The sequence below is a fragment of the Schistocerca cancellata genome, chromosome 6 (genome assembly GCF_023864275.1).
Source record: "Schistocerca cancellata isolate TAMUIC-IGC-003103 chromosome 6, iqSchCanc2.1, whole genome shotgun sequence".
NCBI lineage: Eukaryota > Metazoa > Arthropoda > Insecta > Orthoptera > Acrididae > Schistocerca > Schistocerca cancellata.
In genome coordinates this window covers 435,066,116-435,138,204 of record NC_064631.1, presented here as the reverse complement: position 1 = coordinate 435,138,204, position 72,089 = coordinate 435,066,116, and positions in this window count along the sequence as shown.

Genomic DNA, 72,089 nt, shown 5'->3' with positions numbered 1-72,089 from the left:
CGCCATCCGGTTCCACTGACCATCCCAGAGGAATCTGACTAGCGCTGGGTCTGGCACGTCCACCACGGCTGCCTCCTCTGTCAGTACTAGCCCTCCATTCCACGCCACGACTTTCCAATCCTACCTGCCCATGTCGGACTACGTTTTTATGCCGGACAGAAGAGTACTGTCACCGTTTCAGGGTGGTATGGGACTCCAAGTCCTACCGCCACACCTCCAAAGTGTATTGAAGTGGCGCAGTGTCACTGCCCTATGGTTTATATTTACTGGCTCACGAACACACTTAGACTGCGGAAGGCTGGTGATGCTGTAGTGTACCATACAACAAAATTTTAAAAAAATTAAAAATCACCTCAGAGCATTACCACATAAATAAAAATTTACTTTCCTCCAGAAAAAATTACATCTCAAAGGGTTAATGAAGATGGATGGAAGACTCGGATTTGTTGGAAGAGTGCCGACCGGAGTTGCCGAGCGGTTCTAGGCGCTTCAGTCTGGAACCGTGCGACCGCTACGGTCGCAGGTTCGAATCCTGCGTCGGGCATGGATGTGTGTGACGTCCTTAGGTTAGTTAGGCTTAAGTAGGTCTAAGTTCTAGGGGACTGATGACCTCCGCTCTTAAGTCCCATAGTGCTCAGAGCCATTTGAACCATTTTGTTGGAAGAGTCTGGAGTCACTGTCAAGTAGGCATGTCAGTAGACATCGAATTCAGTGATGCACTGCTAGATCATAACAACACGGTATAGCCGACACGAAAAAGTAGTAGAAGTGCTCAGGGAACTTAAGTGATAATCCTTGCAAGAAATATGACATAGTTCACGCAAAAACCTGTTGCGAGAATTTTGAGAAATTTTGACTATACGATCATATGCTGTCACCATCGTATAACCTGCGTAGACGTCACGATGATAAGCTAAGGAATATTAGATCACGCACGGAGTCACATACACAGTCAGTTTTTCCTAGCTCCATACGCGAATGGAATAGCGAAAAAAATCGATAATATTGATACGTTGTGCCGTCCGTCGCGCATTGTTCAGTAGCCTGCGGAGTGTGTATGTAAATGTAAAGCTGCATATGGGACTACTAAAATCTACGAAACAAGTCATGTTTAGGAGACGCAGAACACACAGACGTTGTAGCTGGAATATAAACAGGTTCGTGAGCTACATTTCTTTTGATTTACTATAAGGTTGGCGGCAAAGATGACAGCATTGTATACAGTATCATCGTTAAGCAGATTTCCATATTAATCCTTTGTAATGAAGTCTGGATTTACTTTTTAATTAGCCTGTTTTATTAAATATAGATCATGAGCATCGGACTACCCTTCACCGTGGTATAACAAAATTTTAAGTACACGCATTACTAATAATTCATTTTTACGTGCACAGAACGATAACTTGACATCCGGAAGAATAAAACGTTAACGATAATTGAAAGATTGGCTTAGATTTGCCAATGAAGTAATATACTGGAGCACTCAATCAAATAGTAACCTAGCATCGTAATAAATATGGTAATCAATGACGCAATAATAAATGCAAACTACGCCAATGTAAAAATATTGTGTGACTAGAGTGTTCTGTCGGGTAGACCGTTCGCCGGGTGCAAGCCTTTCGATTTGATGCCACTTCGGCGACTTGCGTGTCGATTGTGATGAAATGCTGATGAGGAGAACACAACACCCAGTCCCTGGGCGGAGAAAAATCTCCGACCCAGCCGGGAATCGAACCCAGGCCCTTAGAATTGACATTCTGTCACGCTGACCACTTTTTTTTTTTTAATCTCATTTTGTTCGTTTTAGTTCGTTGTATCTGCTCTAGGTGGACGTCGAAAGACACCTGTTTCAGTTCGTTGTTGATCCATTAACTCAGTTTTTTTTATTACAGAGGTCAGCTGGCCCTCTGACCGAACACGCTGAGCTACCGTGCCGGCACCACTCAGCTACCGGGGGCGGACACTACACCAATGATCAAAACGTATACAACACGGATATTAAAACAGATGATAGTTGTAGCCAATAATGTGATGCAGTGACAGAACAGTGCGTTTCCAAAGGATCTTTATACTTTAGTGCTAACTCAGATTAACAAGGAATGTATTTTTATAATGTTGGGTCGTATAATAGTCAATAAAACAAGAAACGTCTCTACACCGTATTTAATTCCCAAATTTCAGAACTTTAAAGCAAAGAGTCATCGAGAAATTGCACGTCTCAAAAAATGGATTGTTGCTCTGAACGTCATGACTCAGTAGCAGATAAACAATTTTTGTATTCTCCATCATTCCTTTTGCTGCAGTGTTACATTAATTATTTCATAATGGTCAAACTCTTCGTCTATCATTTCAGTACGTAGTCACCTAACATCTATTTTAACACATGATTTTCCTCGAAAATCACAAATATACACAGCAAAATATCTGAAGTGCAAGGCCCTTGTTACGACATGGATACAGAGCACTACAGCAGCGCTCCAAGTGACATGGCAATGAACTCTGAATACAAGAAATATGGCGTGGACGTATGATAATATCTTTCATTTACACTTTACGGCTGGGTCTGGTGGGCTGGAGGTAAAGTATATTTATATGTAACACACATTATTGCAGTTTCGATCGTGTGATTGTTATCAAGTGGAAATTATGTTCCTGTTTACGACCTTCTAGTGCGTATTCCACTCTTTGACTTGCAAAGTAAATATGTTGCTCCTATTCTACTTAATTTTTGCTCTCATCCTTAATATTTGGTGCGGTAAATGATTTCACGTGAAACAGAAACTGGTTTCGTCACATGGTATTCTGTGGATTCATCTCTGGTTACGAATCCTTGTGTCAACCATTCGATTTAAATGCACTGTAACTACATCACTCGTATTGTACGTTATTTTTGTTTCCATACTGTCTTATTTAATAGAGACCACCGTCGTTTTCTTGGGCTTGTTCTAAAACTTACTGTTTGTTGTAACTGTTAATAACGTGTGAAAACATTTGCGTAACTACTGTTCCATCTCTAGTATTTGCAAGGAACAATGCTCCAGTCACCAATACTAAAAAGCGCCGGGCCTACTCACCTGCATCTACCCTCAGTGGCAAGAAGCAATACTGTCCAAAGCAGAATTACATACTTATTACGTGGCAAGATATAATAACTTTGAATACCAATACAGGAAAAATCGGATAACATGGCGTTCTCTATAAAATGCGAGAAAGCACGCAAAACGGATACAAATAAAAATTACGTGGAATACGAGCAATATACTTAAAATGCACTTAAATCAAGCAGTCCACACTCAGATTCGTAAGCAATAACAGATATGTGTAAGTCCGCAGAGCGTCATGCAACGAAAGCAGGTTCTGTTTCACATGAAACAAAATCCAATTTGGAGTCATTTACCCCATCCACAGCTCGTGGTCTTGTGGCTAGCGTTGCTGCCTCTGGATCACGGGGTCTCAAGTTCGATTCTCGGCCGGGTTTGATTTTCTCAGCCCGAAGACTGGGTGTTTCTGTTGTCCTCATCATCTCATCATCATCATCATTCGTGAAAGTGGTTAGACTGAATTGTGTAAAAAATTGCACTGTGTAAAAACTGGAACTTTGTAGGGGCGCTGATAACCGCGCAGTTGAGCGCCCCACAAACAAAACATCGTCATCATCAATAAAATCAGAATACAATTAACATACTTGCAACACAGGTCAAAGAGTGGAATACGCACAAGAAATCATAATCAGAAGCACAGCGTGATAAAACCAACTTCTATTAACTATGAAACGAAAAAAATCACGGAAGACTAAAAAACAGCCAATAAGAAAGCGATATGATGGACTGATAATCTTACAGCGCTCCAAGGCGTGTTACCAGAAGTTTTTATAGGAGTTTAATCCGAGTGCTGACTATTGCCCAAAGTACACACGACTACGAACACCAACTGTTGACTACCACTCAGTGTTGTTGCAATAAATAAAGTCTCTCCCTAATCAGTGCAGCTCTGTTGCAGGCATAACGAAATATTAACGAAATATTTTACTCACTTTAGAATTCTTTTACGAGGGTTGGAACTTAAATAGTGGCAACTATTTATTCACAACCGATGCAAAAGAGTTACATGTTTGCACCTGTTACCGTTCTTCAAAGTAGTCACCAGCGTTGTGTGGAACCCGTTGCCATCGATGTGGAAGGCGTAGTATACAGTTAGCAGAGCCTGTTCTATTGTTATGATGATTCTCGTGTACGACTGTGATGGTGTTATCCTAGCGCATTACGTCACTGCACGGCAGACCGTCAATGCACAGTATTACCGTTCGTTTTTGGAGCATCACCTGCGACCACCTTTGCGAAAGAAGCGGCGATACTTTCTGCGCAGTCCACCCATCATTTTGCACGACAGTGCGCGGGCGCATACAGCGCAAGCTGTGGCTGCTCTTTTCGGTCGATGGGACTGGCAAGTACTGTACCGTCCACCATACTCGCCGGACTTTGATTCCGAAGATGAAGGAACCACTTCGTGGCTTTCGCTTCAGAACTGTTCCAGAGATTCGACAGGCAGTAGACTGCTCCATTCGTACCATCAACAGAACAGACTCTGCTAACGGTATATTACGCCTTCCACGTCGCTGGCAACAGGTTCATCACAACGCTGGTGACTACTTTGAAGGATAGTAACAGGTGCAAACATGTAACTCTTTTGTATCGGTTGTGAATAAATAGTTGCCAAAAGTTCCAAAAATGGTTCAAATGGCTCTTAGCACTATGGGACTTAACTGCTGAGGTCATAAGTCACCTAGAACTTAGAACTACTTAAATCCTGAAACGTCCCCTTAGAAAAATTATAAATGACTGTGCTTAAACTGAGACACAATATTTTTAGCGCAACGCAATCTGACTTGCAATAATCCCTACAAAAGAATGGCCCTCACTAACAATAACCTATACCTTTCGTATATATATATATATATATATATATATATATATATATATATATATATATATCAGTTCATAACATCCGGTCTTACAAATTTACTCTCTCTGATGGACACACGTCCAGATCATCCGCTCTCAAAACTCCGCCATCTCTCTCCTCACATCCACCACGGCGGCTCACCTCCAACTGCGCAACGCTACGCGCTGTTAACAGCCAACTGCCCAACACTGCAATGGCGACTATTCCAACAATGCCACCCAGCCACAGACTGCACACAGCACAGCCTGCTATTTTAATACAAAGCGCTACGTGGCATCACCAACATAAAACCTAAACATCCTACTTACAATCTAACTAACCTAAAGACATCACACACATCCATTCCCGAGGCAGAATTCGATCCTGCAACCGGAGCGGTCGCGAGGTTCCAGACTGTAGCGCCTACAACCGCTCGGCCATCGCGGCCGGCTTTAAGTTCCACACATGCCACTGTTTCTGTGTTGATTGCCATTTTATAAAACGGATCACAAAAATAATAATATCTACAGTTACTAGTTTGCTCAGAATAATTGAAGACGTTTTTACACTCACATTACGTACTCTATTGAGAGACAGCTTTACTTGTTACATTTATAAAACATTGGCGCATACTGTAAAATACCTCAAACGGATTTATGAATCGAAATTAACATATATGCGAATGAAAATTATGCTATAACTTCATGTTTTTAAATGTATGTTACTTTCCTGACCTAACGGTGTCATTACACTGTCAAGTAATTTTGTAAAACCAGGGATGAAAAGTTTACTGGAGAATGGTAAATGCCTAACGCATCAGCTGCTTATACATTTCTCGTTTGTTCTGGTAACATCCCGCTAGACAACTTCTTAAAGAGTAATTTATTTTCAGTCTTCCCTTAAGTGTTTTTTTTTTCTGACACCGTAATTTGTCATCGCAGAAGCTGAGAGGAGAGTAACAACTGTTGCGGCGTGGTGCAGAGAAGTTGCGGTTTTGTGCGCCGGCATTCGGAATGTCGGCGAAAGGCCGCCGCCCAGGGCGGCCGACGGCGCCGCACCGGGGAAGATTTATCGGAGAGCTCGCCGCCGATGGAATTGCAAATGCCCGCCAATGGGGCAGCAAATTGGCCCCTTTGTGATGGCTTCCGCGCGGTCCGGCTCCCCAAGACGGATGGCCGGCACTGTTTATTTCATTTCATTGCAACTTCTTTCCGACCGGGACCGCCCGCCGAGGTGACCCTGCAGCCGCCGATTCTCCGGATGTAGGCAGGGAGCGCGGCACGCCTGTACTGCACCGGTGGGCCGAGTTCTGCAATACTCGACGAAATGAGCGGCTGCTGCAAGCGAACAGTGGCGTGACTAACTTGCCAGGCTAGATATAGGCCGAACAACAGTACTACTCAGGTACAAATCATTGCTCCATCTACACTACTGGCCAGAAAAATTGCTACACCAAAAAAGAAATGCAGATGACAAACCGGTATTCAATGGACAAATATATTATACTAGAACTGACATTTGATTCCATTTTCACGCAATTTCGGTGTGCCGTAATAACGGCCTTGTTACGACTGGGCATTAAGTCAAACAGAGCTTGGATGGCGTGTACACGTACAGCTGCCTATGCAGCTTCAACACGATACCACAGTTCATTAAGGGCAGTAACTGGCGTATTGTGACGAGCCAGTTGCTCGGCCTTCATTGACCAGACGTTTTCAATTGGTGAGAGATCTGGAGAATGTGATGGCCAGGGGGGCATTCGAACATTTTCTGTATCCAGAAAGGCCCGTACAGGACCTGAAACATGGGGTCGTGCATTATCCTGCTGAAATTTAGGGTTTCGCAAGGATCGAATGAAGGGTAGAGCCACGGGTCGTAACACAGCTGAAATGTAACGTCCACTGTTCAAAGTGCCGTCAATGTGAACAAGAGGTGACCGAAACGTGTAACCAATGCCACCCCAATACCATCACGCCGGGTGATACGCCAGTATGGCGATGACGAATACACGCTTCCAATGTGCGTTCACCGCGATGTCGCCAAACACGGATGCGACCATCATGATGCAGTAATCAGAATCTGGATTCATCCGAAAAAATGACGTTTTGCCATTCGTGCACCCAGGTCCGTCGTCGAGTACACCATCGCAGGCGCTCCTGTCTGTGATGCAGCGTCAAGGGTAACCGCAGCCATTGTCTCCGAGCTGATAGTCCATGCTGCTGCAAACGTCGTCGAACTGTTCGTGCAGATGGTTGTTGTCTTGCAAACGTCCCCATCTGTTGACTCGGGCATCGAGACGTGACTGCACGATCCGTTACAGCCATGCGGATAAAATGCCTGTCATCTCGACTGCTAGTGGTACGAGGCCGTCGGGCTCCAGCACGGCGTTCCGTATTACCCTCCTGAACCCACCGATTCCATATTCTGCTAACAGTCATTGGATATCGACCAACGCGAGCAGCAATGTCGCGATACGATAAACCGCAATCGCGGTAAGTTACAATCCAACCTTTATCAAAGTCGGAAACGTGAAAGTATGCATTTCTCCTCCTTACACGAGGCATCAAAACAACGTTTCACCAGGCAACGTTGGTCAACTGCTGTTTGTGTATGAGAAATCGGTTGGAAACTTTCCTCATGTCAGCACGTTGTAGGTGTCGCCACCGGCGCTAAACTTGTGTGAATACTCTGGATAGCTAATCATTTTCATATCACAGCATCTTCTTCCTGTCGGTTAAATTTCGCGTCTGTAGCACGGTATCTTCATGGTGTAGTAATTTTAATGGCCAGCAGTGTAGATATAGTGGTGGGTCAGAGAAGTGAAATGGAAAGAGGACAAGGATTTCTGGTCAGTACAGTAATACCAACAGCTCCAGGAAATGGGGTAACAGAAGTAGGATTCGTTATGAATAGGAAGGTAGGTCAGAAAATGAGTTATTGTGAACAGTTCAATGTTCTCATCGGAATCAACAGCAAAACTTACACCGTCAACAATAGTTCGGGTATACTGTACATACCGAAGCAATAGGCGAGTATGTAATGCGTGATGACATTAGGGACTGGAATGTGGTTGTAGGGAAAGGAGTAGAAGAAAGAGTGACGGGAAAACGTGGGGCTGGTAATATGAATGAAAGAAAAGAAAGACTAATTGAGTTCAGCTGTAAATTTAACCTAATAATAGCGAATACTTTCTTCAAGACTCGCAAGAGGAGGAGGCATATTTAGAACAGGGAGCGAGATGGGAAGAGATTACTTCATGATCAGGCAGAGATTCTAAAATCACATATTCGACTGTAAGCAGGGGCAGACATAGACTCATATGTCCGCCCCCGGTAGGTGAGTGGTCAGCGCCACAGAATGTCAATCCTATGGGACCGGGTTCGATTTCCGGCTGGGTCGGAGATTTTCTCCGCTCACGGACTGGGTGTTGTGTTGTCCTAATCATCATCATTTCAACCCCATCGACGCGCAAGTTGCCGAAGTGGCGTCAAATCGAAAGACTTGCACCCGGCGAACGGTCTACACGACGGGGGGCCCTAGTCGCATGACTCATATCATAATTTAGTAATGACGAACAGTAGGCTGGAGTTTAACCGAGTAGTCAGGAAGAATCGATGCGAAAAGAATAGGATACACAAGTACGAAGGAATGAAGAAACCCCTTCAAGTTCTTTGAGACTATAGATACTGCGATAATGAATCGCTCAGCAGACAGTTCAGGTGAAGAGAAAGGCCATCTCTAGAAAGGACAATCACAGAAGTTGCAAAGAAAAACATGGTTACACAGAAGGTAACTGCGAAGAAACAATGGTTAAAAGAAGAAATACATCGACATCTACATTTATACTCCGCAAGCCACCCAACGGTGTGTGGCGGAGGGCAATTTACGTGCCACTGTCATTACCTCCCTTTTCTGTTCCAGTCGCATATGGTTCGCGGGAAGAACGACTGTCGGAAAGCCTCCGTGCGCACTCGAATCTCTCTAATTTTACATTCGTGATCTCCTCGGGAGGTATAAGTAGGGGGAAGCAATATTTTCGATACCTCATCCAGAAACGCACCCTCTCGAAACCTGGACAGCAAGCTACACCGCGATGCAGAGCGCCTCTCTTGCAGAGTCTGCCACTTGAGTTTGCTAATCATCTCCGTAACGCTATCACGCTTACCAAATAACCTGTGACGAAACGCGCCGCTCTTCTTTGGATCTTCTCTATCTCCTCCGTCAACCCGATCTGGTACGGATCCCACACTGATGAGCAATACTCAAGTATAGGTCGAACGAGTGTTTTGTAAGCCACCTCCTTTGTTGATGGACTACATTTTCTAAGGACTCTCCCAATGAATCTCAACCTGATACCCGCCTTACCAACAATTAATTTCATATGATCATTCCACTTCAAATCGTTCCGCACGCATACTCCCAGATATTTTACAGAAGTAACTGCTACCAGTGTTTGTTCCGCTATCATATAATCATACAATAAAGGATCCTTCTTTCTATGTATTCGCAATACATTACATTTGTCTATGTTATGGGTCAGTTACCACTCCCTGCACCAAGTGCAGTTGATCGACGAAAGAGCGAAGTACAAAAACGTTGAGGAAATTAAGGAATACAGAAGCATAAGTCACTTAAGAATGAACCAAACAGAAAGTGCATGAAAGATAAGGCGAAATAGCTACATGAAAAATATGAAGAAACCGAAAAAGATCGTCGGGAGGATTGATTAAACGCATGGAAAAGTCAGAACAATCTTCGGTGAACTTTAAAGCAAGGGCAGTAAGATTAAGAGAGCAATGGGAATTCCAGTGCTAAATACAGATGAGAGAGCCGATAGGTGGAAATAGTATATTGAAAGCCTCTGTGACGGAGAGAACTTGTCTGATAACGTGATACAAGAAGAAGAAACAGAAGTAAATAGGGAAGACATAGGAGATCCAGTATAATAACCAGAACTTAAAAGAGCTTTGGGCGACTTAAGATTAAATTAAGCAGAAGCAACGATAACATTCCATCGGATTTTCTAAAATCACTGAGGCAAGTGGCTATAAAAGAAATAGTTTCGTTGGTGTGTAGAATGTCTGATACCGGCGACATACAATCACATTTTCGGAAATACATCATCCACATAAATTCGAATACAGTAAGGACATATAAATGTGAGAAGTATCGAACACTCAGCTTAACAGTTCATGCATCCAAGTTGCTGACAAGAATAATATACAGAAGAATGTAAAAGAAAACTGAGAATCCGTTAGATGACAATCATTTTGACTTTAGGAAAGGTAAAGGCACGAGAGCGGTCTCGCAAACTGACATACGGCCGGAAGAGCTGTGTGCTGGTCACATGACCCTCCATATCCGCAGCCAGTTATGTCTGTGGAGGATGACACGGCGGCCGGTCGGTGCTGTTGGATCTTCGTGGCGTGTTAGGGCGCAGTTTAGTTTGTTTAAAGGCACCAGAGAGGCATTTCTGATCATGCCATTGATGATGGAAGCACGGCTGTAGAAAAATAAAGCACCTTCATGGTATTTGTCAAACTGAAAAGAGCCTTCGACAATGTCAAACCGTGCAAGATGTTGAAAATTCTGAGGAAGATTGGGTAAGCCATAGAGAAAATAGAGTAATATACAGTATGTACAAGGACCAGGTGGGCATAATAAGAGTGGAAGACGAAGAACGAGATGGTCGGATTAAAAAAAGTGCAACGCGGGCATACGAGTCTTTCGCCCCCACTCTTCGATCTATATATCAAAGAAGCAATGACGCAAATGAAAGAAAGGTTCGAGAGTATGATTAAAATTCAAAGTGAAAGAATATCAATTAAAACATTGGCTGACAGCATTGCTGTCCTCATTGAAAATGAAGGAGAATTACACGATCTGTTGAATGAAATGAACAGTCTAATGTATACAAGTTATGGATTGACAGTTAATCGAAGAAAGAAGAAAGTAATGAGAAGAAACAGAAATTACAACACCGAGAAACTTAACGAGAGAATTGGTGATCACTAAGTAGACATGTTAAGGAATTCTGCTACCTAGGCAGCGAAAGTACCTGTGCTGAACGGAGCAAGAAGGACATAAAAAGCACACTAGCACTGACAAAAAGGTCATTTCTGGACAAGAGGTGTCTACTACTATCAAACGCAGGCCTTCATTTGAAGAAGAAATTTCTCAGAATGTATGTTTGGAGCAGAGCATTGTATGGTAGTGGAACATGGACTGTGGGAAAACCGGAACAGAAGAGAATCGAAATATCTGAGATATGCTGCTATAGAAGAATTTTGAAATTAGGGCGACTGATGTGGTAAGGAATGAGTAGTTTCATCGCAGAATCGGCTGGTAAATAAACATATGGAAAAAAACTGACAAGAAGGAGGGACAGACATCAGTTAAGACACCAAGTCATTACTTCCATGGCACTAGAGGGAGCTGTAGAGGGTAAAAATTGCAGTGGAAGACAGAGATTGGAATATATCCAGCAAATATTTGAGGACGACGACTCAAATATATATATATATATATATATATTGTTTCACGTGGTGCGCTAAGACAGAAACACATTTATTACCAAAAAAGCCCATTGACTGTGTTTTTGTTTCTTTAGGTTTTTATTTCCGAGCCACACTTAGGAGCAAAAGCTTTATCATCGTGGTTCCTAAAGCCCCTTTTATACTACTGTCTTTCTTGTTTCAATCGCCTACACGTGGGAATTAACCCTGCTGCAGCGATCCTGATATTTTACTGATATACGAGTGTCACATGTCAGAGGTTTTGGTTTACAACGCAGCTCCAGAACTGCTTCTTTTATCACATATGTCTTCTGTGTAATTCGCCACCTGAACGGCGAAAGCGAGGTTCTGTAGGACCATCCATTCCTGAAAAAAATCTAAAGGTAGTAATAGACTATAGGAAAAAGAATGACACGAGATTACTGATCATTAAAGCTAAATTCATTATGGATATTATTGCCAAAGGTCGTATTGTAAAGTCTCCACACTGCTAAGAACTCATAGAATAGTTAAACATTTTAAAACGACTACATTTATTTACTCGAGAAAAAAATGACTACATTTATTTGTTCGAGAAAACGTTTACTTACCAAACCATAAAATAATATTTAGAATCAAGAAAATAGCTCCGTTTTACTAAATCCTTTGTAGCTTGTTTTCTTTCTAAGTGTCGTTAAACAGAAATGACTTTTCACAGTTGAAACAATTTTCGTTAAAATGTTTATCCCATTAACATCTTATTTATCCGTAGTTCAAATATGGCTCTGAGCACTGTGAGACTTAACTTCTGAGGTCATCAGTCCTCTAGAACTTAGAACTACTTAAACCTAACCAACCTAAGGACAGCAGACACATCCATGCCCGAGGCAGGATTCGAACCTGCGACCGTAGTGGTCGTGCGGTTCCAGACTGAAGCGCCTAGAACCGCTCGGCCACACCGGCCGGCTTATCCGTAGTGTAGTCTTTTTCTTTGCCAAGGTATTGGAAAACGTAAATACCTCCTTGGTTTCAGATATTAGTCTAACTTGTGAAAGAACATTAGCAGAGAAAATGCCAGGCTCTCGAGCAAACATCGTTATGTGTCCCGGCAACAAATCAAACAACATGAGATCTGTGAGAATAGGTTAACTTCTAGTGTTATCAGACGAAATACCGTTCTCCTGTTGTTGTGCATGTAAAATCCGCAGTATACTCAAGATTTTAGAAATCCACACTCGTTACAGTCAATTGATCACTGAAGTCACTGACCTACTCGCGATATCACTGGTGGCTGATTTACACGCAGTCAAACGACGCGCACCCACAACGCGCTTCAGACTCTTCGTCATGACCTAGTGAAGCAGCCGCTTCTGACGACTGTTATTCTGTCACGTAAACAGAGTGCTAGTAAATACTGAACTACTGCAACGTAAAACGTGTTGTCGCTAACCTGTTCCTCTCAAATCTTACCTGAAAGGAGTAAGATATCGTAATTCTTTTTTCACCCAGCTGAATTGTGATAAGATCCTCTCTAAGTGAGGTATTGTCCCTTTTCGTAGCTATAGTACCTGACAAACCCGGTACTGTCCGGGTATTCACTTCGCCAATTTTCTATTAGAGCCGGCCGCAGTGGCCGAGCGATTCTAGGCGCTTCAATCGGGAACCGTGCGACTGCTACGGTCGCAGGTTCGAATCCTGCCTCGGACATGGATGTGTGTGATGTCCTTAGGTAAGTTAGGTTTAAGTAGTTCTAAGTTCTAGGGGACTGATGACCTCAGATGTTAAGTCCCGTAGTGCTCAGAGCCATTTGAACAATTTTTTCTATTAGAAACGAAAACAAAAAATGCACTGTGTTTGTACTGAAGTGTCTACAACGCGATTTTGTAAACGGCTCTATGGCAACGTCTCTTCATAGCTCTATAGACTCGTTTTCCCCATACGGCAGTTTGCGCTTCGCATTGGAAAACTGTCAACAGTGCTGCCAGGTGTCAGGGATTTTCTTATTTTGACTTGACTTTTCGAGAGCCTTAGTAATAATGTATCAAAACTTCATGTACGATGCGGCACTTTTTCACTCATCTCAGTGTTTATGACGTCATATGTTTTGAACTACGCCTCGTACAAAGATGTACCTACGTAGGCGCAGTGGTTTAGGAGGAGATAAGGAACACACACACACACACACACATACACACACACACACACATATATATATATATATATATATATATATATATATATATATATATATATATATATATATATATATATACAGTTTTTCGGCTTGTCAGTCCGTTGTCAAACAGTTAGCATCACTGCTTTCTGTGCAAAAAGAGCCGAATTTGATTCCCGGTACACGCTCATTCTATTCTGAGGTAGGAAGCCTGTAACGGGGTACACTCGGTCTCGGGATCCATGGGCCTCGTGCGTCCAAATGAGGAGCTGTTAGAATAAAGAAGCAGCGACAGTATCGGGATTCGTCTATTGCCAACAACGGCTGGAGGGTCCATCGACATGCTGATCACATTTTCCACGACCATAAGTGGTTCTTGGTCCAGTCTTGTAGGCGGCAGCCAATTATTCTGAACGCACCTAGGTCCTATTCTCTGAGTGTTGCTTACCCACCATCACAATTCGACTAAATTGTGAGCTTGGTTTCTCTAGATAATTAGGTAGTAGAATAAAGATAACAACCGAACACTCTGGGTTCACTAAACATTTACTAGCTCCGCAATACAGTCCGTCAGATGACCGAGCGAGGCGACGCAGTGGTGATACACTGAACCCGTATTTTGGAAGACGACATTTTAAATCTTCGTCCAACCGATCTCATTTAAATAGTAACAGAGGGAAACTTCAGAAGCCAAGATTGCTGAAGAACATTTTGTTGGATTACCGGCTTCTACAGAACTATTCCGTCATCATCGGATCTTACGCTTTAAATATTACTACATTTTGCTCATCACTGTTGCAGTGTCTGTCGAAACTGGTCATTCAACAAAATGCATTTTCTACCGATCTTAGCTTGTGAAGTTTTCTTCACTTACCATACATTCTACACTACTCGCCATTAAAATTGCTACACCACGAAGACGACGTGCTACAGACGCGATATTTAACCGACAGGAAAAAGATGCTGTGATATGCAAATGATTAGCTTTTCAGAGCATTCACACAAGGTTGGCGCCGGTGGCTACACCTACAACATGCTGACATGAGGAAAGTTTCCAACCGAAATCTCATACCTCATGCCTGGTGAAACGCTGTTGTGATGCATCGTTTAAGGAGGAGAAATGCATACCATCACGTTTACGACTGTGATAAAGGTAGGATTGTAGCCCATCGCGACTGCAGTTTAACGTATAGCGACACTGCTGCTCGCACTGGTCGAGATCCAATGACTGTTAGCAGAATATGGAATCGGTGAGTTCAGGAGGGTAATACGGAACGCCGTGCTGCATCTCAATGGCCCCGTATCACTAGCAGTCGAGATGACAGGCATCTTATCCGCATGGCTGCAACGGATCGTGCAGCCACGTCTCGATCCTTGAGTCAACAGATGGGGACGTTTGCAAGACAACAACCATCTGCAAGAACATTTCGACGACGTTTACAGCAGCATGGACTATCAGCTCGGAGACCATGGCTTCGGTTACCCTTAACGCTGCATCACGTCTCGGTCACCTCTTGTTCGCATTGACGGCACTTTGAACAGTGGACGTTCCGTTTCAGATGTGTTACGACCCGTGTCTCTACCCTTCATTCTATCCCTGCGAAACCCTACGTTTCAGCAGGATAATGCACGACCGCATGAAGCAGGTCCTGTACGGGCCTTTCTGGATAGAGAAAATGTTCGACTGCTGCCCTGGCCAGCACATTCTCCAGATCTCTCACCAATTGAAAATGTCTGGTTAATGGTGGCCGAGCAACTGGCTCGTCACAATACGCCAGTCACTACTCTTGATGAACTGTGGTATCGTGTTGAAGCTGCATGCGCAGCTGTACCTGTACATGCCATCCAAGCTCTGTTTGACTCAATGCCCAGGCGTATCAAGACGCTTATTACGGCCAGAGGTGGTTGTTATAGGTACTGATTTCTCAGGATCTATGCACCCAAATTGCCTGAAAATGTAATCTTATGTCAGTTTTAATATAATATATTTGTCTGCATTTCTTCTTCATGTAGCAAGTTTAATGGCCAGCAGTGTAGATCGCTCCCATACTAACAATGCTGCTGTTGTTGTGGTCTTCAGTCCAGAGACTGGTTTGATGCAGCTCTCCATGCTGCTCTATCCTGTGCAAGCTTCTTCATCTCCCAGTACCTACTACAACCTACATCCTTCTGAATCTGTTGAGTGTATTCATCTCTTGGTCTCCCTCTACGATTTTTACTCCCACGCTACCCTCCAGTACTAAACTAGTGATCCCTTGACGCCTCAGAATATGCCCTACCGACCTATCCTTTCTTCTAGTCAAGTGTGCTACAAATTTATCTTCTCTCCAATTCTATTCAATACCTCCTCGTTAGTTATGTGATCTACCGATCTAATCTTCAGCATTCTTCTGTAGCACCACATTTCTAATGCTTCTATTCTCTTCTTGTCCAAACTATTTATCGTCCACGTTTCACTTCCATACATGGCTACACTCCATACAAATACTTTCAGAAACGTCTTCCTGACATTTAAATCTATACTCGATATTAACAAATTTTTCTTCTTCAAAAACGCTTTCCTTGCCATTGCTAGTCTACATTTTATATCTTCTCTACTTCGGCCATCATCAGTTAATTTGCTCCCCAAATAACAAAACTCATTTACTACTTTAAGCGTCTCATTTGCTAATCTAATTCCCGCAGCATCACCCGATTTAATTTCATTATCCTCGTTTTGCTTTTATTGAAGTTCATCTTATATCCTCCTTTCAAGACACTGTCCATTCCGTTCAGCTGCTCTTCCAGGTCCTTTGCTGTCTCTGACAGAATTACAATGTCATCGGCGAACCTCAAAGTTTTTATTTCTTCTCCATGGATTTTAATTTCTACTCCGAATTTTTCTTTTGTTTCCTTTACTGCTTGCTCAATATACAGATTGAATAACATCGGGGAGAGGCTACAACCCTGTCTCACTCCCTTCCCAATCACTGCTTCCCTTTCATGCCCCTCGACTCTCATAACTGCCATCTGGTTTCTGTAGAAATTGTAAATAGCCTTTCGCTCCCTGTATTTTACACGTGCCACCTTCAGAATTTGAAAGATAGGATTCCAGTCAACATTGTCAAAAGCTTTATCTAAGTCTACAAATGCTAGAAACGTAGGTTTGTCTTTGCTTAATCTATTTTCTAAGATAAGTCGTAGGCTCAGTACCGCCTCGCGTGTTCCAATATTTCTACGGAATGCGAACTGATCATCCCCGAGGTCAGCTTCTACCAAGGAATGTATAATCCTCACTAGGTTTTATGAAGCACAAGATTGTGAGCTTAGGAGTAACTGGAAGAAAATGACGGAAAATTATGCTTAGGGTGTCTGAAATTATTCATTTCAGATACGGTTCGTTGACGGGACGTTAAATCATAATTCTCCTTCCTTGCTTCCTAAGTGTCGGGTGTAGAGGCAGGTTAGTGAGGAAACTGCTGGTTGAGTGTGTGTGTGTGACTGAAGTAAGGGGGTAGCAGGCTGGAAAGCAGACGGCGCTGCTGCCCCAGATACGACGCGCGCTTCCCTTGAGGCGGCCGGCTCCCGCTAACGAGGGCCGAGTTCCAGTGGAGGAGCAGCGCCGGTTAGCGGTGCAGCCGTGTATATTGATCAGCAGCGCCGGCCCGCTGCTGGCAGATCAAAGAAAGCAATTACTTATGGTCCGTGATTAGCTAATGGCGAGTGCAAGGTAATGTTGCCTCTTGTCAACGGCGGATCATCACAAGTCTGCCGGGGCCGTCAAAGGGAGCGGCGGAAGCGGCGAGTCGCCTCGCGCTGGCCGGACACGGGCTGCACCCTCCCCCCTCCCCCCTTCCCCCTCCGCCACCCTCCCACGCTTTCATCAGCGGCCCGTGGCGCACTCAACACAATAAACCCGCACTGGAGGCGGGGGCGCAAATTTTCGGAATGACGGTCATCGCAAAGGGAAGACGACTTGCCGGTCCTACCCATCGTTGACAAATGCCCACTGTCGATCTGTTTGTTTCGGGCGCGATGGGAACAATAATAAACTGAGCGCAGATCCTAGTAGGTTTGAAGATTTCTGGCGTAAGCGAGATGAAACGGTAAGAAATTACACCGTCCAGTCACTTTAATGTGACCATCTGCCAAAATACTGAATAGCCACGTCTTGCAACGTGGACCGCCGCGAGACGTGTTGGAAGAGAGTCAACGAGGTTCTGGACGATACCGTCAGGGATGTGGAGCCATGCCGTCCCCAGTGCTGTGGTCAGCTGCGCTAGGTTTCTCCGTTGAAGATCCTTGGCCAGGTCGAAGTGTTCTCACAGATTCTCAATTGGGTTTGAATCTACATCTACATCTACATTTATACTCCGCAAGCCACCCAACGGTGTGTGGCGGAGGGCACTTTACGTGCCACTGTCGTTACCTCCCTTTCCTGTTCCAGTGGCGTATGGTTCGCGGGAAGAACGACTGCCGCAAGGCCTTCGTGCGTGCTCGAATCTCTCTAATTTTACTTTCATGATCTCCTCGGGAGGTATAAGTAGGGGGAAGCAATATATTCGATACCTCATCCAGAAACGCACGTTCTAGAAACCTGGACAGCAAGTTACACCGCGACGCAGAGCGCCTCTCTTGCAGAGTCTGCCATTTGAGTTTGCTAAACATCTCCGTAACGCTATCACGCTTACCAAATAACCCTGTGACGAAACGCGCCGCTCTTCTTTGGATCTTCTCCATCTCCTCTATCAACCCGACCTGGTACGGATCCCACACTGATGAGCAATACTCAAGTTTAGGTCGAACGAGTGTTTTGTAAGCCATCCAGGGAGTTTGCAGGCCAGGGGAGTACGGTAAACTAATCCTGGCGCTCTTCGAATCACACATATGCGTTGTGAGTTGTGTTGTAAGGTGGCTATAATTTCGCACCTTACAAGCACTCATCTACATACTTCGCAGTGATTTACAACCGCAATTATATATCATTTGATGGGTTGGACATGTGAATATTCAAAGAAGACTGACATTGTTACGTACACCTTGCAAATAGTTGTTAACGCTTATTGCATGAAAGGTGACGGAGTGTCTTTATTATCAAAATGGCGCAATGAATGATTGCCTATAGTAGAGGTTGGAATCCCAGTGGAAATGAAACGGCAGGCATAACTCAAGCCCTGGGTGGGAAAGCCCGCACAGGTGTGTCGGTCCTGCTTCACGCAGGAAGTGCCAAGACGGAAGGTCTGGGCACCTGAGCGCGGAAGCACAATAAGCGGCGGCCGGCCGTATTGTAGTGAGGCCAGAAGGATAACCGGATAATTCTTCGGAAACTCTGAAAATCTCCGACGCAGCAGAAAGGAATGAGGAAGCGTTACCTCGGAAATCGCAGGCTGGGTTATTTCAAGGATTTTTACTCTGAGAAGCGTACTGTTGTATGAGTATAGGTATTTCCTCGCAAACCGTCCGCGCTGGAAGACAAAAGACTAAAATATGATTGGTCGGCAGTCGGAAGAATCTGTACAGAGGAGGAATATTCCGTGGTTTCGAGAATAGGATTGGCCTTCTGCAGTTACCAGGGAGGGGAGCCGAGTTTTGCTGCGAAGCCAGCAGTGGAGAGAAGGGGCTTCCGTTTTGAGCGCCCAGCTTTGACAGTCGCTCAGTACCTGCTTTTGTTGGTACAGACGGACTTGCTGTCTATGGTCTCAGGAGGTTTTATAGTTAAAACGGTTAGGCACTGTACTGTTGCGAACTTATACGATTCTGGACTTCGCCTCCGGTTAGGGAGTCGGCGTTGAGTACGCAGCGCTCAGTGACTGAGAGCACTTCTTCTGTCTATACTCACGTAGAGACGTTATCTGAACTCCGTCCTTGTGGCTGGGAGTTCGCGTTTCTTGTCTGTAGAACACAGAGAGGAGATGAGTATGCAGCGCTCAATGATTGAGAGCCCTTCTTCTGTCTATACTCGCGTAGTGACTTTATCTGTATTCCGTACTTGTGGCTGGGGGTTCGCGTTTCTTGTCTGTGGAACACAGAGAGGAGAAGGCAATATTACATTATAATAGTCAGAGGACCGCCTTCTGCCGTCCTAGTGTTTGAAAGAGTTTTTATTTTGTGGCTGGAGTTCTTCCATCGTCGCAGACGTGTACGAGAACCATCACTTCGACGCATCGGACGCAGTGATATTGCTAATTGCTTCGGCTTATTAGGGCTATAAAGCTAAACAGCTGTGGTCACGTAAGTTTTATTTCCACTGAGGTTGCACACCACTGTAGATCATCTTTGAAAGTAGTGCCTTCTAGTGTTTGGTACGTCGGTTATGTCAGTCATTTCACTTTATGTGTATTAGATCACGTAGCTATAAAAAGGGGCAGCTTTGGGCAGTTGATCAAAGGTATTAGTTAGGAAATTATTTGTATCTCTTTATGTCCATTGGACATTGATATATAAACAGTTGTAATATAAAGGGGTTTTAATCTACAACAAATGTATAAGCGGAAACAGCATTTATCATTTTATAGTTACTAGTTCCCTTAATCATCCATTTATGTTTATGTTGTAATTTATATGCTAAGGAGCCAGAAGGAGGAGATGTCATCATTAAGAGATCCTAAGATCTGCTTCAGGGGATAGTCAGACAGTGCCAAATCTTCATTTAGCGTTCAGTATTTTCCGTTGGTCACCCGCCTGGAGTAGCATCTTGGAATGTGACACCATGCATTGTCCTGCTGGAATACTCCTTTGTGTCTGTGAAAAGCAAAAACTGCAGCTAGTGGTGGACATGGTCCCCAAAGATAGATTCATAAGTCGATAGGAAATAACCATACTTCACACATAAAAGTATTTAGGGAATAAAAAAGTGTTAGGAAATTGGATTGAGACATAATATCTGGTCTCCAGTCTGTCATAAAGAAGAAACAATAGAATAAATGTGAGATGACACTACGAAGTAAAATAAACATACAGTACAAGAAGAAGTTTTGCATGAGATAAGTGACAGCTGTTCAGAACGTGTCAAGAAGATAGTGCGGAAGAAGCAGCGAAGAGGAACACGACAGACTGTTAGCCGTAGTTGCCCTGATCGAGCAATGTGTACTGAAGGTTAATTTTTGTGGGTAAGCCAGATGCGATGACACAGTGAGCTAGAAGCCGTGATGCTTAATAGTCGTTAGCAGACATGAAGCAATGCTGCCCATATCGGTTTAACCAGGTCCAAAAGGACGCTGCACAGTTACAGTATTAGAGGCATAGAGAGACCCTGCCACTTGTGAGTAATTTGCGTGGACGATGTATGTGACTTCGATAAGCTCATTTACATGAGTTTTTATGAGTTAATGAATGATGCAGTAATTTGACGTATCTCTATTTACTGTTGATATGACGGAATGCTGAACGAAAAGGATACCCATGTAATATAGTTAAAACGATGAGAAGATAAACGCGTACAACGATCTACTGAAGGAAGGTGTGATCATAAATTTTGGATCTACCACTAAATAAAGAAACAGGCACTGGTTGCCAGTGCAGTGTAGCAAAAGGTGAAACAAAACCAAATTTAGAGGCGTATGGTGAAAGGAACTAAAAATGTAGAAATTAAAGTAGTAGAAATTTTGAATGTTCTGAGAGCGAAATTATTCTTGTGGTCTTTTCGTAACAGATTTGCGACTTCTCACTGCGAATTGATGAGAGATCTGGAGAATGTGCTGGCCACGGCAGCAGTAGAACATTTTCTGTATCCAGAAAGGCCCGTGCAGGACCTGCAACATGCGGTCGTGCATTATCCTGCTTAAATGTAGGATTTTTATGAGTTAATGAATGATGTAGTGATTTGAGGTATCTCTATTTACTATTGATATGACAGAATGCTGAACGAAAAGGATACCCATGTAATATAGTTAAAACGATGAGAAGATAAACGCGTACAACGGTCTACTGAAGGAAGGTGTGATCATAAATTTTGGATCTATCACTAAATAAAGAAACAGGCATTAGTTGCCAGTGCAGTGTAGCAAAAGGTGAAACAAAAACAAATTTAGAGGCGTATGGTGAAAGAAACTAAAAATGTAGAAATTAAAGTAGTAGAAATTTTGAATGTTCTGAGAGCGAAATTATTCTTGTGGTCTTTTCGTAACAGATTTGCGACTTCTCATTTTACAGAAACCCACAATGAGTAAAGAAGGACGTAAAGCGATAAAAGGACAAATGTCAAAGTTCATAGACAAGATGAAAAAATGGAAAGATTGACGAGCGGAACTGGTAAAATTTGGGGTAACAGAAGTTAAAGAGGTAAAGCACGGGTAACTGGGAGAGAACTGTTAAGTATCGGCGGATCTCTCTGGCATAGCGTAATTCGTGAAAAAAACAGTTAATTCACTTGTGCAAGATCCCTATGTCAGAGATGCCAAGGCCTTATTATATTAATGTTGCCACTGTTGCGATTTGTTTTGTCAATAATTTTATCAGAATAAGTAATTGTGCTTCGGTCTCATTTAATAGCTTTCGTTTCCCCAGTCATTATTTTGGAGGGTACACTGATGCTATTGCAACACCTGCTAGGCTTACCTTGCAGTTTAACAATCAAGCCACCTTGCACGGGATTCGGGGATGCGAGTCTGTCCTGGACTGAATCCGCCTTGCGGATTAACGAGAAAGACTGCTGTTTTTTTAGGAGGTTTCTTACATCCAACTAGCTGAATACCGGGTTGTTAATCATGTATCATCTTAGATACACGCTACGCAAACATTTAGAGAACATTCTCACACTTTGAGATTTACGCTAGACTCAGACAGATTGACTACACAGATTCAGACCAAGGGGCAAGGGATGGCGACCAGTAGGGCACCCGACAGCTAACTGTCACTAAAATTGTCAAAACCCACAGTAAAATTCCGACACCGAAATAGGAAAAGGCCAGGAAGAAAAAGAGAAGGACTTCAGGCTTAGCAGTAGGAGGCAATAGTTTTTTTTTTTTTTTTGTCAGAGAATAGATGACGGATTATTACGTCATAACATTGTCATCTCGTTCCAATTTCTAAACAGTTCTGTACAGAATTCTTAATATGAGTGCCGCCCTACCCAATATCCTTCATCGCTGAGACCGTTTGTGCTATTTATAACGGACTGTAACTACAGATAAAGTTGTTGAAAATTCTGATTACGTTCTGATACATCTTGAGTTGCCATAACTCTACTATTCTCTGTAACAATCCTATAATCGTCTTAAATACACAGTGATGAAATTCATGTTTCATCCACATCACGATATCTTTCCATGAATAGTGTATGCTGTTATTACTAAGAAAATTTTTTCATTGCATCTGACAGAATAGCAGTATTCTATGTTTTTGTTAAAGGAAAGATTTTCAGCAAGTAGCATGGATGTCCATGAAATGGCCAAGCTGTGTACGGATAAACTTGCTTCTTCTAAATAACGAATGACATAGGGAATCTTTGATCAGACGTAAAAGTTCACGAAGGTGACGCATTTCGGAATGTTATTATTTTGATAAATACATATACAAACGATACCTACAGTTTCATTGCTGTTTCTACTTCCTATCTAAGAGTATAGATTCAATTTATTTACATCAGTACTAACTGAAAAACAGTTAGTATTATTTTGCTCTGAAGTCAGCTTTAAGCCAGAAAAATACGGCTAACCTGTTTCGTGATGAAACCCGGGATTACGGATGCGCTTCCGTAACAGAACCCCAGAAGCGACTGACCAGTTTGCGTCTTCAGCAGCAGACTGTCCAGAAGCTGATGGCTGGTTTATTAAAACCTGCCCGCTTCGGAGCTGTCGCTGTCATTAATATCGCAGCGGACTCGTTAAGGAGTTCGTAAAAACCACGAGCGCAAATAGCAGGGCCAGGGCGGGATTAAAGAGTTTTCGTGACGTGTCCCACCGGCTACCTGCCCGGTTCCAGGATCTCCAGCGCCTGCCTGCTGGAGTGGAACGACAGAGCTATCGCCCGCCCGGTGACAGGTCCCTGACTCAGCGCTCACACGGTCTGGGCAAGGCGAAACTGTTGCGTTTAGTGCGCACCAATTCCGTCTCTGAATTTCGGTATGTAACATAATTAATTTCTGTACTGCTGAGTGATAGTGTATCATGAAATTCAGATAGTTCATTACAGCTGTAGATCATTGTTCTCCTTCTTCTTCTTTGACTTGTTCTGCTACAGCTTATTAGTCCAGGAAAATTAACCCGAAAAAAATCTGCGCTGGCCAGCAAATATCCATATGCCGGAAATAATTTTATTCGACGGTAGGTATCTCAGATAAGACTTGAATGATTTCCCCACTGTTTCTTGCTTGTGCTAAACTTCTGAGGACCGAAAAAACACAACTTTTTGGTCTTTTTACAGTTTTTCGCTTTATACTCGAAAAAGATACATCCTGCAGATATCCAAAACATCAGAAAGAAAATGCATAAAATTTCGCGTAGATTGACATACTTAAAAGTTAAAATCAGTTCATCCGTGTTAATCGATCTTCAAAGATCAGCAATTTTTACCAACTTGGCTGAAAAGTAAGTTATGCTCTTGTTCTACCGCCTGTAACTCAAAAACAGCTACTCCAAACGAAAAGTGTTATGCATGAAAGTTGGAGAGCGTCAAATTTTGCATAAAAAGAGCTCCTAAATTTTAAAATTCACTATCTCCTTTCCAAAGATACAAATAAAAACGTGAAAGTATACGTAGCGCTAAATTCCTGCTAAGACTTTTTTGTGAAGTCAAATTACTTTTGAACCAAATCATCCATACTCGTCCGATTATTCAGATTTAAGAACCGTTCAGTTAGGTACCTACCCACATACATAGTTAGTTAGCTCTATTTATTTATTTAATTATTGAATCAGACGAATTATAGTGTTTTGTGTTAATGGTAATCACAGGATAAACTTTAAAGATGTGCATTTCCTAGGAAGAACCGAGTAGTGCGCCTACGAGCCGTGAAGTGTACAGTCAAGATGAGTGGTGAAACAGTCTCTGTCAGTCCTGACACAAATTTCTGTTGCATCACTTTCCATATGAAGGCACCACAATAGCTCGACTCATACTTCGCCTTTGAGTTAGTCCCATATTCATTAACTCTTTTTGCTGACAATGAAATGATGCGCAAGACAAGAAAATCAGACCTCTTTAAACTGTTCAATCCAGCCAGTGTTAAAATCGCAGGTAACATATACATCGACCTTGAGGGTTGGTTCCTCTTATCCCGAGTTGTGTGGAAATTGACAAAGCGTTTCCCTCCATCCTTGAAATGTACGCGAACTACGTCAAAAGACACTTTTGAGTCCATCTGCACCACAGTGTTTGATGGATACCCTGAGAAGGGAGCTGAGAAAAGAATAAAATCTTCTGAGTGTGCATGAAGAATCCATGCTATGTTATCCACTTCGGTTTTATTTGATGAGATGATGTCACCAGCTGTGCGTAAAGAATGTCTCTTACTAAACGAACTTAATAAGAAACGTATCTTATCTCAATGTTGAAAGAAATATTATATGATGAAGACTCCTTGACAGTTAGTACAGCCATAGAAAAGGCGAGACAGGGAGGCAACGTCTTCATTATCGGGGAAGATAATGATTTGTTAGTCCTGCTGACTGACCACACAGCTGATAGTAGCGGACAACAAGAACCCGTCACCAATATCTTCCTCATGAAACCTGGAAAAAGGCAACCAAAACATATTCATTTACGCCATCAACAGTTCTAAGTTCTCTGAAGATGCCAAACAATATGTGTCACTTCTTTATGCCGTCAGTGGCTGTGACTTCACCTCTACATTTTTAGATAAGACAAAACCAGATTTATAAACACATTTCAAAAGTTCGGACAGAATAACACTTCCCTTGAGACATAAGAGTCTCAATTTCATCTTCGATGAGGACAGAAGCTGAGGCAATGAATTAAAATTTGTGCCATGACCGGGCCTTCAACCCAGGTCTTCTGCTCATTAGGCAGCTGTACGGACTACCCCTGTCCAACGCCCTGCCTAACACAAATTTCAATTCACAACTTCAGCCCATTTTCCCCTTCTTAAATTGTCAGTATTGCCGAGGCTCTCGGACATTGGAAAAGCACCCCAGCTTTCTACGTAATGGGGAAATCCTACTTGTACCTCAGGCGTAGATGATCTATTGATCTGATGGAATAACATAATCCTTGAGACGTATGGGTCTCAACTTTACCTTCAATAAGGATAGAAGCTGAAGGAATGAATTAATATTGGTGCCACGGTAGGGATTTGAATCAAGTTCTCCTGCTTCTAGGCAGATGTGCTAACCATTCCATTCGATCAATAGACCTGCCTACTGTAGTTCATGTTTGGAGCAGTCGTTCGGTTAGATAGCAACGTATCCAGTCACGACCCATCGACCTGTTGTAACATGAAACGTGTTTCATGCGACCAGGTGAGGCTTTGCCATTGATGAACGGTCTAATCTTGATGATCTCATGCCCACCGCAATCATATTTGACGATGTAACTGACGATGTTGTTGGATCAGTAGAGGACCAACTTGGGGAAACAGTGAAGCTGGTTGGCTTTTCTTGTGCTACAGTCTGTGGAAAGTAATTTAAGGACAGTAAAACCAATAATAAACGTTAAGGTGCTGGACATCCACGCTTCATCACAGAATTTGGTGGTCGGAGGCTTCCCCACACTGTACACCAACATAGGCGGTGATCTGTGGCAGATCTAACGACACAGCACCATGCTGGCAAGATACAAGTGTTTCGGAGCATACCTTTCTGTGCTTATTGTTGACCTTTGGAGTCCGCAGTAGACAACCCGTACGAGTTCCCATATTGATCCAACAACATTGTCAATAACATTTTTGGAAGGTTTCATTAGCGTTAGCCGCATTTGAGCAATGAATTGTGTCGATGGTAACAGCTGAAAATTTTTGCCGGACAAAGACCAAAACCCGGATTTCCCGCTTTATGCGATTAATCGCCATAACCACATCAGCCATCCAAGCTCGCTTTGCTTCCGACCCAAATTCTCAGCCTGTTACACATTACTGATGTAGCGTCACCTATCAATAATACCTTACTCGGAGTTCCCGATTCCTGTAAGAAATCGAGCATGACGTGCGTCCGTACTGAAAGAAAGGATCATTAGTGGTCGTCAACATATTCATATTTATATATATTGTCGATAACGACTGCAGTGGACACGAGATCACCGAGATTGGACCGCGCATCGACGGAAATGTGTCGCCTGGTCAGATGAATCACAATTCTTGCAACACGAGGTTGTTGTTTGTCTCCAGATATACTGTCATCCAGATGAACGGCACCGTGCACACCAAAACATGCACCGTGCTATGGACGCAGACCGAGGGGGACAGTATTATCTTTCGGGTGACCTATGGTACTAATCAAAGACACCATGACAGCTGTGGGCCAAGTGATCATTATTAAACACCACCTGCAGCCCTTCAGGCTTGATGTCTTCCTCGACGGCGATGGCATGTTTCAGCAGGACAACTGTCGACATCACAAGGACAACTTCGGTTTACTCTCGGTGAAGGAGTATGGTAGTGAACTCACTTTGATAGTTGATGTCTCGGCCCCGTAAATTTGCCTCATACTAATCCAATGGAACACCTCTGCAACTACAAATTACCGACCCGTAATTTACGGGAACTGCGTGCCTTTTCCGTAGATATTTGGTGCGACATGACTCCCGAAATATACCAAGGGCTTACCGAATCCATGCCACGTGGAATCAAAAGTATCAGTGTTGCGTAGATTCTAAAGGCCGACCAACACGCTATAAAGCAGGTGATTATAATATTCTGACTCATCAGTTATTTAGTTAGTTAGTTGAATGTTAAATAGATCATTTGAATGCTTCTCCTATCGAAATGATGTGATACATGATTAGTGTTAACATTTCGAACACATTATTTTTTTAGTCCTTTTCACGCATATATATATATATATATATATATATATACCCCATGCGATTTCTCTCTGTAGGGTTATGTGAAAGATTCAGTGTTTAAACCTCCTCTACCAAGAAACGTGCCAGAACTGCGAGCTCGCATCATCGATGCTTTCGAACTCATTTTTGGGGACATGCTGCGCCGAGTGTGGGAAGAACTTGATTATCGGCTTGATGTCTCCCGAATCACTAAAGGGGCACATATCGAACATTTGTGAATGCCTAAAAAAACTTTTTGAGTTTTTGTATGTGTGTGCAAAGTATTTTCAAAATATCTCAAATAATAAAGTTATTGTAGAGCTGTGAAATCGCTTCAATCATTTGTAATAACCCTGTATATATATATATATATATATATATATATATATATATATATACAGACACGTTGTTAAAGGTTTCGGGTAATTTCATTCAGAGACTACGCCATATTATTGCTACGCATGGTGGATATGTGGAAAATATCGTACTATAGAGTTTCCCAGACCGCAGCGCCATCTGTTGTTGAAAATTGTAACTACTGTAATTTCGAAAGTTTGTCCGCCTGAAAATGTACTGTTGTCCCAAGCATATTGCAACAAACGGTGTATTTCTATCGCTGCTCGTTTAGTTTTTATTGCCGTTTCAAATATACCGGTCATTTTTGAAACACCCTGTATATACTCTGTGACCAAAAGTATCCAGATGCCGGGCTGAAAATGGCTTACAAGTTCGTGGTGCCCTCTATCGGTAATGCTGGAATGACAAATTCCACTCTCACAGGCATACATTCAGTTAAGTACTGGAAGGCTTATTGGGGAATGTCAGCCTATTCTTCACGGAGTGCTGCACTGAGGACTGGTATCGATGCCGCTCGGTGAGGCCTGGCATGATGTCGGCGTTCCAAAACATCACAGAAGTGTTCTACAGGGTTCACGTCAGGACCCTGTGCAGGCAAATCCGTTACAGGGATGTCGTTGTCGTGTAACCAATCCGCGAAAGGCCGTGCATTATGAACAGGTGTTCGATCGTGTTGAAAGATGCAATTGCCATCCCTGATTCGCTCTTAAACAGTGGGATGCAAGAAGGTGCTTAAAACATCAATGTAGGCCTGTGCTGTCATAGTGCCACGCAACAAGGGGTGCAAGCCCCCCTCCATGAAAAACACGACCACATCATAACACCACCGCCTCTGAATTTTACTGTTGGCACTACATACGCTGGCAGATGACGTTCACTGGGCATTCGCCATACCCACACACTCCCATCAGATCGCCACATTGTGAGTGTTGTCCTTAGCGTAAGTTAGTTTAAGTTGGATTACGTAGTGTGTAAACCTAGGGACCGATGGCCTTAGCAGTTTGGTCCCATAGAACTTACCACCACTTTCCAATTTTACACATTGTGTACCGTGACTCGCCACTCCACACAACGTTTTTCCACTGTTCAATAGTCCAATGTTTACGCTCCTTACACCAAGCGAGGCGTCGTTTGGCATTTACCGGCGTGGTGTGTGGCTTATGAGCAATCGCTCCACCATGAAAGTAGTGGGACAAGCAATGTATCACACCACTCTGCATTGTTTATACAAGATGTGCAATGTTTTGCCAATTTAAACAGATTATATTTTTAAATATGTTACTTTATTGCACTTTAAGATCTGCTGATTAGAACCGTAGTGTTTCCAAAATGTGCCAGAGCTAAAAAGTAAATTGAAATCGCAGGAGAGCTTCTGTAAAGTTTGGAAGGTAGTAGACGAGATACTGGCAGAAGTAAAGCTGTGAGAGCCGGGCGTGAGTCGTGCTTCGGTAGCTCAGTTTCCAAACATTGAGTGGACTGAGATTTGGAAAAACGTTAGTTCTAATGTGCTCACGTCTAATATAAAAACGTCATGGTACAAGACAGTTAACAACATAGTTATCACCAATGAAAGACTGCACGCAATCGGACTCTGTGAAACAAATTTATGTCAACAATGCCATCTAGTTGACACAGTAATTCATCGATATACTTGCAGTGGTCACATGAATAGTTGGAAGTGGATCCGGGAGCAAATAGCTCTGATTACAAGAACATCCCCTGAGTATATATCGCTGTCATTCATACACAGGCCTGAAGCACGCTATTTCCCAGAAGCAAAAAATAACGCTGTGTACTGGTTGCTGGGAAATTTTGTTAACTACGTCCATAACAAATTAGGATCCGATAACATCATAGAGTTCAAGGTACACATGCTGTGTGAGTTCCACAAAATTAGAAGCTATTCGAATCACAAGAAAAAGTTCGGTAATATGCTAAAATTGTATTTGAAAGAATGGGCATTGGTTAATATAAAAAAGAACACTGTGTTGACAGTGATGTATTGTAGTTACCTTAAGGATACTATTTAAGATTTTACAGTATATTTATGATGTGTGCTTTTTCTACTTCAGAGAGTAGTTTTTTGAAATTTATAAGCTAATGTACAGAACTTATGTGACATTAAGATTGTGTGTCTAATAGTGCCAAACACAAAACATGAAAGGTGCCTTATTGGCTTATACTAGAAATTTGGAAATAGACAGTTTTTATAGATATCTCCTTATCGATTGGTTAAAACCATAAGATTCTATCTGATAAATGTAATATTCAATGGCTGGCACATTGCCCTGCAGTGAAAGACTGATTATATAGATCTGATCACTTCAAATACTTAGATTCAATTAATGTCCAGAAAGTGTAGTTGGAAGGCTAGTAAACTTTATTATATATCTCCTTTCCGCCATTCTCAAGTATTTATGTTTAATTTAATTCTTTCTGGTGATTTAGTCAGTAACACAATCTTCTGTTGTCTTTCCTTAATGTCAGCGCAATTGAAATGATCAAACCGTTTTGTTTAAATAACTTCATGTATGTATAATTTAGTATGTATTTGGAATGTGTAACATTGTTTTTTTTAATAAAGGTTTTATATAAAAAAAAAAAAAAAAAGATGGTAGAGCACTTGCCCGCGAAAGGCAAAGGTCCCGAGTTCGAGTCTCGGTCAAGCACACAGTTTTAATCTGCCAGAAAGTTTCATATCAGCGCACACTCCGCTGCAGAGTGAAAATCTCATTCTAAAAAGTAAATTGTTTGTGACAGCTATGAGAAATAATCCAGTTACAGCATCAGGGTCACTTAGCGCAACGGGGAAATATTTCGTTTAATTTTTACGGAGCTCAGACACGAGCTGACGAAAAAGAACAATTTTATTAGGCAGTCACTTTAGCATAGGTAAGAAACTAATTCGTCCTCTTATCTCTAAGATTGCAGTAATCTCGTACAGCATTTTGAGTGTAACTTCTCAGTGATGTATTTTCTTCTTCGAAAGAACAGTGTTCAATTTCTGTGTTTTGGTTTGAGGCAGAGTTACAACTCAATTTTTTTCTAATCGTACGTGTAACCCTCAGGGACGACATGCTCTGAGCTTACGCTGTGGCCGAGCGGTTCTAGGCTCTTCAGTCCGAAACCGCGCTGCTGCTACGGTCGCAGGTTCGAATCCTGCCTCGGGCATGGATGTGTGTGATGTCCTTAGGTAAGTTAGGAGTTAGGTTTAAGTAGTTCTAAGTCTAGGGGACTGATGACCTCAAAAAGGTTAAGTCCCATAGTGCTTAGAGCCATTTGAACTCATGCTGTGTTATGGACATTTATTTTAGGCACTCGTTGTCACCGAGATACCCACGTGGGCTGAACAACAACGTTTTCCGGGAAATTATGATACTGACCTCCTGAGTTTAATAGGCAGTATTTTTAAAATGACCGGTGGCACAATAACGCCTACTGTTATTTGGACTTCCGGAGCAAAAAAAGTGAAGCACCCAGAAGATACGGTCGGATGGCAATGTAACTTCGTAAATGTACATACCATTGGCGAGTATGTAAATGATGAGAGTTCCAATTCTCTGTGATAGATATAACGGTCACCACAATGCATGAGTGTTGTTAGCCTGTAGTGTTGTTTATCAGGCCCAGTATGGTATATAAGGGGCGAGAATAGCGTCAGATGTTGAGCGCACACTGTGAAGGACACGGAGATGTTGCGTACTCGTTCGAGACAGCGTTATCAGTAAATGACAAAGTCTGAAAGGGGCGTCATTGTGGGTCTCCATTTGACCGTCTGAACGAATCGTTCAGTACGCACATTTGTGGGACTTCAGATGTGGCAGTGGTCCAATATTAGACTGCATCGTCGAAGGGTACTGGTTGACCACATCTGATTGCCACAAGTTACGATCACCATATTGTGTTGCAAGGACATCGTAAGCCCTTCACGTCTGCTCCAGGGATCGGAGAACAAGTACTGGACTCGCTTCAACATTCCGTGCCATCCCGCACCATTGGTGGAAGACTGGTGGCAATCGGACTAGGGATTTATCGTCCTAGGTTGAGCTGCCGTTAACACCAGAACACAAACGACTGCGTTAGGAGTTGTGGTGTGACCGGCAAGGAAGGGCTGCTGAAGAGTGTTATAGTGTCCAGTGATGAATGCGGTTTTGCACTACCTCAGATGACCATTGTCGGCGAGTATCGCAGCCGCCTGGACAGAGGTCCCATTCTTGCAATTTTTGGAGAGGCACAGCGGCGTTACTTCTGGTATCATGTTGTGGGGAGCCATCGGGTATGACTTCAGGTCACGGCTGTAATGATCGAGGTAACTCTGAGAACACAACAGCACATAACTGGCATCGTGTGTCCTCACATGGCACTGTGATGCCATTTTCCAGCAGGACAAGGCTCATATGTCTATGAACTGTCTACGTCATGTTGACGTACTTCAGTGGTCAGAAAGACCCCCGATGTTTCCCCGAGGAACATGTGTGGGACTAGCTCGGACGTCAGTCCCGCTCCAGTGCTTAATATCGAGGACCAGTTCCAACAGTTACGGGCCAGGTTGGCTCAGGAGAGGATACAACAGCTTTATGACACAATTCCCAACCAAATTAGTGCGTGTATGAAGGTGAGAGAGGAGCAACTTCATGCTGTTAAATGGACTCGTAATGTTAAGGTCTTTGTAAATTTAACTCGATTTTGTAATCACTTATCCTGTAATCACACACCCTCCAAACCCGTGAAGTTTCATCTCTTTCCTCCTCTTGGGTGCTACATTCACCGGCCGGTGTGGCCGTGCGGTTCTAGGCGCTTCAGTCTAGAACCGCGTGACCGCTACGGTCGCAGGTTCGAATCCTGCCTCGGGCATGGATGTGTGTGATGTCCTTAGGTTAGTTAGGTTTAAGTAGTTCTAAGTTCTAGGGGACTGATGACCACAGATGTTAAGTCCCATAGTGCTCAGAGCCATTTTTTGCTACATTCTTTTTCTTTCTTGTCAGGCTGTGTATTTTTTCGAAATTAATTACTGGCTAGAAAGTTAGTAACTGTGAGAGGCGTTCAGTAAGTACTGCAACACATTTGTTTCTGAAACCAGATTGGTGCTGTTCAGGGCTCCAATAAACCATATTATTCCTCAGTATTTTGACTACGACCCCTATTTTTTAACATAATTTCTGTTCAATGCGACAGCCTTAGGCCACCTAACTGGTGAGCCTGTACGCCCGCATGGTACCACTCAACTGGTCGACGTCGGAGTCAGCATCTCATTGTATTAGTAACAGCGTCATCATCCACGTAACGCTTCCCACGGAGTGAATTATCATTGGGGCAAACAGACAGGAGTCGGAAGGTGCGAGATCCGGGCTGTAGGGTGGATGTGGAAGAACAGTCAAATGAAGTTTAGTGAGCTTCCTGGGGTGCACTGACTTGTGTAAGGCCTTGCGTTCTCATGGACAAGAAGTTCGTTTGCATTTTTGTGCCGACGAACACACTGAAGTCGTTTCGTCACATTTCTGGGGATAGCACAGTACAATTCAGAGTTGATCGTTGCACCATGAGGGAGGATATCAAACACGATAACCCCTTCAGAGTCCCAGGACACCGACGCCGTGATTGTACTGGCTGAGGCTAAGGCTTTGAACTTTTTCTTCAGAGGAGAAGTGTTGTGGTACCTCATGGATTGCTTGGATTGCTGTTTTGTTCCCGGTTAGAATACATGAGCCCAAGTGTCATCACGAGTCACTTTGCTTTAAAAAAAAAAAGGCACGATCAGCTTTGTAACGCGCAAACTATTCCGTACAGATGATCGTTTGTTGGTCTTTATGGTGTTGTTCTAGCCTGCGTGAAAACCGCTGGGCACAAACTTGTGTACGCTAACTGGTGGAAGAGTGTGTCGGCATTACCAACAAACAAGTCAAATTGAGCAGTGAGATGGGTGAATGTGATCCGTCGATCGCCTCGAATGAGAGTGTCCGCACGTTCAAACATTGCAGGAATCACAGGTTTGTGCTGTCGACTGGCAAGAGGGAGATTGGACAGGTTTGCGCGACATTGTTGCGATTATGACACACGCTTCGTCCACCGTACTTTTGTTCATTGCCGCCGCGCGGGGTAGTCGCGCAGTTCCCCTCATGTGTGTGTGTTGTCCTTAGCGTAAGTTAGATTAAGTAGTGTGTAAGCTTAAGAACCAATGACCTCAGCAGTTTGGTCCTGTAAGACGTTACCACAAATTTCCTTTTATTCTTTCTTTCATTGCCAGGTCTCTGTAGACATTCTACAATATCTGCGATGATCTGGTTTCCCGCCAAGAGAATCTCAACGACAGCTCTTCGCTTGGAACGCACCTCCGTTACAAATGCAATTTTGAACGCTGCGAAAAACGCAGCCACCTACCGGAATTTCATGAAACTTTAGGGACTGAAGCGCAAACAGTCCACGATGTTCCACAACAAATTCCACATTTTTTCAACCGAAGCTGGCGGAGGAAAATAAAAATGTGTTTCATTAGTTAATGAACGCCCCTCGTTTATCGCAAATGATACAACTACTCACGCGCGAAATTACTTGGCGAATGCAGCTAGCGTCAGTCGCCGCCGTGACGTCACTGCAGGTAGCCCTGGCTGGCAGAGTTTCGCGCGGGGAGCCAAAATACACCCCCTGGTCTCCTCCTGGCTGCTCCCCGCAGCAGCGGTCTATTTTAAGCCTTTCCTCAGTTTTCGCAGCCCGCTACCCTCCGGGGCGGCGTCGCCCCAGCCGGCGCAGACTTGTTGCCGGGTGGAGGCGCTGCCCCCTCGGCGGCGGCTCGCCTGACTCAGTGCAGTGCGGGGAGCGCCAGCGCCTTCCGGTCAGCCGCCTTCCTTCCGGCGCGCGGCCCGCCATTAGCGGCGCTCCGTGCCGCCCCCGCCTCTCGATGACCACTTGCCGCTTCCCCACACTCCGTTCCGCACGACCGCTCCGCGGCTACAGCTGCTGGCTCTTCCGGTCGCGAGATGCGATTTCATTTCCTTCTGTCAGCTCATATTCATCTCGATATTTTCAGAAACGTTGCTCTCGTACGATTCGGCACACGACCGTCAATAAATACACGAGCGCAATATTGCGAGAACTCTGGGGATGAACTAGTAAATAAATTTCGATGATTCTGAACTGACCAGTGGTATCCATACCTACAACACTAGAGGAAAAAAATGGCCTTAATTACCAATTGTTAAAGCTGTCAGTGGTTCAGAAAGGAGTTCAATATACAACAATGAAAATTTTTGATCATTTGCCCAATAACAAGTCACACAGCTAATCAAGGTTTAAATTTAATTCAAAATCTTTCTCCTGGATAACTAATTCTATTCCATCTACGACTACCTGCTTAAAATGTGGTAGCCAGTAGTATCCAGACACCACCAAAAACATACGTTTTTCATATTAGGTGCATTGTGCTGCCACCTACTGCCAGGTACTCCATATCAGCAGCCTCAGTACTAGTTAGACATCGTGAGAAAGCAGAATGGGGCGCTCCACAGAACTGACAGACTTCGAACATGGTCAGGTGGTTAAGTGTCACTTGTGCCATATGTCTGTAAACGAGATTTCCACACTCCTAAACACCCGTAGGTCCACTGTTTCCGATGTAACAGTGAAGTAGAAACGTAAAGGGACACATACAGCACAAAAGTGAACAGGCCAACCTCATCTGTTGACTGACAGAGACTGCCCACAGTTGAAGAGGGGCCGGCCGGGGTGGCTGAGCGGTTCTAGGCGCTACAGTCTGAAACCGCGCGACCGCTACGGTCGCAGGTTCGAATCCTGCCTCGGGCATGGATGTGTGTAATGTCCTTAGGTTAGTTAGGTTTAAGTAGTTCTAATTTCTAGGGGACTGATGACCTCAGAAATTAAGTCCCATAGTGCTGAGAAGCCATTTGAACCATTTTTAGTTGTTGCCGGCCGCGGTGGTCTAGCGGTTCTGGCGCTGCAGTCCGGAACCGCGGGACTGCTACGGTCGCAGGTTCGAATCCTGCCTCGGGCATGGGTGTGTGTGATGTCCTTAGGTTAGTTAGGTTTAAGTAGTTCTAAGTTCTAGGGGACTTATGACCTAAGATGCTGAGTCCCATAGTGCTCAGAGCCATTTTTTTGAACCATTTTTAGTTGAAGAGGGTCGTTATGTCTATTAGGCAGACATCAATCCAGACAATCACACAGGAATTCCGAACTGCATCAGGATCCACTGCAAGTACCATAAAAGTAAGGTGGGAGGTGAGAAAACTTGGGTTTCATGAGTGAGTAGTGAGAAAACCTATGTAACACCCCACTGTGCATTGTTCCCAAATTTATTCAAGATGGTGGATCCAAGATGGCTGGGATAGATGTGGCAACGTCGCAATGAGGTCATCGTGGGAAGTTCAAACTTTGGCGGGAAAATAAGTCAATTGGGCTACCTCCACTAACCTAACCTCCTCCCCTCTCCTCCACCAGAAAATTGTGGGAAGTTGAAATTTTGTTGGAAAAATGGTCACTTGGGCTACCTCCACTAACCTAAGAAAATGGCGGGAAAACAGGTCACTTGGGCTACCTCCGCTAACCTAAGTCATCCAACAGCCACCTCTTCCTTGGAATTGGCACCAAAAGAAATCAGCCTGTGCTGGGCTGCTGGCTAGGATGGACGTAAATCTTTATTTTGCAGGCAGTCTTTGTTTAAACAATCTGAGGCAGTACCTCCATCCAGTGCGTTCACCATGAGGTCTGGAGTCCAACTGACTTAGTACACAGTATTACCATCAGAGGACGCTATCATCCCATGGCTGTCTGGGGGAAAAATGGTGGGAAAAGGACTTAGTCTGTGTCCAGCTGCTGGAGAGAGGAAAGAGTGTACTTTATTTATGCTGGAACAATTTATTTATGGACGGATTTAAAATAGTTTATTTATTACACCGATACAAAACACTCACCCTGGCGTGCCTGAGGTCGTATTAAATAGTCAACAGACCTTCAAACTACTCGTAAACCACCGAAATAATGCATATAAAAAGTTATGGAAACACGCACACAACGCTTAAACAGCCGAAAATAATGCAGTGCACAAACACTCATTGCACACACACAAAAAAAAACGCTTTCGAACTATCGTCAACCGCGACGTATCAGCGAACTGCCACCCTACAGAACTCCAAGGCGTGCACGCCGGACGGCACGCTCACGCCTGTCTAATACGCAAAACGCCTCTGGGCCGCATGTGCGTGTTTACCATTGCTGGCGAGATATCTCTCTACCTGCAGATACCGGCGTCACAGGTCGCGCTGTAGTAATCTATTCCAATGCTTCCCAGGATAGTACATGGTGCATTGGTCCTAGCGATTCTAATGAGACATGCAAGCTGCGTCAAGTCGTGCACGTGTTTCTACCTGCCCAGCGTGGCTGATGCATCACCACGAAATGTTAGCGTAGCAACTCCCCATCGCAGGCGGGCGCATCTAAAAGGTTCTCAATGTTATACTCACGTCACATGGATATGTAAATAACAGCCAAGTCGAACTCTCGGAAATTGTAAAGTGTTGCAGAAATAGTTAACTGTCGCTTTTGTAGGAGCTTTCGTGATGTCTCAGCTTGTCCGCATGGAAATTCTTATCCTAACAGAACCTGTTTACGAAAGTAGCGCGGAATAACGCCGAATGAATTCCTCCTGATGGTCCTAACATGGCGCCCCATCCGTCATGTGTGTGACTTTCAGCAACGAAACTATTTTGTACAGATCGCCATATTGCACGGACAGTTAAACCCTGCAAAAGTGATCTACAGATCGTCAAATACATCCCACGTATTCACTGTGCTGCTGTGCAGCGCCAACGGAGGAAACTACTGCTTTAAATACAGCCCATGACCGCAGCCGGAGAAGAGTGTGTCAACCAGAGAGAGGCCAGCTGGCCATGGACGACCCCACATCCTGGGAGAATGCCATTAATACTTCCAGCGCAAACATTCATTGTATTGAATCTTCTCAAATTTACACAGAGTATACACGCGACACATGCGGTCCCAAAGGCGATTCAATACAAACTGGGTATTAATTCACTATTCACAAGTCCAGGGGAGGCTTGAGCCAAATCATCATAACCCAGAAGCTTTCTCAGACACTCTGAACCGGCGTACAAAGGATGGGTAAGCTCCAGCTCGGTACAAAGGCCTCCATCGAGATGCTGTTTCTGGCCCCGATCTTCCTACTTGCTGCTGTGCTTTCTATGGCCATCTTCAGACTCGCAAAGATATTGGGAACCAGGCACATATTTATCAGTGTAACTACAATTAAATATTAAAATTGCTGCCGCAGTCTGACACTGAGCAAAGTACTTTATATGTGCCGGCCGCGGTGGTCTCGCGGTTCTAGGCGCTCAGTCCGGAACCGCGCGACTGCTACGACCGCAGGTTCGAATCCTGCCTCGGGCATGGATGTGTGTGATGTCCCTAGGTTAGTTAGGTTTAAGTAGTTCTAAGTTCTAGGGGACTGATGACCACAGATGTTAAGTCCCATAGTGCTCAGAGCCATTTGAGCCAACTTCATATGTCTCCTTTCTGTATCTACAGCACACATAATTTTCTACATAAAAAAGCAATCTTTCATTCCCCTTATTGCTATGGATGTGCTGAATCAATACCTCCCTCACAATAGGATGTGCAGTAGCGATCGCTGGACGCTTGTACATATACTGCGAAGATTGTTATACAAAGGTTGGGCCTAGGCGTCACTGTTTCTGGCCCCGACCTATAGGCTTGCTCGCTTGTTTTCTACACCAATCTCCAGACTCTGGGATTACAAGAACATATCTAATTTCACATGGCTTGCCAGAATATCACACCATTTTCGCGATACTTCTCGATATCAAGCACATAGCAATATCGCTTGCAAAGCAGTATTGCTCGCTCAACATAATTCCAAAGATATAGACTGGAAATAATTTATCTAGAAACCCGAAACTTGAGCGAGGTGGAGTATGCTGTAAACCACTGAGTAACTTGAAACTGATCTCGTCCGTGAAGACCCTTAAAAAAAAATAGGGGAATCTCATATTTCCACTCGCAAATACCGATGTCGGTGATATAACATTTTCCAAACCATCCTTTGGAAAGTTTATAAAGTTAACTAAGGTGTTTCTCATGTCTAGAGAACCAGCAAACGTGTCTTCCACCCGTATTTCACCTGCTAGATGTACACACCATAATCGATGACCTCTCAACCAAATAAAGATGGGAAATGTGCAGAAACATTCAACCAGACAATTTAAATGGGAGGGAGTAACGGTCCAGGGCACACACATCCATATTGGATCTTCTCAAATTTCCACGCGATCACGGAAACTATCCAACACATACTAAGTATTAGTTCGCTATTCGACCATCTACAGAACGACATGGTTAAGTCAACTAAATTGCTGCGTCCCAACAGGCCTCTCCATTCAGACAGCTCCCATGGTCAGCCTGAAATGTGAATCATTACCACCACAGGCCACCGCCGCCGCGCGGGAAGAACGCATAGAATCAGAATCATCCTAGGAAACCAGTCACATAAATATTTTATCACTGTAATTACAATTAAATATTATGATCGTGGTCTCAACTGGACAATGAGCAAACTATCGGAAATACACCCTGCTAATGGCTGTGGCTCTGGAAATGAAATGTCTGTACGGTTCTTATGATTTAACATACTCTTCCCTTTGCTGTCACAGTATTCTACGTCAAATCCATACCTTCCTTACGACTGGGCATAGTCATTTCCTTTGCACATGTCGTAACACACACATACACACATATACTTTACAACCTGATGCTCAAGGCGAACCTATCAACACATCCCCTACTATTAAGTATAATACTTCGCCAGTAACTAACTGATTGCCAACAATACGAAATAACACTGACCGAAAATCAACGATGGGTGGACATGTCTCATGAGGTTTTCTTACGAGTCGAGTCGTACCACTGTGTCTTAGAAAGAGAGGCATAATCGTCTTACAAACCGCCAGATGTTAGAAAAACATGGTTGCAACGACCATATTACTGTCACAAGCAGTCTTCGTTCTTCAGTTGCAGGCAAGTATCCATGTTAAAAGCTATACTAGCTTTATAAATCGAGGTATGGCATTACCTCTGAATGAAGTGGTTTTTCCAGACAAATATCACGACACTGAATATAGATAGTGGTCGCCAGAGTGTATATTATCAGACCAACAGTGTGGTTACGCGTCGCCGACAGTGCAACCTCGTAATAAAATTACCCAATTTAGAAAGTGATTCGGCTAAGGAACATGGTATGAAACAGGTATTTGCAGCTCCCTCATGCCACCGCTAGATATTTCTCCAGTATTTGTAATGCATTCTGTCTCGATATCATGCCAGAGTTTCGGTGAGGTATCGACTGTGTTATAGGCGATGGTTGATTGAGAAGGACCACAAACAGTAGATGGTGTGCTGATTGAGGTCGTAAGAAATGTACAGTAGCTTCTCAGATCTCTAGTGTTACGCTGTCCGCTAGAAACGCTGTCTGGGATTTTGAATCAATTCTTTCCACTGAACCACATACCTGCGTTGGATCCAATGGAGAAGTCCTTTAATGATTACAGCCACCAGTGAATAATATTTCTGGCACTCTCATATCTCGAAATGAGTCACATCTCTCGACCCCATCTGCTACAGTAAAATTCGAACATGGTTTTAGATAGTCCCTATGCATCCTGCAACTGCTGTCAGTTCTGCAGCTTTACGCATGTGATCGTTCCAATTTAAGACGGAACTAAGTATAAGTCGAAGAAAGTTGTATCTACCACCTTCTGCGATCCGTGTAGAAGCTGAGTTAGTGCTACAGGACTGTGTTTTGACCATTCGATGGAAACAGGAACATGTTGTCGTAGCTCCGCAAACAGTGCAGGATGTGTAAGGTCAGCGCCAAACGAAGCCTACTCCTGCAACACGAGTTAGCATAAAAGACAGTGCGGGAACTGCGGGTGGACGAGAATTTTGCTACTGTGAAGAGGAGGCATATTCAGTACATTGCTCGGTGTCAGACTTCGGCAGCAATCCCAATATTTAATTGTAGTTACACTGATGAATACCGTATGTGTCTGATTCCCAACATTCTTGTGAGTCTGGAGATGGCCATAGAAAGCACAGCAGCAAGCAGGCAGGTCGAGGCCGGAAACAGCATCGCGGCGGACACCTTTGTTCCGAGCTGGAGCTTTCCCATCCTTTGTACACCAGTTCAGAATGACCGAGAAAGCTTCTGGGTTATGATGATTTGCTTAATGCCTCTCCTGGACAGGTGAATAGTGAACTAATACCCAGTTCGCTTTGAATTGCCTTCGGGACCGCGTGTGTCGTGTGTATACTCTGCGGAAATTTGAGAAGATTCAATACAACGATCAGCCCTTGGTTCATCTGGGTGGTCAGTTGCTCAACAGACGTACGTATACTCTCGTCCGTACACATCTCCATAGCCGTCCTTCACCCCTGTCATCTATAACTCCACAGCTATCTCGGCTCCAGTTTTGGATATCTCCGTTTTGGCATGCGCGGTATACTTTATGCACGGCCGTACGCGAACAGTTTAGAAACATATACGTTGGAAATGCTTCCCCCCCAGCCATAGACCGAAAGCCAATAATCATACCCTTTTGGACGTCAGATAAATCACTCCGTTTCCATATACTACAATGACTGAACTGTTTTCCACGTCCTCTGTACACCTTAATATACCCTCCACTGCTAGTGCTGCCACCTCCCATCTGTGAGTGGTTATTGCACGTTGATGTGAAGCATAGGCGGCGCTCTTGTTACTGTGGCTGGATTTTATAATGCTATATATCCCCTTCGTAATTTTTACATTCAGACAGCTGTATTCATTGCTTTTCATTTTAATTGCAATCTTACGAAGTCACAGGGCTTCATGTTCCGCCATATGAAAAAAGAATTGATGCGTAATACAGCCGCAAGTATATCATTTGAAAATGGGGAATCTCGTCCATCCATGATTCGATATGATTACTCTTCAAATGCAATTAAATGAGTCATTCGAGTGACACAACATTTCGCCATATCACTAAAGGATTTCAGTCATTTGAACTATGTGACACCATTAACCTTCTAGCCTTTCCCGACCATCTATGGAAAACGTACCTAGGCAGTGGTCAATAGTCCGGTGGTGGCCATATTTTTATCGAACTGTGCGTGGTATCTACAGGGTGGTCACAAACTCCGTCTACTACCTCTCACAACCAACATCAACATCCAAACTTAAATAAATGACAGGAAAAAATGTTCTGTAGAGAACTTTTCTTAGGATATGGACCATTATCTGTACAGATTATTAGTCTCGGCAGCGTTATTCGCGTGACAAAGGGTAATACGCAGCCACGTTATCTGCTACATTTGGCGGTGCATTGCTGGTGTAACTTGAATGAAACCTTAAAGCAAAGCATCTTTCAGTTGATCAGCGGTATAGTAACGATACCCGTTATGGAGCTCCAAAACGAATATCACATTTGGTGAGGTCTGGGCATAGTGGCAAAAGCACAGAGTCTGGAAGTTTCAGCCAGTCAACGACGATAATAATTTCTGTCACATTCCGTTTGTATTGGCTTTCTGAATTCACTCCGTTCGTCTACCGCCTGGCCGCTACATTTCGCCAGGTGCTGCGACATACACGCGATAGAACGATTTATTGAGAATTGTTGCATACAAACAGTCAAGCAGTCTGTTTCGTTTAGAGATACGCACAGTAGTTTATGCTTTAAGAAATGCTTGTGTCGCTCTCTTTCTATTACGTGTAACAGGAAACTGTTAAAATACAAGTAAGATGTTTTCTGTAAGTTTACTAAACATTTAATTTTTTTCTGTACTCGCAAATAAGTACATATACACCAGGGTGGTCCATTGATCGTGACCGACCAAATATCTCACGAAATAAGCGTCAAACGAAAGAACTCCAAAGAACAAAACTTGTCTAGCTTGAAGGGGGAAACCAGATGGCGCTATGGTTGGCCCGCTAGATGGCGCTGCCATACGTCAAACGGATATCAACAGCGTTTCTTTTTTTAAATAGGAACCCCCATTTTTATTACCTATTCGTGTAGTACGTAAAGAAATATGAATGTTGTAGTTGGACCACTTTTTTCGCTTTGTGATAGATGGCGCTGTAATAGTCACAAATGTATAAGTACATGGTATCACGTAACATTCCGCCAGTGCGTACGGTATTTGCTTCGTGCTACATTATCCGCGTTAAAATGGACCGTTTACCAATTGCGGTAAAGGTCGATATCGTGTTGATGTATGGCTATTGCGATCAAAATGTGCAATGGGAGTGTGCTATGTATGCTGTTCGGTATCCCGGACGACATCATCCAAGGGTCCGGACCGTTCACCGGATAGTTACGTTATTTAAGGAAACAGGAAGTGTTCAGCCACATGTAAAACGTCAACCACTACCTGCAATAAATGATGATGCCCAAGTAGGTGGTTTAGCTGCTGTCGCGGATAATCCGCACATCAGTACCAGACAAATTGCGCGAGAATCGGGAATCTCAAAAACGTCGGTGTTGAGAATGCTTCATCAACATCGATTGCACCCGTACCATATTTCTATGCACCAGGAATTCCATGGCGACGACTTTGAGCGTCGCGTGCAGATCTGCCACTAGGCACAAGAGAAATTACGGGACGATGGCAGATTTTTTGCACGCGTTCTATTTAGCGACGAAGCGTCATTCACCAACAGCGGTAACGTAAACCGGCGTAATATGCACTATTGGGCAACGGAAAATCCACGATGGCTGCGACAAGTGGAACATCAGCGACCTTGGCGGGTTGATGTGTGGTGCGGCATTTTGGGAGGAAGGATAATTGGCCCCCATTTTATAGATGGCAATCTAAATGGTGCAACGTCTGCTGATTTCCTACGTAATGTTCTACCGATGTTACTACAAGATGTTTCACTGCATGAGAGAATGGCGATGTACTTCCAACATGATGGATGTCCGGCACATAGCTCGCGTGCGGTTGAAGCGGTATTGAATAGCATATCTCACGGCAGGTAGATTGGTCGTCGAAGCACCATACCATGGCCCGCACGTTCACCGGATCTGACGTTCCCGGATTTCTTTCTGGGGGGAAAGTTGAAGGATATTTGCTATCGTGATCCACCGACAACGCCTGACAACATGCGTCAGCGCATTGTCAATGCATGTGCGAACATTTCGGAAGGTGAACTACTCGCTGTTGAGAGGAATGTCGTTACACGTATTGCCAAATGCATTGAGGTTGACGGACATCATTTTGAGCATTTATTGTATTAATGTGGTATTTACAGGTAATTACGCTCTAACAGCACGCGTTCTCAGAAAGGATAAGTTCACAAAGGTACATGTATCACATTGGAACAACCGAAATAAAATGTTCAATAGTACCTACGTTCTGTTTTTTAATTTAAAAAACTTACCTGTTACCAGCTGTTCGTCTAAAAGAGTGAGCAATATGTTTGTGACTACTATAGCGCCATCTATCACAAAGCGAAAAAAGTGGTCCAACTAAAACATTCATATTTCTTTACGTGCTACACGAATATGTAATAAAAAATTGTGGTTCCTATTTTAAAAAACGCAGTTGATATCCGTTTGACCTATGGCAGCGCCATCTAGTGGGCCAACCATAGCGCCATCTGGTTTCTCCCTTCAAGCTAGACAAGTTTCGTTATTTGTAGTTTTATCGTTTGACCCTTATTTCGTGAGATATTTGGCCCGGTGACGATCAATGGACCACCCTGTATATTGTTAAAAAAAGTGTCGAATATTTTAAATGTTGGTCGTACACACCAAAACAAGAAAAACATGTCCAGTAAACAAGGTTTCCTTGTTCTTACCAAGGTGTTCGGTTGCGAATACAATCACGGTCGTGGCTCAGAGCTCGATACCCTAAACAACATGCGCAGTACTAGTCGACCACGATATTATCGCACCTGGAATTGAGGGCGCTTCGGTAGGCTTATTGAGAGTTTTTTCATAATATTTCACGAGGACACTCTGAAACACTTGATAGTATATGCGCAGCTGTCTTGAAACCATTCACAGTACCTTGCGCTTTCCTTAATCACCACTGTACTTGTTTACTGTAACGTCATCGCGTACTTCCGACAACGGCCAAATGGAGTAACATTGTGGTGGTGTAGTGCACTGAGGTGAAAAAAGTCATGGGATTCATCCAAAAAAATCATCAGACCTTCTTTTGCCCGGCGTAGTGTAGCAATTCCACGTGGCATGGATTCAATAAGTCACTGAAAGTCCGCTGCAGAAACACTGGCCACGCTTCATCTGTAGCAGTCCATAACTGCGAAAGTATTCCCGGTGCAGAATTTTGTACACGAACTGACCTCTCGATTATGCCCATTAAAAGTTCGATGGCATCCATGTCGGGCGATCTGGGTGGTCAAACAATTCGCTCGAATTTCCCAGAATGTTCTTCTGACCAATTATGGCCTGGTGCATTGCCATTCATAAAAATTCCATTGTTGTTTGGGAACATGAAATCCATGAATGGCTACAAATGGTCTCAGAGTACCCGAACGTAACCTTTCCAGTCAATAATCAGTTCAGTCGGACCAGAGGACCCAGTCCATTCCACGTAAAACACAGACCATAGCATTATGAAGCCAAGACCAGCTTGCACGGTATCTTGTTGACAACGTGGGTCCATGGTTAAGTAGGGTGTGCGCCACGCTCGACCCCTACCATCAGCTCTTACCAACTGAAGTCGAGACTCATCTCACCAGGCCACGGTTTTCCAGTCGTCTAGGGTCCAACGGATGTGGTCATGAACCTAGGCTGCAGACGAGTTCGTGTTGTTAGCAAAAGTCCTCGCGTCGGTCGTCTTCTGCCATAGTCCATTAACACCAAATTTCGCCGCACTATCCTAACGAATACGTCCTTCCTACGTCCCACATTGATTTCTGTTGTTATTTCACACGTCGTTGCTTGTCTCTTAGCACTGATAACTCTATGCAAACACCTCTGCTCTCGGTCGTTAAGAACGTCGGTCACGGCGTGGTGAGAGGCAATGTCTGAAATTTGGAATTCTCGGCACACTCTTGACGCTGTGGATCTCGGAATATTGAATTCCCTAACGATTTCCGAAATGGAATGTCCCATGCGTCTAGCTCTAACTACCATTCTGGGTAATTCACGTAGTGCGTCCATAATCACGTCGGATACCTTTTCACATGGGTCACCTGAATAAAAATGACAACTCCACCAATGCACGTCCTTTTTATACTTTCGTTACGCGATACTACCGCTATCTGTACACGTGCATATCGCTATCCGATGACTTTTGTCACCTCCCTGTATTATTTTTTTTAAGCAAAAAGAAAGAGGGAAGATAAGTGTTTAACTTACCATTGACATCGGAGTTATTAGAGACGGAGCACAAGATCTTATAGTATCAAGGACAGTAAAGGAAATCGCACGTCTCTTTGAAAGGAACCATCCCGAAATTTGCCTGGATCGATTTAGGGAAATCACGGAAAACCTGAATGAAGATAGTCGGACGCGTGTTGGAACCGTCGACCTCCCGAATGCAAGTCTAGTGTGCCAAGCAATGCACCACCTCACACGGTGTGTACTTCTAAACTAAGAGTGAAGATGTATGAAGAAGGATTGGTGAAAGGGGATAATCTTACAAGAGATTTTTAAAGAGAAAAAAATACTCTCTAGAGAAGAAAGAGAAAGGAAAAAGAAAAAAAAGAGTAACAAAGATGCCAGTTGATAAAATAAACCAACAAAATAGTTACTTTATCATAAAAACAATGGCAGATAGACAGTGAGCCAATATCAAGCAAAGACCTGTGCAACGCGCTGAACACTGAAATAAATAAAATGTTATGTTTTCAGGTCCAAAATTTGCGTTCTATCCACTTCAGTCCTTAGCAAAGCTCTGGTACCGTACACTCCACGACGACCGTCATGCCCAGCCAGCAGAAGAAGTTGACGCCGCATTGAAAACAGTGCCGTTAGAATTTCAACTGCAGCGTGTGGAAATGGAAGCTCATGGCGTGAGTGCAATTTGACCCCTCTTGTCGCTTCCCGCGGCAACACGCGATGCTACCGCCATCTGTATATGTGCATATCGCCACCCCGTGACTTTCGTCACTTGCTTGTGTGAACCTGACTTGTCGCTCAAACTAGTGAAAGACGATATTCCAACGTTAGTCAAGAACCATATTACGTACCGCAACGAAGGTACCTCGTAATAACAACGGGTATACAGGGTGTTACAAAAAGGTACGGCCAAACTTCCAGGATACATCCCTCACACATCAAGAAAGAAAATACGTTATGTGGACATGGGTCCGGAAACGCTTACTTTCCATGTTAGAACTCATTTTATTACTTCTCTTCAAATCACATTAACCATGGAATGGAAACACACAGCAACAGAACGTACCAGGGTGACTTCAAACACTTTGTTACAGGAAATGTTCAAAAAGTCCTCCGTTAGCGAGGATACATGCATCCACCCTCCGTCGTATGGAATCCCTGATGCGCTGACGCAGCCCTGGAGAATGGGGTATTGTATCACAGCCGTCCACAATACGAACATAAAGAGTCTCTACATTTGGTACCGGGGTTGCGTAGACAAGAGCTTTCAAATGCCCCCATAAATGAAAGTCAAGAGGGTTGAGGTCAGGAGAGCGTGGAGGCCATGGAATTGGTCCGCCTCTACCAATGCATCCGTCACCGAAACTGTTGTTGACAAGCGTACGAACACTTCGACTGAAATGTGCAGGAGCTCCATCGTGCATGAACCACATGTTGTGTCGTACTTGTAAAGGCACATGTTCTAGCAGCACAGGTAGAGTATCCCGTATGAAATCATGATAACGTGCTCCATTGAGCGTAGGTGGAAGAACATGGGGCCCAATCAAGACATCACCAACAATGCCTGCCCAAACGTTCACAGAAAATCTGTGTTGATGACGTGATTGCACAATTGCGTGCGGATTCTCGTCAGCCCACAAATGTTGATTGTGAAAATTTACAATTTGATCACGTTGGAACGAAGCCTCACCCGTAAAGAGAACATTTGCACTCAAATGAGGATTGACACATTGTTGGATGAACCATTCGCAGAAGTGTACCCGTGGAGGCCAATCAGCTGCTGATAGTGCCTGCACACGCTGTACATGGTACGGAAACAACTGGTTCTCCCGTAGCACTCTTCATACAGTGACGTGGTCAACGTTACCTTGTACAGCAGCAACTTCTCTGACGCTGACATTAGGGTTATCGTCAACTGCACGAAGAATTGCCTCGTCCATTGCAGGTGTCCTCGTAGTTCTAGGTCTTCCCCAGTCGCGAGTCATAGGCTGGAACGTTCCGTGCTCCCTAAGACGCCGATCATTTGCTTCGAACGTCTTCCTGTCGGGACACCTTCGTTCTGGAAATCTGTCTCGATACAAACGTACCGCGCCACGGCTATTTCCCCGTGCTAATCCATACATCAAATGGGCATCTGCCAACTCCGCATTTGTAACCATTGCACTGACTGCAAAACCACGTTCGTGAAGAACACTAACCTGTTGATGCTACGTACTGATGTGCTTGATGCTAGTACTGTAGAGCAATGAGTCAGTCGCATGTCAACGCAAGCACCGAAGTCAACATTACCTTCCTTCAATTGGGCCAACTGGCGGTGAATCGAGGAAGTACAGTACATACTGACGAAACTAAAATGAGCTCTAACATGGAAATTAAGCGTTTCCGGACACATATCCACATAACATCTTTTCTTCATTTGTGTGTGAAGAATGTTTCCTAAAGTTCGGCCGTAACTTTTTGTAACACCCTGTATAGTTAGGGAATACAGAATGGCACCGACAATCCTTCCCACGTATCGTCCGTGAATGTAATACGTCGGGAGATAATTATGCTGGTACGTTATAGGGCGTGTCAAACGGCACCTGAAGTCGCTGTCGGATCGCAGTTGTAGGTGTAGATGTAGAGCCAGCGTTTTACTGTGGTGGTAACCAGCAGCAAGGCACGAGTGCAAAGCAGATCCTCGATTTTGGGCGCGGAGGCGACGCCTCGGCAGCGCCAGACGAGTAGCGCAGCCGAGGCGGTAACCCAGTTTTACGCCCCCGTAGCCCCCGCCGTCGCCGCCCCCCGCTCCCCCGACCGATACACAAATTCACTTACACGTTACACAGATATGCTTTTAGTCCGGTATTATTTTCATGCGGCGAGGGAGCCGTGGCGCAGAGGCTAGGGCGGCGACTGCGGATGGGGGGCTGGGGGCGGTAACTCTATCTGCGCTGCAGTGGCAGCGGCAGCAGGGGTTGCGCCCCCGCGCAGTGTCGGCGCTGCTCTGCGCGGGGACTCGAACCGAGCGGCGGGGCGCCGCCCCGCGGCACGGCCCTCCTGTGTACGTGCCGCCCCCAGGAGGCCCACCCACGCCACACGCGCCTGCGCGCTACCTCACGCGTCTTCTCACCCACAGTCGACGACGTCTTCGCTGCGACCCAGTGTGGGGGAGCCTCGTGAAGTGCCAGTAAAGCAAAAGAGCTAGTAAGCAGTAGTCAAGACACAAGAGTGGCTTGCTGTCTCTCACGAGGAAACCTGTAAACATCTTCAGCAGAGTGTACTTTACTTTTAGTGTTACAATTATATAGGTGAGACTGGGGCAAGTTGACGATGTTAGAGATTAACCATTTATGTTGTGTCTTCTTCTTCCATCTTCTTTCTATCTATCTTCTATGCATTTATACAGTGGTCCCTCTGAAGTTTCGGATGAGATTATCTCGAAAACTATACATCAAGTAAAAATAGTGGGTAAGACATGTTCTTAAGCTCTAAGGGGTAAATCAAATGATACCACATGTGACCCCCAGCCCCCGCCCCCTTGACAGATGGCGCTGAAATCTAGAAAAATTAAAATTGGGGAAGAACTTCGATTTATTTAGAATGATCCGAGAAGGACGCATCAAATCGATACAAAATGTGCACCAATCACAAGATTCCAGGTTCGAATCCTGGCAGAGTCGCCATATGAAACGTCCCCTTAGAAAAACGTAGTGAATTACTGTGCTGGTAAACCCCTTACGTTGTTTTCAAACAGCTGAGCAGAACTGAATGTACTCAGACATTTCGCTCTTTACTTATTCTGATCAACACTAAACTGACACACAATATTTTTAGCGCAACGCAGTCTGACTTTTAATAATCCCTACAAAAGAATGGCCCCGACTAACAATAACCTATACCTTTCATGAATCACTTACCTCACAAAAATCTTCATTACTCGAACTACTGAAATACAGCGAGCGCCAATACTGCCAGCTAAATAAAAGATTCTAACTACTGAAGGGACTAACTACTGATAGGCATAGTCAGCAAATGAACGATTTTGATAAAGAACAAACAATGTATTTACCTTAATAGTGTTCATCAGTTCATGACATCCAGTCTTACAAATTTACTGTCTCTGATGGACACACGTCCAGATCATCCACTCTCAAAACTCCGCCATCTCTCTCCCCAGACCCACCACTGCTGGCGCCTCACCTCCAACTGCGCAACGCTACGCTCTGTTAACAGCCAACTGCCCAACACTACAGTAGCATATGCTCCAACAATGCAAACCAACCACAGCTTTCAAACAGCACAGTCAGTGATTTTCATATAGAGCACTACGTGGCTTTACCAACATTAAAACCTAAACAGCCTACTTACAGCTTTCATTACGCCAAATTAAGCTATTGTTTTACAAATCCTGCGCGGCACAGTTTTTGATGGAGGGAGGCGTAATGGTATTAAAATCTCGTTAGGGAACTCTTTACAATTGCATTACTCACCTGACTGTGGCGCTACCGTGGCCAAACTGCGAACTATGGCTCAGTACTGTATCAAGGTCGATGCAATGCGATCAGACGTCACTTCACTCTCAGATTGTGAGCCGTTAACATCAACTGACGAAAGTAAATTATTCTTTAGCGAAACATGGCTCACTATCCTCCTACAGAGATTGTTGATATGATGTTAATTTTAGGTGAATGCCATAACAATTACGCTGCAGCTGCGGAATTATATGCGGATCGTTTCCAAAACAGACGACATCCAAGTGAAAACATTATTCGAAATTGCACTCAACGAGCTCGAAATGGATACATGCACCGTCCACCTCGTCATCGCGAATACAATGAAAATGACGTTCGTACCCTTATCGTTCTCGCCTGTGTTCAACTGGATCCCGAAATTAGTAGTAGTCCGATTCAGAGACAAACTGGAATACCGAAATCAACTGTTTTGAGGATTTTGAAGGCACATACATGTCATGCGTATCATATCACACTGACACAGGCATTAACGCCGAAAGATGTGCAAATACGCATGCATTTCTGCTAATGGGCTTTGGAAATGATCAGAGGTGACAATGAGTTTTTTAGATACGTTATGTTCACCGATGAAGCCACATTCAAAAACAATGGCGAATTAAATCGTCATGATTGTCATTATTGGTCCGCTGTCAATCCACACTTGGACAGACCCGCTGACAATCAACTCAAATGGTCTTTAATGGTCTGGTGTGGAATTTTAAACGGTTACTTGGCAGGACCGTAATTTTTTGACCGAAGTGTTACTGGGGAATCTTATTTACAACTTCTTCGTGATGATTTGTTGGAGCTAATGGAAGATGTTGATTTAGAAACTAGGCAACGAATGTGGTTCCAACAGGACGGAACAGCTCCCCATTATGCTAAAAATGTACGAAGCGTCTTAAATTTACGGTACCCTGGTCCGCGAACAGGACGTGGCGAACCAATTCAGTGGCCTCCACGTACAATAGACCAAAGATTTTCTGATTTTTCCTTGTGGGGTTATTTAAAAAATATTATTTATATAAGACAGCCCACAACCAGAAACGATATGGAGCAACACATTCGAAGAGCGTGTGCAGCCATACCACGGGATGTGCTGCTCAAAACTGTGGACAACTTTCACAGACGATTGACTTTATGCATTGAAGCAAATGGAGATAATTTTGAACAATTTCTTCGTGGCAAATTTCATTAATTAAGCACCCCAAATTGTGAGAGGCAAGGGGACTCACACTAATGAAGCACCCCATGGGAACATCATTCTACTACGTCCATGTCATTGTTCCTGGATAACACTAAAAGTAGGATACAGTACATTTTGTACAAAAATAGCTTAATTTGGCGTAACGAAAGAATTGGTGCACATTTTTTATTGATTTGATGCGTCTTTCTCGAATAATTCTAAATAAATCAGAGTTATTCCCCAATTTTACTTTTTTCCTGATTTCAGCCCCATCTCTCAATGGTTTAAAAAATGTTTCAGACAAAACTTGATTACTTTTTTTATGGAGAATCCGAATCAGCAATAAAAATGCGGGTTTCCATTTAAGATTTAAGAGTTGCCCCCCACCCCACCCTTTCCAAGGGGGCGGAGACTGGAGGTCACGTGTAGTATCATTTGATGTCTTCCTTGACCTTACGAACTTGTCTTACCCACTATTTTTACCCGATGTATAGTTCTCGAGATAACCTCATCCGAAACTTCACATGGACCACCCTGTACATGAAAGTTACGAATGTTCATGCTTATCTCAAGAATTGTTGTAGACAATTTGACGCGAGTTTCACTAGTAGCTAGACTGATTCACGAAAAATGTTTACGTATATAATTTATAAATATTTCGCCCAAAAATGTTGAAATGTCTAAATTCCTATGGGACCAAACTTCTGAGGTCATCTGTCCCTAGACTTACACACTACTTAAAGTTATGCTAAGAACACACACACACACCCATTCTCGAGGTAGGACTCGAAACTCCGGCAGGAGGGGCCGCGAAATCCGTGACTTGGCGCCTCAAACCGCGTGGCCACTTCAGGTGGCTATTTCGAACAAATTGGTGAATCTATGATGAATTAAAGTCCCATGCCGCTGTGGTGCGATGCCCTTGACATCGAGTGATTAATGCCAGTACTCCATACACCCACCTGTATGTTTGGGCTGATTCAGGAACTACTGCAGAGATTTTTATACAGTTTCCACTAGCAGACAGACTTATTCACGAGAAAGATTTATGTATATACTTGATATTTATAAACATTTTGTGTAGTTTGGTTGAACTACGATGGATTAAAATCCCCCACTGCTGCAATACAACGCCATTGCCACCTAGCGGCGAATGGCAGGACACTTTGTATCCCTCAAATATATTATTGAGTCGAGGCAGAGGATCCTTCCTACTAATTACCTACCGCCATCTCAAACGCTGCTCTCCGTCCTTCCTTGGAGTCCTTGCCACCCTCTACAACGTCATCCTTGCCACCAGCTTCTTCTACCCTGACCTGTGGAAAACCTCCCGTATCCTGATGTTCCACAAACCTAACAATCCTCCATCTCATGCCTCTTCCTATCGCCCTATATGTCTCACCTCGGTGTTCAGCAAGCTCTTGGAATCCACCCTTACCTGGTGCATCCATCACCACCTCCACCGACACCACCTCTTCCCCAACACACAATATACCTTTCTACCTTCCTTTTTTGCCAACGACCAACTCCTATGCCTCACTAATTTCCTCTCCCTCCAGCTTAACTACCGTCGCACCACCATTTTTGTCTCCTCAAAGAGGTCTACGACCGCATATGGCATCCCGGTCTCCTGTTTACGCCCTTCCTATCAACTATGTCCGTCTGATTGCCTCCTTCCTCTCCCGCCGCCCCTCCTACGTTACTATCCATAACGCCGATCCCCACATCTTCTACTCCTTCGTGGATGTGCCCCAGGACTCTGTCGTCTCCCTCTCCTCTACCTCCTGTACACAGCAGATATGCCCCCCCCCCTCTCCTCTAGTCCACTTCCTGCAGTATGCTGATGACACTACCTTCGTTGCCCTCGCTCCGATCTTTCAACGGTCCCAACGCCTTCTCCAGAATCACCTTGGCCTTTTTGTCACGTGGTGTAACCAGTGGCTCCTCAAAATCAATCCTTCCAAGACCCATGCAGTCATCATAGCTCGTAGCACTCGCTCCTTCTGGCTCCTTGATTTTTCCCTTACCATCTGCGCCCATCCTGCCCGCCTCCCCCCCCCCTCCCCCACCTACCTTGGACTCACCACTGACCATCACTTCACCTGGATCCATCATCTCCACTCTATCCAATCCAAAGCCCACAACCGACTCCGTCTCCTTAAACTGCTCTCTGGCTGGACATGGGGATTGAACCCATCCACCATCCTCCAAACCTACAAATCCTTAATCCATTCCATTCTCTGTTATGCCAGTCCTACCTGGATTTCTGCCCCTCCCCCCAAATTCTATAAGTCCCTCCAGATCCTCAAGCGCTGTGCACTCCACCTCGCCTTCCGTATATGCCTCCCGTCCCCCACACGGATCCTCTATGACCTGATTCCTTACCCCATCAGCTCCTTTTCCTCAAACATATCTGAGTCCTCTTCCCTCCCACCGATTCCCCCCCCCCCCGCATCCCTTAGTTGCTCCTCTCCTCTGCAGCCCCGCCCACTGCAGCACCTTTACAGTTGTGTGCCCTACCCTCCACCTCTACACCCTTCATTCCTTTCCCAAGGTGTCTTCTGCCATCTCCCCCTCCTGGTTGATGCCCTCTCTCCCTCCATTTATCCCTCCTACCAATTATGATCCTCACCTCCCCTCCCTCTGTCCGTTTCCTGGGGTCCCTATCCCCCCTTCCATCCTGTTTCTTTTTTCCCCACCTACCCTCTTTTTGACTCCTTTCTCACCCCCAAGTCCTTTTGCTTTCCCCTCCACTGCCTTCCCCACTCCTCGCGTCCACCATGCCCCCTTTATCTGTGTTCTCTCCCTCCATCGGCTCCCGCCTTTTGCTTTTCCTCTCCCCCCCTTTTTCCCCTTGCTCCTGTCCGTCCCCCCCCCCCCCCATCTGCCCTCGTGCCTACTTTATAGTGCAGTGTTGAAGTGATGTGTCATTGTTGTGCATTCCGTTTTTTACGTGTTGTGAACTGACACCATCCTGTCACTAGGTGTTTTTTTTTTTAAGTCTTGCGAACAGGAACCAGACTGTCTCCATGTTTTTTTAATTGTGCCTGTCTAATTACTATGTGTTTTAATCAGCATCACCAACCCTTTTTTATATGAGGATTGGAACTTAAATAGTGGCAACTATTTATTCACAACCGATACAAAAGAGTTAACTGTTTGCACCTGTTACTGTCCTTCAAAGTAGTCACCAGCGTTGTGTAGAACCCGTTGCCAGCGATGTGCAAGCCATAGTATACAGTTAGCAGATCCTGTTCTGTTTATGGTGCGAATGGAGCGGTGTACTGCCTGACGAATCTCTGGAACAGTTCTGAAGCGAATGTCACAAAGTGGTTCCTTCATCTTCGAACTCAAATCGAAGTCACAAGGACGTAAGTCTGGGGAGTATGGTGGATGGTACAGTACTTCCCAGTCCCATCGACCGAAAAGAGCAGCCACAGCATGCGCTGTATGCGCCAGCGCATTGTCGCGGAAAAGATGGGTGGGTTGCGCAGAAAGTGTCACAGGTGATGTTCAAAAACCAACAGTAATACGACTCTTTCTGCTACTGGCACAGCATTGCTGAGCACTTTCAAAATGACCTGCACACAGACAATACTTTACCGATTCCTAGTAGCCTGCGGGCAAGCAACCCCTCAACACGTTTCAGCTGAGTGGAACTACGCTGTTGGTCTAACGCCTGTTTCCGACCGAAAAGCATAAACGTCCTTTACTGTTTCATGTCATTTTCAGATTTCTCAGCATCGAGAGAAGGGGTGAGATGTGAGTAAGGATGTGATGGGGGTAGGGGGTGGGAGGTGGGTGAGGGGAGTTATCGCTATACGACCTCCCTATCGCGGGATGCGTCCGTGGTGGTTTTGGCAGAATTGTGGTGAAGTTTGGTGCCAATGTGACATCATAAATCCACCTTACGTCTCACAGTAGCTTCTGAGCTCTGTCATTTTCTACGCACGAGTCATCACCTTGGTGTTTGGAGTGTCTTCGAACCCGCGGGTGACGTCGAATGGCGCCTTGCATTCACACCGTCACAAAGAAAAGCTGTTCGCACCTTTGAGCTAAATTTCACACTTACGCCTCACAATGGCGGGAAATGGCGGGGTTTCAAAACGACGACCCTTTAATTCTTTTGCGTCATGTGAAGATAAAATAAACTATATTTTATTATGAAAAGACTTTATGTGTTAGAAGAAAACTAAGAGAAACCCTGAAATCAGTGTAAAAAAGTTAGATAACAGCGCGAATTTATTTTGAATCATCTTATATCATGCAAATTGGTGTTATTAGTGCAATGGACATAGTTTTTCGTATTAGTCTTCATATGTGTGATGGAAAAGCAGTAATAGTAAAAGAATAACTTTTCAGAATTTGTAATAACATTTGAACGGTAAATGCAACAAGCTGACTGTTGTCCAAAGTGAATCAATTTCGTGGATATAAAATCAGTTAAGGCAAAATTTAATTACACTTCTGCTTCTGGCGCTACGAAATCTTTTATTTGATACTGATTATGGATGCCTCACTCTTGTGCAGAGTTAATGCAATTGATATAAATTAGCTTCTTAAGCAGAATAGTATATCAGATCCATCAGCACATAAAAAAGCTATCGAAAGTTTGCTTTAAAAAATGCTGACTGCCTAAAACAGAGTCCCGGCGTGGAACAACCATATCGTTCAGTGCATGGCGTTCAAAGTGCAGCCAGCAAATTACGTCCTTACAACTACCATGGTATAACTTTCGTATTTTTTCCCGAGTTATTACTTAATTTGTGAGTTGTTATGAAAAACAGTGTACCTAACAACAATCTTCCTCAACTGTGTGCTCAACTGCGCCACGGCCGGTCCCAAGGCCAGTTAAGAATGGAGGAGGAGGAGTAGTAGTAACACCTCGTTAGAAAAGCCTTGGTTCACCTGGTCCAGGTGATAGTACCTCGAGAGGGCCCATTTCCAGGGTATGGCGAAGACTTCAGTGGCAATGAAGGTGGGGATGGAGACCATCGGAACGGCGGAACTGACACATGAAGAAACCCTGCTTTTAGGGATGGCATAGAAGCAATCTAAGTCATGGGAGACTGGAACGCAGTTGTACGGGAAGGAGCAGAAGAAAAGTTTACAGGAGAATACGGATCTGGGACAAGGAATGAGAGAGGAGAAAGATTGAGTTCTGTAACAATCTTCAGCCAGTAATCGCGAATACTCTGTTCAAGAACTACAAGAGGAGGTATACTTGGAAAAGGCCGGGTAATACAGGAAGATTATAGTTAGATTACATCATGGTCCGACAGAGATTTCCAAATCAGATACTGAATTGTAAGGCGTACCCTGGAGCAGATATAGACTGAGATCACAATATAGCAATGATGAAGAGTAGGCTGAAGTTGAAGAAGAATCAATAAGTAAAGAAGTGGGATACAGAAGCACTAAGAAATGACGAGAAGCGCTTGAAGTTCTCCAAGGTTATAGATACAGCAATATGGTATAGTTCAGTAGGCAGAAAAGTTGAAGAGGAATGGACATCTCTAAAAAGGAAAGAAAAACATAGGTACAAAGAAGGTAACTGCGAAGAAACCATGGCTAACGGAAGAAATACTTCATTTGATTGATGAAAGGAAAAGTACAAAAATGTTCTGGGGAACTCAGGAATATATAAATACAAGTCGCCGAGGAATAGAATAAATAGGAAATGCAGGGAAGCTAAGACCAAATGGCAGCATGGAAAATGTGAAGAAATCGAAAGAGAAATGATTGTCGGAAGGACAGACTCAGCGTACAGGAAAGTCAAAACAACTTTCGGTGACATGAATGGCAAGGGAGGTAACACTAAAAGTGCAACAGGAATTCCACTGTTTAATGCGAAGAAACCATGGCTAACGGAAGAAATACTTCATTTGATTGATGAAAGGAAAAGTACAAAAATGTTCTGGGGAACTCAGGAATATATAAATACAAGTCGCCGAGGAATGGAATAAATAGGAAATGCAGGGAAGCTAAGACCAAATAGCTGCATGGAAAATGTGAAGAAATCGAAAGAGAAATGATTGTCGGAAGGACAGACTCAGCGTACAGGAAAGTCAAAACAACTTTCGGGGACATGAATGGCAAGGGAGGTAACACTAAGAGTGCAACAGGAATTCCACTGTTTAATGCAGAGGAGAGAGCGGACAGGTGGAAAGAATACATTGAAAGATTTCTCTGATGTGATAGAAGGAGAAACAGGAGTCGTTTTAGAAAAGATGGGGGATCCAGTATTACAATCAGAATTTAAAAGAGCTTTGGAGGACTTAAGATCTAATAAGGCTGAAGTGATATATACCATTTCATCAGAATTTCTAAAATCATCGGGGGAAGTGGCAACAAAACGACTATTCACGTTGATGTGCAGAATATATGAGTCTAGGGACATATCATCTGACTTTCGGAAAAATATCATCCACACAGTTCCGAGGACTGCAAGAGCTGACAAATGCAAGAATTATCGCACAAAAAACTTAACATCTCAAGCATCCAAATTGCTGAGAAGAATAATATACAGAAGAATGGAAAAGAAAATTGAGGATGTGCCAGATTACGATCAATTTGGCTTTAGAAAAGGTAAAGGTACGAGAGAGGCAATTTTGACGCGGTTGATAATGGAAGGGAGACTAAAGAAAGGTCACGACACATTCATCGGATTTGTCTACCTGGAAAAAGCCATTGAAAATGTAAAATGGTGCAAGATGTGCGAAATTCTGAGAAAAATAGGAATAAGCCACAAGGAGACACGGGTAATATACAATATGTACAAGAGCCAAGAGGGAATAAATAAGAATGGACGACCAAGAACGAAAAGCTCGGATAAAAAAGAGTGTAAGGCAGGGATGTAGTCTTTCCCCCTACTGTTCAATCTGTACATCGATGAAGCAATGATAGAAATAAAAGAAATGTTCAGGAGTGGAATTCAAAGTCAAGGTGAAAGTATATCACTGATACGATTCGCTGATGACATTGCTGTCCTGAGTGAAAGTGAAGAAGAATTACATGACCTGCTGAATAGAATGAACAATCAAATGAGTATAGAATATGGATTGAGGGTAAATCGAAAAAGACGAAAGTAATGAGAAGTAGAAGAAATGAGAACAGCGAGAAACTTTACATCAGGATTGAGCGTCATGCAGTAGATGAAGTTAAGGAATTCAGCTCCCTGGGCAGTAAGATAATCAATGACGGACGGGGCAAGGTGGACATTAAAAGCATACTAACAATAGCAAAAAGGGCATTTCTAGCCAAGAGAAGTCTACTAGTATGAAACATAGGCCTTATTTTGTGGAAGAAAATTCTGAGAACGTACATCTGGAGTACAGCGTTGTATGGTAGTGAAACATGGACTGTGGGAAAACCGGAACAGAAGAGAAACGAAGCGTTTGAGATGTGGTGCTACAGACGAATGTTCAAAATTAGGTGAACTGATAATGTAAGGAATGAGGAGGTTCTGCATAGAATCAAAGAGGAACATAGTAGTAAGTGGGTAGGTTGAGTGCAGTTGTAGATAATATGATGACTTTTTCATTTTCTTATAAATAGCTAGGCTGCACACAAAAGTCACTTACTTACTAAAAATTTTTATAAACAGATGCAAGCCATAAAAAATAAAAATTTCAAAAATTTTCAACTAAAATTCTATGCTGTGAATCATATGTCAAATACTTTTCACCATATATTACCACATACATAAGTGTATCTTTCGGAATTTTATCATTAAAATTTGCACACAACTTCACTGTAGTTTTCTGTGTAGCCAATACATTCATTCTTCTAGACATATTTGTAACATAGGATAATTTTCAATAAAGTGAATGGACTCACATTAATATCATAATTCAACTGTGTAGTTCTCTTAAAATTTAAGAAAGCATCATAAGCTTTTACATGATTATTTGGCGGATCTAGATTCCACATTTCTTGATGAAAATCGATGGTTGAAAAATCCGACCATCAATTTTTCAAACAGAAAAAAGCATTTTGTTGAATTTTTAAAAGAGAATGAAATAGATTATGAGCAATTACCAAAATGAAAAAGTAAATTTATATACACATATACAAGAAGACATAAAGAATACAACTTCAAATATATCTAAAAAGTTGGTTACTTATGGCTATAGATAATTTTAAGAGTGCAGTTATGTTGTTGAACAACTCTAAAGCCAAGGAGGTTAAAAAAATATTATTTTAAAGTAGAAAAAAATCTTTCTATCCTATGCTGACTGTGTAAAAGAATACAAAGCTATTCAAGTTCAACACCAAGATATAGAATTAAATGAACAAACTAACAACTACAGCTACAATGGGAAGAGAAAGATGAAGAATGTCTACAATTAAAATATTTTATGAACACCATAAAACAAGGCATCCAAAATATTGATATAAAACTATCTTTATTAATGAATCAGGATTATATTGCTTAATATTAAAATCAGAAAAGAAGAAGCAAATGTATTCATAAGTGCGAAAATCACTTTACTATACTTTTTTTGCCTTTCTAATTCTAACTACTTTTTTTCAAGCCTATTAAATTTCTTTTTTTATTAATGTAAGTTGAAAATACACTGTCTACAACAAACAAACAAAATATCTAGATAAAAAATTAGAAGAGATTCAACATCCATAAGGCAATCTATCATAATTTTCTAGAAAAATTCTTTTATCATACTGAAATGAGAATTCTTTCTTAACCTGTTTGTTAACTAGATTTTTAGTATCAACATCTCTAGTTATCTGATTGTATTCTAACCATATCTTTTCTTTAACTTCACTTTCTATTAACCTTATCATAGATTCACCATCTAACTTTTGAATATTCTTGTAATCTAATGTGACTCCTTTCACCTTCATTTCTGTCTTTTTATCATTTTTCTCATAATGATAACTTTTTGGGCCTGTTGAAGCCCAATCTGTAATCCAATTGTTTCCTAATTCATTAGTACATTCACCTAATATACAACCTGTTTCCACAGTATTTTTACCATTATCAATATATACTAAAGAATCAGTATTAAAATATGCAACAGATTCTCCTAGTTTATCTAACATATCATACAATCTATGTCTTGCATTAGATGTAGTGAATGCACCTATGAAAATATTTGTAGCTGCATTGTTTTCCACATAATAATCCTTGAAATTGCTTCTCATCTGAACCATCTGCTCTGTAATAAAATTTACATGTAAGTTATCTAATCGATCATCCAGTAATATCTCATAAAATCGCTGTAAATCGGTTACTTATTCTGTTTGACTCATATTTTGTCTTTGTCCAAATTTGCCCCATAATGAATGAAGACATATCTTAGCAACAGCTCGTTTTGCAGGATTTTCCTTTATTCTATCATGATCTAAGTCACTGTCCAATTTCTCTTTAACTGTTTTGATGTATTCTTCATCACTTTCGAAATTATGTGAACTAGTTTCTAATTTTATTTTCATAAAGTCTTTCACATAATTTTTAAACAAAATATTGCTTTTATTTTTAAAATCCCATACTTCATAAACTTCAAAAACTTTATATCCTTTTTCTACAGCTTTCTTTACTTCATCCGTCGTCCAAGTTCCAATGAAACTGTGATTGCATTTACTTATTTGTTCTTCTGTGCATTTGACACACAAAGGAAACAACAGTTTTTCATTTTTATCGATCTGCATGTGTACAGGTAAAACACGATGATAAAATCCTCTAGGAGCCAATACTTTACATTTTATTAAGCCATGCCAATTTTTAGAATAATATCTTGGTCTATGTATTTTTCTTGAATGTTGTTCAGGATAATAATCATAATATTGCACAGTAGGATAAAGACTACATACATCAATACATTTTACTTTTGAGCTGATACCATATGCTTTAGCTCTTAATTTTATTGCATTTGTTCATCCACCATAAAATGCATTCCTTGGATTCAATAGTTCAACAATTCCAGGCAACTGCTTTAATTTCTTAAGCCTTTTATACTCTTCTGAGTACAGCCAATCACATTCCCACATTTCCACTAAATTGTATCCAACGTTTCTTATTTTGATAAAGATCATCCATCATTTCCTTATTTTTATTGTTAATCATTTCACTTTTCAAACATTTTTTACATCAATGCCAATAATAACCATGGTGAAACTTCCTGGCAGATTAATACTGTGTGCCCGACCGACACTCGAAATCATGACCTTTGCCTTTCACGGGCAAGTGCTCTACCATCTGAGCTACCCAAGTACGACTCATGCCCGGTTCTCACAGCTTTACTTCTACCAGTATCTCGTCTCCTACCATCCAAACTTTACAGAAGCTCTCATGCGAACCTTGCAGAACTAGCACTCCTGAAAGAAAGGATATTGCGGAGACATGGCTTAGCCACGACCTGGGGGATGTTTCCAGAATGAGATTTTCACTCTGCAGCGGAGTGTGCGCTGATATGAAACTTCCTGGCAGATTAAAACTGTGTGCCCGACCGAGACTCGAACTCGGGACCTTTGCCTATCGCGCGCAAGTGCTCTACCATCTGAGCTACCGAAGCACGACTCAGGCCCGGTCCTCACAGCTTTACTTCTGCCAGTATCTCGTCTCCTACCTTCCAAACTTTACAGAAGCTCTCATGCGAACCTTGCAGAACTAGCACTCCTGAAAGAAAGGATATTGCGGAGACATGGCTTAGCCACAACCTGGGGGATGTTTCCAGAATGAGATTTTCACTCTGCAGCGGAGTGTGCGCTGATATGAAACTTCCTGGCAGATTAAAACTGTGTGCCCGACCGAGACTCGAACTCGGGACCTTTGCCTTTCGCGCGCAAGTGCTCTACCATCTGAGCTACCGAAGCACGACTCAGGCCCGGTCCTCACAGCTTTACTTCTGCCAGTACCTCGTCTCCTACCTTCCAAACTTTACAGAAGCTCTCATGCGAACCTTGCAGAACTAGCACTCCTGAAAGAAAGAATATTGCGGAGACATGGCTTAGCCACAACCTGGGGGATGTTTCCAGAATGAGATTTTCACTCTGCAGCGGAGTGTGCGCTGATATGAAACTTCCTGGCAGATTAAAACTGTGTGCCCGACCGAGACTCGAACTCGGGACCTTTGCCTATCGCGCGCAAGTGCTCTACCATCTGAGCTACCGAAGCACGACTCAGGCCCGGTCCTCACAGCTTTACTTCTGCCAGTACCTCGTCTCCTACCTTCCAAACTTTACAGAAGCTCTCATGCGAACCTTGCAGAACTAGCACTCCTGAAAGAAAGAATATTGCGGAGACATGGCTTAGCCACAACCTGGGGGATGTTTCCAGAATGAGATTTTCACTCTGCAGCGGAGTGTGCGCTGATATGAAACTTCCTGGCAGATTAAAACTGTGTGCCCGACCGAGACTCGAACTCGGGACCTTTGCCTATCGCGCGCAAGTGCTCTACCATCTGAGCTACCGAAGCACGACTCAGGCCCGGTCCTCACAGCTTTACTTCTGCCAGTACCTCGTCTCCTACCTTCCAAACTTTACAGAAGCTCTCATGCGAACCTTGCAGAACTAGCACTCCTGAAAGAAAGGATATTGCGGAGACATGGCTTAGCCACAACCTGGGGGATGTTTCCAGAATGAGATTTTCACTTGCAAGGTTCGCATGAGAGCTTTTGTAAAGTATGGAAGGTAGGAGACGAGATACTGGAAGAACTAAAGCTGTGAGGACCGGGCCTGAGTCGTGCTTCGGTAGCTCAGATGGTAGAGCACTTGCCCGCGAAAAGCAAGGTCCCGATTCGAGCCTCGGTCGGGCACACAGTTTTAATCTGCCAGGAAGTTTCATATCAGCACACACTCCGCTGCAGAGTGAAAATCTCATTTTGAATAACCATGGTATTGGTAAACAGTATTAGCTTCTTTATCAAATTCATCTGCTTTTGCTCCTGCAGTTCTTACTTCTCCACCATTAAGAGGATGTTGAATGTTGCTATTATTTCAACTATCCAACCAAGCTATTGATTCTTTACTATAATTCTCTTTATGTTCTTTATCCAATACAGCAATTGTATTTTTCGGTAAATGTTTTGACCTGTAAATTGCCATACAAACGCCAGCATTTGTTAAATAACAGAATGGATCAATGTTAGCAAGTTCCAGAAATTGTTTTCCTAATTCCAAACAACCTCTTCGTAATATATCTACATCATAATTACAGTACTCATTAATTTCTTTCTTCATATAGAACACATAATTTTCTTTAACTCTAGAGCTGTGCCATTTGAGAAATGCTTCTCTATTTTTGGCTTCATAGTGTCAAGACAGTAACATTCAGTATCAGGATTCGGTCCTAAGTAGTTTTCATTTTTTGGCTTATTGAATAAATGTGGGAAGTAACCTTTCTTCAGTTCTTTCAAATCAAAAGTTTTTGGAAAACTACTAAGTGGACCTTGTACAAAGTTACTACTATCTATAATTTTATACCCAACTACTTGATCTCCAACATCAGTTAAGTTCCTGTGTAGAAAGTACATGGTCTTATTGTATTTTCAACACAGTACTTCAAAATAAATTGGGAATCGTAACCTTTTGCATAGTGAGCTATGAATGTGTGATGACTGTTCTTTTCAGACATCGTCCACTTACAGAATTCATCATTTGTCTTAAATTTATAAACAGTATCACCTTTAAAATTGTGGACAATTATAAGATTTGGAATGTGTGTTCCAGTTTCTTGACTTGCTTCATAATCAAACCACATGTATCTTTCAGTATAGGTACAATTCACTTTCTTTGGAAAGCCTTTCTTACAACATTTAAACCCTTTACCACCAACTAATTTATTAAATTTGAAGCACTGGTAAATATAAAAATCTTTGAATTCTCCATTAACATAGCAACCTTCTTTATTACAATTTGGACAACCTTGCACTATAAATTCAAAAAATTTTCTTTCACAGATACCACCTTTTTGCAATATAGGTTGCATATAACATTATGATTTTCAATTTCTACATCTTCTTTCCAATTTCTACAAAATTCAAAGCTACATTTATGTTCTTTAGATCTTAAACAAAGCTTTTTACATCCTTCACACTTGTAAGCTGTATCACAACGTCTTGGTGATTGTTGAAGCATTCTTCATTATATCAGTATCTATTGCATCTCTCACAATAAATCTTATTTTCTTCACTTTCATGTTCTGGACTTTTGCATAATATGCACACTTTTCGCTCTCTTTTACATCTGTGAGCATCCTTGTTGTTATATGGCTTGTTGCATTTATTACAGAAGTATACAGTAGAAGAAGAATGGGAAGCTTTGAAGAATGAAATAGTGAAGGCAGCAGAGGATCAAGTAGGTAAAAAGACGAGGGATAGTAGAAATCCTTGGGTAACAGAAGAGATACTGAATTTAATTGATGAAAGGAGAAAATAGAAAAATGCAGCAAGTGAAGCGGGCAAAAAGGAATACAAACGTCTCAAAAATGAAATCGACAGGAAGTGCAAAATGGCTAACCAGGGATGGCTAGAGGACAAATGTAAGGATGTAGAGACTTATCTGATGAGGGGTAAGGTAGGTACTGCCTACAGGAAAATTAAAGAGACCTTTGGAGAAAAGAAAACCACTTGCATTAATATCAAGAGCTTAGATGGAAACCCAGTTCTAAGCAAAGAAGGGAAAGCAGAAAGGTGGAAGGAGTATATAGAGGGTCTATACAGGGGCGATGTTCTTGAGGACAATATTATGGAAATGGAAGAGGAGGTAAATGAAGATGAAATGGTAGATATAATACTGCGTGAAGAGTTTGACAGAGCACTGAAAGACCTGAGTCGAAACAAGGCTCCGGGAGTAGACAAAATTCCATTAGAACTACTGACAGCATTGGGCGTGCCAGTCCTGATGAAACTCTACCATCTTGTGAGCAAGATCTTTGAGACAGGCGAAATTCCCTCAGACTTCAAGAAGAATATAATAATTCCAATCCCAAAGAAAGCAGGTGTTGACAGATGTGGAAATTACCGAACTATCAGTTTAATAAGTCACACTGCAAAATACTAACGCGAATGCTTTAGAGATGAATTGAAAAACTGGTAGGAGCCGACCTCGGCGAAGATCAGTTTGGATTCCGTAGAAATGTTGGCACACGTGAGGCAATACTGACCCTACGACTTATCTTAGAAGAAAGATTAAGGAAAGGCAAACCTACGTTTCTAGCATTTGTAGACTTAGAGAAAGCTTTTGACAATGTTAAGTGGAACACTCTCTTTCAAATTCTGAAGGTGGCAGAGGTAAAATACAGGGAGCGAAAGGTTATTTACAATTTGTACAGAAACCAGATGGCAGTTATAAGAGTCGAGGGACATGAAAGGGAAGCAGTGGTTGGGAAGGTACTGAGACAGAGTTGTAGCCTCTCCCCAATGCTATTCAATCTGTATATCGAGCAAGCAGTAAAGGAAACGAAAGAATAGTTCGTAGTAGGTATTAAAATCCATAGAGAAGAAATAAAAACTTTGAGGTTCGCCGATGACATTGTAATTATCTCAGAGACAGCAAAGGACTTGGAAGAGCAGTTGAGCGGAATGGACAGTGTCTTGAAAGGAGGATATAAGATGAACATCAACAAAAGCAAAACGAAGATAATGGAATGTAGTCGAATTAAGTCGGGTGATGCTGGGGGAATTATATTAGGAAATGAGACGCTTAAAGTAGTAAATGAGTTTTGGTATTTGGGGAGAAAAATAACTAATGATGGCCGAAGTAGAGAGGATATAAAATATAGGCTGGCAATGGCAAGGAAAGCGTTTCTTAAGAAGAGAAATTTGTTAACATTGAGTATAGATTTAAGTGTCAGGAAGTCGTTTCTGAAAGTATTTGTATGGAGTGTAGCTATGTATGGAAGTGAAACGTGGACGGTAAATAGTTTAGACAAGAAGAGAATAGAAGCTTTCGAAATGTGGTGCTACAGAAGAATGCTAAATATTAGATGGGTAGATCACATAACTAATGAGGAGGTATTGAATAGAATTGGGGAGAAGAGGAGGTTGTGGCACAACTTGACTAGAAGACGGGATCGGTTGGTAGGACATGTTCTGAGGCATCAAGGAATCACCAATTTAGTACTGGAGGGAAGCGTGGAGGGTAAGAATCGTAGAGGGAGACCAAGAGATGAATACACTAAGCAGATTCAGAAGGATGTAGGTTGCAGTAGGTACTGGGAGATGAAGAAGCTTGCACAGGATAGAGTAGCATGGAGAGCTGCATAAAACCAGTCTCAGGACTGAAGACCACAACAACAACAACTGAACCCAAGAAAGCAGACATACTGTTAATTACATCGAAATGGTTGTGATCTTTGTACAGATAAATCTTTATATCTTTCTCAGCAGCACTACAGACAACAGCATAAAATCTAACAATTCTTCTACATTTTTAATGTCTTCTAAAGTAAATCCTCCTTAGTTGTATTAATCCAACTGATTACATAATATATCAGTTAACTCTTTCTGTAATTTGTATTTGTCTCCTTCTCTAATTTTCTTAATCTCGTTTGTAGTTTGTTCTCTTCCCAAAATATTATTTGATCAGCATGTCAAAGCCACAATTACAGCTCTAGGATAACACAGATTATCACCATTTTTAATTCTAGTAATGCATCTCTGAGTCTTTTTGTCTTCAGCCAGATTTATTATTTTTTTACCCCGACCACCTTGGCCTCTAGGAATTGCTATCATCTGGATATTGAACAATGTTTCTGCTATATCAACAGTTTCATCAGATGTTAACATATCTCTCATTTTATTGTACAAAACTTTAACAGACTCTTGAGTATTATTCGATGCATTATAACCTGTAGAAATTGGAGAAAATTTTTTGGGTTATTGACTGTTATATTCAGCTTATCGCCTTTCCTGAAATTAGTCCTCTTTTTAGCTACTTTACCATGAAATTGAGTGCTTTCGTTATATAATCTGTTTTCTCACTAACAGTATCGAGTTTGGCGATGTTAGCATCGTTAAAGACAATTTTATAGTCAACAGACCATGCTTTAAATTTTTCATTAAATCTACCAGGTGATCAAAAAGTCAGTATAAATTTGAGAACTGGATAAATCACGGAATAATGTAGATAGAGAGGTATAAATTGACACACATGCTTGGAATGACACGGGGTTTTATTAGAATCAAAAAAATACAAAAGTTCAAAAAATGTCCGACAGATTGCGCTTCATCTGATCAGAATGGCAATAATTAGCATAACAAAGTAAGACAAAGCAAAGATGACGTTCTTTACGGGAAATGCTCAACATGTCCACCATCATTCCTTAACAATAGCTGCAGTTGAGGAATAATGTTGTGAACAGCACTGTAAAGCATGTCCGGAGTTATGGTGAGACATTGGCGTCGGATGTTGTCTTTCAGCGTCACTAGAGATGTCGGTCGATCACGATACACTTGCGACTTCAGGTAACCCCAAAGCCAATAATCGCATGGACTTAGGTCTGGGGACCTGGGAGGCCGAGCATGACGAAAGTGGCGGCTGAGCCCACAATCATCACCAAACGACGCGTACAAGAGATCTTTCAGGCGTCTAGCAATATGGGATGGAGCGCCATCGTGCATAAACATCGTACGTTGCAGCAGGTGTTCATCAGCCAGGCTGGGGATGATGCGATTCTGTAACATATCGGCGTACCTCTCACCCGTCACAGCAGCAGTTACAAAACCAGAATCACGCATTTCCTCGAAGAAAAAAGGCAGGATAACGGGAGATGTGGTAAATGCAACTCGTACCGTGACTTTCTCGTCGTGCAATGGAGTTTCCACGACAGTTCTAGGATTTTCGGTAGCCCAAATTTTGCAGTTGTGGCCGTTGACAGACCCTCGGAGCGTGAAATGAGCTTCGTCAGTCCACAACACATTACTCAACCAATCGTCATCTTCCGCCATCTTTTGAAACGCCCACACCGCAAATGTCTTCCGCTTCACTAAATCGCCAGGTAACAGTTCATGATGCCGATGGTTTTTGCACGGATGGCATCGGAGGGTACGCCTACGTGCCAACCAAACAGTGGTGTATGGAATGCCGGTGCGACGTCCGACTGCACGAGCGCTGACTTCCCCGTGCATAGACGAACCCGCTGCACTCTCCATTTCTTCCTGAATTGTCTCAGAAGCATTACGCCTTGTGTTCGGTCGGCCACTATGGGGTCTATCGTCTAAACAACCCGTGGCTTCGAACTTCGAAATCATTCTCGCCACAGCTGCATTTGTCAACGGACCTTTACCCGTTCGAATCCCCTTCCTATGGCGATGGGATCGTAACGCTGAACTAGCACATTCCCCACTCTGATAATACAGCTTCACTAAAAGCGCCTTTTCAGGTAACGTCAACATGCTGCGCTGCTGGCGCATCTGATTCTCTCTCTCATTACAGCTCCTTTTATACACGATTGTCATGCGCAGTCACTGACGTTTTGCTGTGCAGCGCCATCTGTCGGACATTTTGTGAACTTTGTTTTTTTTCTAATAAAACCCCATGTCTTTCAAAACATGTGTGTCAAGTTTTACCTCTCTATCTACATTATTGCATGGTTTATTAAGTTTTCAAATTTATACTGACTTTTTGATCATCCGGTAGATCTAATTTATTTAATCTTAAATAAATGCTTTTCATATGGCTCAGCTTCCTTTCCTTTATCAAATATTTTACTTCTAAATGGGTTAATTTGATCTAACGTTGCTATTTTTTCCTCTCTTGGCGGAGGAGGCTTTTCAATAATATCATCATCAAATCAAAAGTAATTTACATTCGGTACACCCTTCGGTCTTAATCTAGTTTTCTCAAATACATCTGGATTAAATTTAAACTCTTGCAATCCAATAGCGTTAATTAATTCTGATTTCTTTAATGTAGTGTATTCTCTAATACCAAGACTTTTAGCTCTAGCTTTGAGCTCCTTCACTTTCCAATTATGGAAAGTTCTTGTGGGAAGAGGTAAATTATTTAAAATAATTAAGTTAATTAATTCACCTTTTCTAAATCTGCTATGTACTCGTAAATTATTCCTCCTGCAATAATAATGAATTTGAGCAACTGTGAACTTTCTAGAAGCTACAGCCATTTATTTAAGATAAATTTTAGTAGTTCTACAAAATCTGAAGATCAGCAAGCTTCTTATTTATTGACAAAATTTAGTAGTTCTACAAAATCTGAAGATCAGAAAGCTTCTTATTTATTGACAATAAAATTTAGTAGTTCTACAAAATCTGAAGATCAGCTTCTTATTTATTGACGACAAAATTTATTAGTTCCACAAAAACTAAAGATCAGCAAGCAAAGATTGTTTGAGAAAGCTTTTTATTTGTTGTTGTTGTTGTGGTCTTCAGTCCTGAGACTGGTTTGATGCAGCTCTCCATGCTACTCTATCCTGTGCAAGCTTCTTCATCTCCCAGTACCTACTGCAACCTACATCTTTCTGAATCTGCTTAGTGTATTCATCTCTTGGTCTCCCCCTACGATTTTTAACCTTCAACCCTGCCCTCCAATACTAAATTGGTGATCCCTTGATGCCTCAGAACATGTCCTACCAACCGATCCCTTCTTCTGGTCAAGTTGTGCCACAAACTTCTCTTCTCCCCAATCCTATTCAATACTTCTTCATTAGTTATGTGATCTACCCATCTAATCTTCAGCATTCTTCTGTAGCACCACATTTCGAAAGCTTCTATTCTCTTCTTGTCCAAACTATTTATCGTCCATGTTTCGCTTCCATACATGGCTACACCCCATACAAATACTTTCAGAAATGACTTCCTGACACTTAAATCTATACTCGATGTTAATAAATTTCTCTTCTTCAGAAACGCTTTCCTTGCCATTGCCAGTCTACATTTTATATCCTCTCTACTTCGACCATCATCAGTTATTTTGCTCCCCAAATACCAAAACTCATTTACTACTTTAAGTGTCTCATTTCCTAATCTAATACCCTCAACATCACCCGACTTAATTCGACTACATTCCATTATCCTCGTTTTGCTTTTGTTGATGTTCATCTTATATCCTCCCTTCAAGACACTATCCATTCCGTTCAACTGCTCTTCCAAGTCCTTTGCTGTCTCTGACAGAATTACAATGTCATCGGCGAACCTCAACGTTTTTATTTCTTCTCCATGGATTTTAATACCTACTCCGAATTTTTCTTTTGTTTCCTTTATTGCTTGCTCAATATACAGATTGAATAGCATCGGGGAGAGGCTACAACCCTGTCTCACTCCCTTCCCAACCACTGCTTCTCTTTCATGCCCCTCGACTCTTATAACTGCCATCTGGTTTCTATACAAATTGTAAATAGCCTTTCGCTCCCTGTATTTTACCCCTGCCACCTTTAGAATTTGAAAGAGAGTATTCCAGTCAACATTGTCAAAAGCTTTCTCTAAGTCTACAAATGCTAGGAACATAGGTTTGCCTTTCCTTAATCTTTCTTCTAAGATAAGTCGTAAGGTCAGTATTGCCTCACGTGTTCCAGTATTTCTACGGAATCCAAACTGATCTTCTCCGAGGTCGGCTTCTACTAGTTTTTCCATTCGTCTGTAAAGAATTCGTGTTAGTATTTTGCAGCTGTGGCTTATTAAACTGATTGTTCGGTAATTTTCACATCTGTCGACACCTGCTTTCTTTGGGATTGGAATTATTATATTCTTCTTGAAGTCTGAGGGTATTTCGCCTGTTTCATACATCTTGCTCACCAGATGGTAGAGTTTTGTCAGGACTGGCTCTCCCAAGGCCGTCGGTAGTTCCAATGGAATGTTGTCTACTCCGGGGGCCTTGTTTCGACTCAGGTCTTTCAGTGCTCTGTCAAACTCTTCACGCAGTATCGTATCTCCCATTTCATCTTCGTCTACATCCTCTTCCATTTCCATAATATTGTCCTCAAGTGCATCGCCCTTGTATAGACCCTCTATATACTCCTTCCACCTTTCTGCTTTCCCTTCTTTGCTTAGAACTGGGTTTCCATCTGAGCTCTTGATGTTCATACAAGTGGTTCTCTTATCTCCAAAGGTCTCTTTAATTTTCCTGTAGGCAGTATCTATCTTACCCCTAGTGAGATAAGCCTCCACATCCTTACATTTGTCCTCTAGCCATGCCTGCTTAGCCATTTTGCACTTTCTGTCGAT